The sequence below is a fragment of the Halichoerus grypus genome, unplaced genomic scaffold (assembly GCF_964656455.1).
Source record: "Halichoerus grypus unplaced genomic scaffold, mHalGry1.hap1.1 HAP1_SCAFFOLD_115, whole genome shotgun sequence".
NCBI lineage: Eukaryota > Metazoa > Chordata > Mammalia > Carnivora > Phocidae > Halichoerus > Halichoerus grypus.
This window is the reverse complement of record NW_027555042.1, coordinates 1-72,089: the sequence shown is the minus strand read 5'-3', so window position 1 is coordinate 72,089 and position 72,089 is coordinate 1. Positions and strand designations below refer to the sequence as shown.

The window sequence follows — 72,089 nt, the reverse complement described above, 5'->3', positions numbered from 1 at the left end:
TGATCCTTGAAAAGTCAGCCAGTCTGAAATGTAAGGAACAGAATAGTTACCTGCTGGCCCAGCTTTTGGGCAGCCTGATGGTAGCCCAGGGGTATTCTGGTGACATCTTGCTTTCTCCAAAGCTCAGCATGAAATACCGGCGGTGATTCAGGACTTTACCTGCAGGTGGCAGTGCAGGCCACCGGATATGGCCTTTGGCCTCCTAGGGAGGGGTTTCAGGGGAGGAGCAGAAGGGGGCAGGTGAGAAACATGTTTCCACAGCTTCCATTTTTATTCACCCTTCTGTGCTGTTCCAAACCTCGGAGTCTTTTCCGTTCCCTTTTTCTCCTGTCTGGTCTCTTCTTTCTCCGCATTAACTCTTTTTCTACCCATATTTCCAAAGTCCAAAAGAGGTAGGCTTGCAATGAAAACGAATGCATCCTTCTTTTCCCCCCGCAAAATCATCAGAAATGTGGGAGTTAGCTAACGAGAAGGAAGCTGGTGTCTTAGTTTCCTGTTATTCTGTGATGTTTGGGTGTCTTGATTGTATATGTCTGGAGCATATCCTAGATATAACCTCAAGATAGAGATTATTCCAGGGGCGCCTGGGTGGCTCAGTGGGTTCAGCATCCGACTCTTGGTTTCGGCTCAGATCATGATCTCAGTCTGGGATCGAGCCCTGCATCTGAGCTTGTCCCTGTCCCTCCTCCTCCCCCACGTGCTCTCTCTCTCAATCTAAAATAAATAAATAAATAAATAAATAAATAAATAAATAAATAAAATCTTTAAAAAATGATAGAGATTATTCTATCTAAAGAACATTTCTCAGGTAGGTCTTCTATCTCTCGATGTAGCTAGTGATCAAACCCAGTTGTATCACTCTCCTCCCAGAATCTTGAAACACTTCCCCTGATTCTAGACAACTTCTCCCACCTCCTTGCATACCACCTAACCAGGCTCCAGCTCCCTGAGAACCTGGGAACACATCCTGTGTCCACTCCCAGTCCCAGACCTCTCCCCAAAATCTTCTTCCCCTCAGTCTCTGCCCATAAAAAAGGCTCATTCTTCAAAACTAAGTTCAGAGTTCCTTAATGAAGTCTTTGCTCACTTAAACCTCATTGCCCTCCACCTATAGCTTTTTTTTTTTTTTTTAAGATTTTATTTATTTATTTGCCAGAGAGAGAAAGAACACAGGCAGAGGGAGAAGCCCCAACATGGGGCTTGACCCCAAGGCCCCGGGATCATGATGGGAGCCACAGGCAGTTGCTTAACCAACTGAGCCACCCAGGTGCCCCCACTTACAGCTCTTAACAGCTCTCTGTAAATATGTTCATTGGTATGCCAGTCACTTCATGAGTTATCAATGTGGCAGTCTTCCTCTGTCCGTCCGATTTCTATCCATATCCCTAGCACCTCGAACAGAGCCCAGGTTATAGTAGATACTCGACTGATATTTATTGAATGAATGAATAATTGAATGATTCTTTTCTAAAATATACCAGAACGGACAGGGAAATTATTTTTAACTTTTGCACATTAAAAGTTTTTAAAACTCCTGACATCCAGACTCCACCCAGAAGCAGTGAAATCAGAACTTCTCAACTGATGTTTGGGTTGAGCCCAGGCATGGGTATTTTGTAAAGCTCCCCAGGTGATCTCAAGGTACAACCAAGGTTGAGAATCACCTCCATGGCAATGGTTCTCAAAGTGTGGTCCCAGGACCAGCATTAGAATATCACTATCCTCTTATTGGAAATGAAAATTCCTAGGACCCACCCTATACTGTAGAATCAGAAATGGCAGGGCTGGGGGGATGGAGGGAGTTGACAAGAATCTGTGTTTTAACAAGGCCTCCCATGATACAAAGTCAAGTTTGAGAAGCACTGTCTTAGAGGTTTACTTTAAATAAGTTATAGAGACTGTGTGTGAATGAATCCCTCCCACCATTTTCTTCTAATTTGATTCTGGCCCCTATTTCTTGCATATGGCTGTGCTTGCAGAAAAACAACAAGCCCCTTTTAGTTGAAGATTTTTTTTTTCCAATCTAGTTGGTCTTACGATCAACATCAACTTATGGTAAAATAGCTTACCTATTTTATGTGGTTTTTTTTTTTTTTTTTTTTTTTTCAATCCTTAAAAAGCCAGAGAAGTATTCTCATGGCTATTTTTTCAAATCCTGGAACAGAAATGAACAAAACCCAACATACATGGAACTTGTCCCATATGCCAGGCATGGTGCTGAAGTGCCCCATCATCTTACAATAAATCTAAGACATCCATCCCACAGAGGCGGAAAGAAAGGCTGGAAAAAATAGGATGAGTCCACAGGGACACAGCAGAGATGTGAACGCAGATCTGTCCTACCATCCGGTCGTTCTCAGGTTTCTGATGACCCCCATTTTGTTATTTTGCCCATAATCCCATAGTTTTCTTTCTTTTTTTTTTTTAAAGATTTTATTTATTTTTGACAGAGAGAGAGAGTGTACAAGCAGGGGAAGAAGCAGGCAGAGGGAGAGGGAGAAGCAGGCTCTCCGCCGAGCAGGGAGCCCGATGCGGGGCTCGATCCCAGGACTCTGGGATCACGACCCGAGCCGAAGACAGACGCTTAACCATCTGAGCCACCCAGGTGCCCCAATCCCATACTTTTCATGAGGAAAATCGGCTGCTCTCAAGAATCCCTGGCTAGCTCTCAAACAGAGGTGGTCACTTTGAGCACATTAAGTACTCACGCTGTTTCCTGCTCATTTGCAGTGGAATACACTCAGGGCTTTCTTTTTCTCTAAGACCTTGGAAAGAAACATGGTTTCACAATGCATCTAGGGTTAAAAGGACAGTTTTCTTCTAAAATGTCTACTTCTCTGAAACTCACACGCTTTGTTCCAAATCTGTGGTCTGAATTCTTGGATTCATTATTCACATGGTTCCTTTTTGAATCGTGAACCTTAGTACAGTTGTACAGGCTCTGTGCTAGGCTCTGTGGGGGACCAGCAGTGAGAAAGACAGACAAACCCCACTTGCTCACCTTCAAGAAGAACCGCATACATAAAACTAACCAATGAAGACACTAAGTCTAGATGTTATGACTGTCTTATCCAGGGCAATAAGATAAGAAGAGGACCTCTATGAGTTCAATTCTATAGTGTCTTGTGTGTACGTCTTAAGAGGTCTTTTGAACAGAAAGATCTTTGAACCTATGCTTCTCTATTTTAGTTTTTTGGGGAACCGGTATGGATGGTGTTTATTTTGGGAAATAGAGTAAATATTCCCAAGTTTGGAAGAGTCAGCCTATCAGAAGATGCAAACCCAACATTCCATTTCTAAAACAGGACACCTCAATCATCAGACCTCTTTCTCTGGGGAATGGCCAGCCAGCGTCTTCAGCAATTATACCAGTCAGAGGAGAAATTTCCGTGACTTCCGTGGGCCATAAAAATCTGATACCGTCAGCAAACTGGAAGGCATTTCCAGTGAAGGTGGCTTCATATACAAAAGCAGCAGAACTGAGTACCACAAGCTCATGGCAAACCGCCAGGCCTGTTCCAGGACCCAGCCCTGCTCAGTGATGCTTATTCATCTGGGAGACTAATCCTAAATCTCAAATCCAAGCTGTGGGGCAAATAAGGCACCCAGGGGAGGCTTTCTGTGCACCTGAGCACTCAGAGACACGCTCCACTTGCAAACACGTGAAAGAACCTGAAAAAGTAATCTTTTTTTAAGTCTTTAAAACATGAGAGAGCTGACCAAGACAGGGAGGAATTGCTAAGCCAATATGACAGAGAAACTGCTTACGTGGATAGGTACATCAACTTGGAAGAAAGGTTTGCCCTAAGGGTACTTGTCAAGCCCAGAAATTTTTAGATTTCCTACTGACAGCCTAAGGGGGCAAAGAGGATAGAAATGACAGGTTTGGCAAGGTCTTTTTTTTACAGTAATGGAACTGTTCTAAAATAAGCTTATTGTGATGGTTATATAATTCTTTATATATGCTAAAAATTCGTGGACTTGTACACTTAAAATGGATGAATTGTATGATATGTGAATTGTATCTCAATAAAGGTTGGGGGGGGAACTCAGTGAAGTGAGATCACTTTCTATTTGAGGGCAAAGTTAGGGGGAAACTGTCTTCTAGAAGCTGGCTGGCCTCCCCCTTCCCCACCCCAACTGATCTGCTCTGTTGCCAGGCACATGTTTACCTTAGAGACAGAGCACCCCCCCCCCCAAGGGTTCTGAGCCTCAGTTGAGACCCATAGAACACTGGCCCTTGGAGGCAGAGCTGTGGAGCCCTACACAGCCATGGAGGGCCTGCTGCCTGCCTTCAGATCCACTTTCCAGTTGGTCCTAGAGCCCCTGTGGGGTGCCCTGCTGGTGATTTCTGAAAGCTGGAGACATGTTTCAGTTCTCCATGAGTTTCCCTGGGACATGCTGGCATATAATGTAATACTGGTTTTGACAGCGAAGAAACGACACATTTGGAGAAGTGTGAAGGTGCTAGGCAAAAGGTGTTTGGCCCACGCTAAAGTCTGTGGAAAACGTAGTGGGAATATGGGACCAATGACACAAGCTGATGATGCCCTAGGGCTGCCCGGGGTGGAGGCCAGTCTTCCCACATTACAAACCTTATGCTTCTCAGCAGTAAGTACTAACCGCTGTAGGCTGTCACCTCAGAACACCATTGACTTTCTGAAAATGGCGCAGAAGACCCAGCCTCCTAAACTTTCCCAAGTGACTGGTGATAGACCCATCTTAAGAATGTCAGAGAAGAATGGAAAACAACTTTGGAAGAAAATAATGGACGATTTGAATGGAAACACTGACGTTCTAGAGAGTCCAGAACTGCTCGCCCAAGAAATCGCGAGATGGAAGCAGAGACTCCAGGAAACGGAGCAGGAGAAAGAAAGGCTAGAGCAGTCGAACGCAGGAATGCAGCGGGCTCTGAAAGATAAAGTCAGCCAGTTAATACCACTGGGTGAAAACCTTCTGAAGGCCATCCCCTGGCCTTGTCTCCTTGGAGATCTCTTGGGTCACGTCAACTGGGAAGTCAAGCAAAAGAGGGAAGCAGAAAATGACAATCAGCCGATCCATCAGTCAGAGGGTGATCTGAAGGGTGTCACTGACGATGCTGATTCCAATGTGTCCCTTCAAAGTGCTGAAGAGAAAAATGAGGAACTAGCCAGACAACTGTGGGAAGAAAAGCGAATCAATGATGAGCTTATGGGACAAATAACAGATCTTCGAGCCAAGGAAGCCTCTTTGCAGACGGAAAATTCACAGCTTCAAAGTGAGATTCAGCAGTTGAAACGGAAGCTTCAACTTCTGCCTCAATTATATCAAGAATACACCAGGGAACTTGAGAGAAAATCATTGGAGAAGGAAGCGCAGTGCTCAGACATTGAGAAGAGTCTTTCCTACACGTGTGGAAACATCGAGTCCGCAACTCAGATTCGCAACTTCTACAAGAAGATGGCCGAAGACACCCGCAGAGAACTGGAGGAGAACACCTCGCACTGTCTAAAGGACATCCTCTTCTATGCGAATAAAGTCCAGGAGAGCTGGATGGCAGCTGTGCTCACCGAGCGAAAAGTCAAGGAGCTAAGGAAAGAAAATGATCACATCAGGCAAATGTTGGCCAAAGCGGAGTTCAACTTCCCGCCTTTCCCAAGTGGCCGTTTTGCTCCTGCTCCCCCACAGGCAGCCCACGGAGGCCCAGAAGTGTCAGGGGACCCCCTGGATCCTCAGCACCCCCAGGAAGGAGAAGAGCCATGCCGCGAGGGCTCACGCATCCAGGGACACCCGCAGGTTTGACTGAGCTCACTGCAACCCGGTCCTGAACGCCCACAACCACGGCATAACATCTGCATGTGTTTTCTGTCTTTGAAGTAGTTTTCACTTATCTCTTTTTGCTTTAGATACTGCTATTTAATTGATATTACAATTGCTTTTATTTAAGTAGATTTAGCATTATAGTTTTCAGATACTATTTCTCCAGTAAAGTGTCATTTCCTGTAATTCTTACAAATATATTGTTTTCACATCATCAGACCCTCTAGAATTAGATAATATTAAGTATTGTATTTTGATTTAAATTAAAGATCCACAATTACTTTAACAACTATTGAAATTTGGCATGGATACAAACATTTAAAATAACATTTTTCTATGGCATGAGCATTTTTGTAGGCCATTTTGAAACTCACGAGCATGTATTAGAAGTCTGTACAAGTAATTTAATATATATCTGAATAAATTTTGATTTAAAAAAATTGGAAAAAAAAATCCACTATTCCAACTTCATAATATTTTGATTAGACTAGCTTTAAATTCATAAATTAACTTATCGTAGTTTAAGGTTTACAATTTTTTTCTCCTCTTGTTAACTTTTTTAAACGTTTTTCTTTTGTTTAAGATATTGTTTGCTCTTTAGACGTTTCTAAATTTTATGCAGTGAAAATGAAGGTTTTCCCTTGATGGCAAGCAAACACACACACACACAGCCCACCATGCCGATTCCAAGGCACCCTGAGTCGGTATGGCAGGAACCGAGGATAATAGAACAGTAAAGAAAGCTGCAAAATTGTAAAAAAAATTTAAAGAAAGAAAGAAAGAAACCATGCTCCCAGAATTTGTATAATATACCTAACTCATATACACACAAAAGGAGAGTTGCCCAGAAAGTGAGGAAAAAGCAGGGGGAGACTCCCAGATGCTAACAACAGGGGAAGCTCTTCCCAGCCCTGGGACTGCCTGGAGGGAGAAGGGGGGTGCAAGCGGGGGGCTGTCCTCAAGGAAGACAAAGATTTGCTGCAGGTACACATGACAGCCACCAGAGGGCATGGGAGCGCAGGCCAGGGGAGTGCACAGCAATAACTTGGAGAAGGACCAGCACACTTGGGTCTATACAATCTAAAGTGTGTGTGTGTGTGTTACTGCATTAATTCATATCCGTTTATTTAGTACAGGCAGATCTCAGAGATCGTGCAGATTTAGTTCCAGGCCACCACAATAATGCAAATGCCACCATAAAGCAAATAATTCAATAATTAATATTTTTCTGGAAGTCATTTTTTTTCTGGTTTCCCAGTGCACACAAAAGTTATGTTTATTACACTACACTGTCATCTAGTAAGTGCACAATAGCATTATCTCTAAAAAAATAAAAATTAAACCATGTTGAATTAAAAAATATTTTCTTGCTAATAAATGCTAACCGTCGTCTGAGCTTTGAGCACGTTGTAATCTTTTAGCTGATGGAAGGGTCTTGCTTCAGTATTTGCTGACTGATCAGGGTGGTGGTTGATAGAAAGCTGTGGCAATTTCTTCAAAGAAGACAACTACGAAGGTTGCCGCCTCAGCTGACCCTTCTTGTCACAAAAGACTTCGCTGTATCGGGCAGCGCTGTGGAGGGATGTGAAGAAATTGGAGCGCTGTTGGGTGGGAATGTGAAACACCATAGCTGCTGTGGAAAACAGAGTGGAGGCTCCTCCAAAAATTAAAAAGAGAGATACCATATGATCCGGTAATACCACTTCTGAATATGTATCGCCCAAAACTGAAATCAGGATCTGAAAGTGGTACCTGCACTTCTAGTTTCATAGAGCACTATTCTTTGTAGCCCACGAGAGAAAGCCATACAAATGTCCACCAACGGATGGATGGATGGGCTCAGAGAATATGGTATGAATGAGTAAAGAAAACGTAACATTATTCTGAAAAGAGAAGGAAATTCGGTCACACGCTACAATATGGATGAACCTTAAGGATACTATCCTACGTAAAATAAGCCAGTCTTACACACACACACACACACACACACACACACACACCAGATATTGTCTGATACCTCTTATATGAGATCTCTAAAGTTGGTGAAAAATAAAATAAAAAATAAAGCAGTCCAACTCCTACAAACAGAAAGTGGACCCGTGGCTGCCACGGGCTGAGGAGTGAAAGGAATGGGTGGTTATTGCCTGGGTATAGAGTTTCAGATTTGCAAGATTAAAATTTCTAGCAATCTCCTGCTCAACTTTGTGAATTTAGATAATAATACAAAACTACCAAACTTAAAAAGAATTAAAAGGGTAGATTTCATGTCATGTGTTTTTTACCACAATTTGAAAAAAAAAAAAGAAAAGGAAATGTGAGATTTGGGATTTGAGTGGTGGGGAATTAGACTTGAGCTCTGTCTCCGACCAATGACTTCACCTCTCTACGTTTCGGTTGAAGGAGTTGATCTAAATAATTTTTAAAGGTTCTACCCAGTTCTAAAATCTAATTGCTTTATAATTATAAAGAGAATATCTTAGCCATTGACTCTAAGACAAAGACCTCTATAGTACAAAATGTTGACCTCCTTATCTTCCAAAAAATCCCTCCACTACACCTTGTCAGTCGTATCAGACAACCAATTCACATTGGATGCTCAGTGATCAGCATCTCACTAAAGTAATTCATGCTGAAAACAACATGATGATAACTTGAAAAAGGACGTTTACCTCAAGCCGAAGGAGGACCAAATTTTAAATATTCATATTATGCTCATTATATTTTTGATCACTAATCTTTACTGGATGGGTATGAGAAAGATGAGAGCAAAGGTCATTAGAAGAAAGAAAACTATCTCTGAAATGACCCTGATATCAGGTGAAGATCATCTGAATGCAGGAAGTACTAGAGGGATGGAAAGGAAGGAGCAGAATTACGACAGGTTGAGGATGGAACTTGGTGGGTATTAGACAGCAAAGGATCAGAGGATTTTCTAAGGTTTCAGTCTGGAGGGATGGGGGTAACAATGAAACAAGCAATGTTTGTAGAAAGGAAGGTGCCTATGTCGAAACACACAGGAGAGAGATTGGGTCCTGGGAGGAAGAGGCATCCTGGGGAGACTGCATGGGTACTTCTACATAGTGTTTGAAGAGAGACAAGAGCAGCAAGGCCTGGACCGATCCTTGGGGCACAGCGGCAGTTAAGCCAAAATCCTCACACTTGCAGCAGGTGTCTTCGGTGTTACAGAGTGTAATGAATAAGAAAGCTTATGAACGAGGAAGAAGAGGCCCTGGCAGGGGTGTAAACAGGGAGGAGGAAGTAACCAAGACAGAGAAATGAAGCCAAAGGGGCCAAGGGTGAGACAAAAGAGCGCCCTGCAGCAGAAGTCAGAGGAAGGGGCTGGTGGGGAGGTGTTGGTCAGTGTATCTTTGCTGCCAGAAACGTATGGGAAGGAGGACATCCAAAGTGAGAAAATTCCTGAAAAGGCAGGAAGGGAAAGATTTCCAGGCTCAGACAAGAGAATCAAGTTTGGAAATCGAGGAGGGAACGGTGGAAGGATGCGTGTAGAAAGAAAGGTTATTTGTTGGAATGTATGGCCACAAGCCACAGCAAAAGAACTTTGCCAGCTCAAGTAGAAAGGAATTTATTTGGAAGGCTTTGGGGCAACTCCCAAAATGCATGCGAAGACCAGATAACCAGACTCGGCAAGAGGGCTGAACCAAGGGAGACTGGGCCTAAAAAAGACAGGTGAGCCCCAAGCACAGCATGAGCTTGGGTTAGGCCCCATCACTGGTACTAGACACATACCAAGAACATAGGTGTCATCTGGTCTCCTCTACTGTCACCTCAAAGCTCTGAAATCCCCAACTGTCCTCCCAAGATTCAAAAGCCCGGTGCCAAGTGTCTTCTTAGCTAACCCTCCATTATCTACCCACTCTCCCCCCGCCATGACTTCTAAGAGCACCTGACTATTCCGCTTTCTGAGACATACTTGATGTCCCACCAGATACCCAGGGCAGACATTCTTTACAAAAATAAGGCTCTTACAAAAACAAAATAAAACAAATGAACCAAAAGCCTCAAAGAGTCAAAAGTAGTCAAAACAAGAGACACTTGTCTACCACTACCCACCTCGCCAATTCCCAGACCTGCATTTCAAAACCAAAAGGAAAACAACGTATATGATGCAAAAGTCTTCTGCCTCACGTAAAAACACTCTGCCTTCGTACCGCCGAAAACACTCTACTTCCCAGAGCAAGCCATTAAAATCTCTCCACTCTATCCAAGCTCCAGCCCCAAGACCCCCGACTGACACCCTTTCCTTTGGTTTGCATTCTCTAGCAAGCTTGTTCTGGTATTTTGCAAACCACAAAGCAGTGACAAAGTCAGACAACACTAATGCATGTGTAAACTTGGTGGAAAGAGATTGAAAAGGAAGTTAAAACACTGAGATGATACAATAAGGCACGAAACTCTGGGTAATGGCTTTAGTTCTCTTCTCTGTGGCAGGTCTCCGCTGTGGGTAACATCAACGGCTTCCCTACGCCAGAGCCCCCTCCACGTCTACTTTGCATTCAGCCAGCACTTTTGCAGCTGGGGACACTTAATCCTCGGGGTGAGCCTGTGACCCTCAATGTCACACATGAAGATGTCGGCTCTGGGTCATCCTGCGTGTATAGGATTACAACAGCCATTCAGAACTGCCTTTCACTAACTTTTTCTTTCTTTTTAAAACATCCTTTGGTTTTATATTGGGCAAGAGCAAAAATAAGATTACTTGATAGTAAATCGCCCCTACCGTACAATTACAAAATGCTGCTCTTTACCACATTGTAAGATTTCAATACGCAGCCAGCCTATTTCTGATTTCTTCATGGGGACTAATGTGATATAATAACAAAGATGGCTGTATCCTCACCAGGTAATTCAAATCCCCACTTAAATCCTCCACAAGTGGCCCCAACTTTTCTCTTGTCAAAATAAAGACTAAGACGCAAGATGGTTTAGGAACAAATGAAAACTCCATCGCCTTCAACCGAACTCTAGCTCTATCTGTGCAAATAGTAAGCAGTATTTCCCTCTGATTAAACCATCTTTCATTTAAAGAACTATTTCACACTTGAAATTCTCACGCCATATGCAACTGTTATGGGATAAACTCCGTTCCTCCAAAATTGATGTTGATGTCCTAACCCCAGGTAACTCAGAATGTGAATGTATTTGAAGATAGGGCCTTTTAAAGAGTGATTAAGCTAAAAGGAGACAATTAGGGTGAGCCTAATCCAATCTGACTGATGTCCCAATACGAAAAGGAAATTTGGACACACAAAGGGACACCAGGACCATATACACAGAGAAAGAAGGCAGCCATTTGTACGCCAAGGAGCAAAGCCCCAGAAGAAACCAAAGCTACCTCTACCTTGATCTTGGATTTCCAGGCTCCAGACTGTAGGAAAATACGTTTCTGTTGTTTAGCCCCCAGTCTGTGGTACTTTGTTATGGCAGTCCTAGGAAACTCATACAGCAACCCATACAAAGAGACCAACTGAATTATTAGTAAAGAAAACAATGTATGAATTGCCATCTACTTTCATTGGTGTTTTAAATATTTTTCCCATGTCATGAGTGGATGGATTTTGTAATTCCCAGTAGGAAAACATACCTGAAAAGCCTAATGGCAAATCAGTTGTAAAATGTTTTTGCTGTGTCGGGGCAGGCAGTAAGGACTGTCTTCGAAGTCCCCCGACTTACTTTATTAGAAGGCCAGATAGATGCTGGCTGCTTGCATGACTGTGTCCCTCGTTAAGTGATCTGTGTTGTTTTTCTTTCAGCAAAGGCTTTATTTGTTTAAAAGACATGAGTCTTGACTTCCAAATTCAAGTGACCATTTGCAGATAAGATTCGTAAGTGTCCTAGGTCCACTGCCCCCACCTCAGACTCTCAGACAGGGAGTGTTGTACAGGTGACTTATGAATGAAGTAATCCCAAAGGCAAATTAAGTCAGAAGATCAGGAAAATAAAAAGGAGGAAGCCAAATAAGGACATGTCTTCAAGCAACGTTTTACAGATAATCACTTCAGGTTTATCCCACGATGAGGATCACTGGATCATGAGAGTGTAATTTGCACCTCAGCCCTGTCCTGACCCAAGGCAACAGCCATGGAACTTTCCAACTCCCAAATCCATCAGTCACTGGCTTAGGGGAGAGGAAATTGCCAGACTCTACCAGGCCAATCCTTTGGGGGGAAAAAAAAGAGCTTCAGAGGCTGTCTATTGGGACCAAAAGTGCCTCAAAGTCCTGGGGCCCCAAAAGTAAAATAAAAGGGACTTGAGGACGTCTGGTGGGAATACCAGCATTATACATCACAGTAAACACTGAATCATTCTTTTTCTTCAGCTCATCTGGAAGATTATGGGTCATATTCTGGAAAGTCACCTAGACTTTTGGGGTCTGCATTGCTTTAAGAACTTCAGCATCACTCAGATTTTTATTAGGTCCAGATATTCCTATCATTTCTACCATGCCCCGCCTCCTATTCCAGGCATTCCTTCCTCAGGGAAACCAGCTGAAATGAGCTACCTGAGCTATAGAGTCTCTGTGTTCCCTCTTCCTCTGCCCCGCGCCCCACCTTCTTCTCAAACCTTCTTCACCCGGCCCATCCTCTTTCTGAGGGTCTCTCTCTCTCTCTCTCTCATCACATCCTTCACTCCTACTCTCTGATGTTCTACATTTTTCTGGACTCTTGGTTGGATTTCTTTCAGCACTGTGCTGGCATCCTTATTGTAATCTGGTTGACAAACAAGAACAGTATCATGGGCTGACTTTCCGCAGGGTCTTAGAAGACTGCGTGCTTTCTCCCGCCACCCCGGGCTGGGTTGAATTAGGACTTACATTCAGGTCTCTGTCATGGCCTCCAGTGGGAGCATACACGTTTTGCAGTCTGAAAAGTCCCTTGATTTCTTGGCCTTTATATTGACTAATTGAGAATTTGGCTTAATAGGATACAGCAAAAGTAGGCATAAGAGAAATGTGAGTCATATGCTGATACAATTTATCTGTGCCTGTGGAGCCTGCTCAGGCCTAATCTTTACATAGTGCTTGGATAGGGTGACGCTTTGCTGAATGGAATAGATACACAGGTCATAATGAGTAACTCAGGGCCTAGGGTCACCTGGTTTTCCATAACCAGGAGTTCAGTTTTTATCAAGGCCCAATATCAACCCCAAAGCTCTTTCTGTAGAAGAGAAGAAATTCCTGCTAAAAAGTAACTGGACTAAATCCTCAGTGGTCTGAGATTCTCCTCTTGGGGTTTGTCATTGTCTCCTCCAGTATCTTGATATACTTCCAAAACTTTAAGTGCCATTTATTGGATCTGCTTAGACTGCAATCTGGACCGTCTAGGGAAAATTGTTCTGGATCCCATTCCAATTGGGACACTGTATTAATTTTCTAGGGCTGTTCTGTTGTAACAAATTACCACAAACTCAGTGGCTTCAAACAGCAGGAATTGATTCTCGCACTGTTCTGGAGGCCAAAAGTTAAGCATCAAAGAGTTGGCAAGGTTGGTTTCTGCTAGAGGCTCTGACGAGAATCTGCTCCATGCTCCTCTCCTAGATGTTGGTGCCTGTGGCAATCTTTGGCGTTCTTGGCTTCTAGATGAATCTCTCCAATCTCTGCCTCTGTCTTCCCATTGGCCTCCCCTCTGGGTCTGTTTGTATCTTTCCCTTTTCTTATAAAGATATTTATCATTGGATTTAGGGTACATGTGTTTATAAGGGTGATCTAAATCTAGGATGGTTTCCTCTAAGATCCTTGACTTAATTATGTCTGCAAAGACTCCTTTTCCAAATAAGATAACATTTACGGGTCTTGGGATTTAGGACGTGGACATATATTTCAACCCACCATAGAATTATTTCTGATTACTCAGTTATTAGCTTTAAATATCCATCCAAATCTAACATATATTCTTACTAGTCCACAATACAAGGTGGAGGAAACAAAGGAAACCTGTCTTTTACTTTGGAAAAAAATACCCCAACATCTCTAAGACTATGAGGTAGTAGGGTTTTCACAGAATTTATGTCCCTTTCCATGACATACATAAGTTTTACTAAGGCCAAAGAATTTTCTTGTATTCATATTCTAGCAGCTCATGTCACCAGTATATTTGGCCCATGTAATATGTTATGAATGAGTGAGACAGTCATGCCTCTGTAGACTAAATTGTGGCATGGAGCCGAACAGTTGAAATAATTCTGAGGTAAGATGGTTATGACATGCTGTTAGATATCTACCTACGTAAAATAAACTATCCCAGTGGATCAACAGGAGCACTTTTATTGCTTTGCTCCTCGAAAGAGATCACCTCCAAATAATAAATGCAATTGGAGTTGCCACCTGCTAAGCTTTAACAATTCATTTTCATTCTCCAAGACCAATCCAAGATCAGTTGACCTGGCCAAACCTGAGAGTTAAGTAAAAACAAAATAGAAATCACCATCCTCACATCTTGAGCCTTACTTAATGCCCATCACCCAGTGTGATGAGCACTGCGTCTTACACACAACCGATAAATTATTGAACACTATGTCTGAAACTAATGATGTACTATATATGTTGGCTAATTGAATTTAAATAAAAATTAAAAAAAAACATCATCCTCATATTTTCCCAGGAAAAAATTTTTTGGGGGTAGCATTAAATTTAGACATTTCTCCATAGAAATTGTAGTATCTTTGCTTTATTAGTTTGATAGCTAAAGGGAGCTCCATAGGCTTCAACTTGGCTCTTCTTACCTTAATAGCTCTTGTATCAAAATCTGGAAAGCCAGTTCTTCTAGGATAGAGGGTATACATAGCAACTACATGCTCACCAACCAGATAATTGATTTTGTATCAGATAAAAGGGTTTGTGATCTACTAAAAGTATGAGAAGCATTTGTGAATCAAAACTCCATTTGTTTCTTGACCCTTGTAAGACTCTATTATGACCAGTGCAAAGCAATGGTACACTGAGATCCCAAGAACTGATGTTACATATAGCCAGTGTCCAGTGACCCTCGGAAGATTTGAGTAGCTCATTCTCTTTAGGGGGAAAAACAAAAAAACCTGCTACATAGCTGAAGGGAAGTTAAATAAAAGATTTAATCTGTGTATTTCTGACTTTTTTTTTCAAAACCTCAAAGGTACTCAGTTTGAGAATCAGGCAGTGAGGTATGACATTTTGATCCAAATTCTATTCTCTCCAGACCAGGAGCTAATTTTCAATTATAAGAACCACGAGAAAGGGGATTTCCACTTTGGAGAAGATGGACTCTTCCCAATATTTTTCAATATGGACTCTTCTCAGTATTTTTCTCTGTTCCTCTTACTAAGTACAACTAAAAATCCTGGATGTCTTCTCTATTTAAAGGAGAAACAGAAAAATCCACAAATACAGTTGGAGACTTCAACACCCCTGTCAACACTTGATGAAACAACTCAACAGAAAATCAGCAAGTATAGAGAATACAAGATACCCTCAACCAATAGGATCTAAATGACATTTATACAATATTCCACCCAGCAACTGCAGAACACACATTATTTAATTGCCTGTGAGACACATACCAAGATAGACCATGTTCTGGGCCATAAAACAAACCTCAACAAGTTTAGAAGAACTGCAGTGATACAGAGTGTGCTGTCTGACCACAGCAGCATGAAACTAGACATCACTCATGGAAAGAAAACAGGAAAATCTTCAAACACTGAGAAACTAAAAACACACTTCTAAATAATACATGGATCAAAGAGGATGTCTCAAGGGGGAAAAAAAAAAAAATTAACCTGCATGAAATTATGTAAACCCCTCATTCCTTCTTTTCAGCTCTCTGGGGTATGAGGGAAGCTGTCTCATTCTATCTTTCTGGAAGATTCCATGCCCAGTGAGCCTTCTAATGATAGAGACACCATGGCCCCAATACTGACTCTCAGTGGGCACTTTTTCCCATATTACCACATGCAATAATTACATCAGTTATTTAAATATTTAAATGTGGCTTTCAGAATCCTGTTTCTTAAGAGAAAAGAAATTTTATTACCTTCAGCCACACCTCAGCCAGATAGACAACCCCAGATAGCCACTGCTGTTCTATCCCCTTAGATTATACTGCCTTCAAGACACTCCTGGATCCCACACTGTAGATCACTGGGTGTAAGGACACTTGGTTTCATACAGTGGAGCCCAACTCTGCCTATGGAGACTTGGTAACTTCCAGAACTGATGGGAAGCTGGGTAACCAGGCTTTGAAACTCAGCTGGGATGAGGAGAGACCAGACAACAGTGAGTATAAGCATCTTCTTCCACAGAACTATCCTTTTAGGACATCTCCACCAGCGACACTATCACTAGACCTCAACATCATCATTGCAGGACTCCTGATGCTTCCATAGCGCCCCCCCACCCCCGAATAATGTTCCAACTCTCTCTACAGGACACGACCACTCATTTAGGAATAAACGTCCCAGACAAGAACATCCATCTGGCCCCCATGCCACCAAGTCAGGATTCACAACTGCATTTACTTGCTTTCACCCTAATAATTATGCTGTCTTGTTTCCCAAGGATGGCCTTTAAGATCTCGGTAAATTAGAAGTGTGGAGGTAAATGATGGGTGGGTAGAGGAGATGAAATTGATGGGCTAAAGAAGGTGGATTGAAAATAATCTATTATTAAATTCTTTATTTGCCTCTACCCATTGATTGGCAGAAGGGATGGAATGCCCAGGCCAAATTTTATGGTGAAATTTACTGTATTACCTTACTGAAAAGACCAGGAGTAGATCTGACTTTAATTGATAATTAATCCAGAGTTCAACGGTCCAGACCTTGGTTTTTGTCTGCTTCTCAGAATCCATCCCCTCACCTACACCTCAGACTCAGTCTTCTACTCCACATGGTGACAAGAAACCTGCTGCTTCCCTGGGGTCCTGGTCCTCTCAGCTTTAAGCCAAGTAATAATAAGAAGAAGGGTCTCAAGGGTCTCTTTCATTTGAGTTCAGCAAACCCTCAGTGTTTCTCACTATGTTAGCCCCGAACACATTCCCTAAACCCTAACCTGTCACCACAGTCAATATGATGTTCTGCAGTGATTGGCCAGGCTGGTCCAATTCCTAACTTTTGGAGGGGTCTAGAGCAAGATTATAAGTAGAGGCCCCTATAATATATGTCAAATTATTTTAAAATTATAAATCAAATGACATGTTAAATAAAATATATTCTACCCTCTTAACAATATACTTTAACAATAACCTGGGAGGAAGGTCTGCATTTAGAATTCTTAGACTCCTTAGAGGCCTGCTCTGGAATATGGGCATCATGGAAAAGGGTAGCCCAAAGCCTGATGAATTCTCTTTCCTTTCTTGCCTCTGTCCTATGGCCTGATGAATTATCTTTCTTTTCTTGGCTCTAGCCTGTAGCCATATGTACACATGTGGTCACTCTGGCATGCACATCCATACTTGGTCCACAATGCCACAAACAGCGAGCTATTAACCACCCAGGTGAGCACATACCAGCTGCCTTGTCTGCTCTCAGGAGAGGGAAGAGGCCACCATGTGACTTGGAAGCAGGTAGAGATGTTTAGGCAGGTCATTCTGGGATCCTGGTTACTTAGATCTAGAACATGGACAAAAATGGGAAGTGGGGGGTCCTGTTGGGCATATCAACTGGGCTCAGTGTATTCTCCACAGTGCAGAAGAATATGATGCAGGAAGGCTGAAGCAGGACCCAAGATAGGGTCCTACTTGCACAGATCTGGGGGCAGTGCTGAGCAGAGGGTCAGCTTCTTGTCCTTCCTTATAGCCAGAAGTGAAATCAACACCATAGGAAGCACATGGCCATTGAATGAAGATCTAGGAGTGGTCCTCCAGAAAGAAATTAGAGATCGCCCTCAGACTTTGGATAAATGGATATCGGGTGGCCAGGAAATAGCAAACGCCAACTGCACGCGTGACTTTAAATATGCTTTAAAATTGGACAGGTGTTTTTGGCTCCCACTTTGTTGCTCTTCTGGGTCCACTGTGGGTCAGTTTGGTTTCCTTCCAATTTAAATTTCACTGCTTGCCTCCATTAGCCCCGTGCCTTTCTCTGCTGCGCTAGTGATCCCGGGCTCTGACCCAGGCAGAGATTCCACTGGACTCTCTCATGGAACATCACCCCAGCCACAGCCCATTGCCTCTCATCCAGACGATCGTAACTGCCTCCTTGTGGGTCTGGTTCTCTGAATCCTGTTTTTTCCCTCACCCTTACACCCGACACTCTACCCCTCACTGCTGCTGCCTTCTATCAACAGACATTTTCCGTTCTGTAGTCAGAGCAAGAATCTTTTAAAAATAATTTGTAAAAACCTAAATGTTGCACCTGCTATGGAGACCCCTAGCCCTCAGGACAATGCTGCCCCTCAGTGTGGTTGGCAAAGCCTGCATGGTCTGGTCCAGGTTACCCCTCCTCAAACACCTCTCTCCGCTCTGCCCCACGGGCCCTCCCTCCCCAGTTGTGGGGGATTTCTTTCACTTCTTTGGATCTCTCTCTCTCTCTGTCTGTCTCTCTCCCTCCTTGTCTTGACTCTCTTATCTCCATAGTTTCACAAAGTATTTTCCCTCTCCTAAATCCATTTACATCTCCTTCCTTTTACTTTATTTTTTTTTAAATTTTTTTATTGTTATGTTAATCCCCATACATTACCTCATTAGTTTTAGATATAGTGTTCCATGATTCATTGTTTGTGCATAACACCCAGTGCTCCATGCAGAACGTGCCCTCCTCAATACCCATCACCCGGCTAACCCATCCTCCCACCCCCCTCTCCTCTAGAACCCTCAGTTTGTTTTTCAGAGTCCATCGTCTCTCATGGTTCTTCTCCCACTCCGATTTCCCCCCCTTCATTCTTCCCCTCCTGCTACATTCTTCTTCTTCTTTTTTTCTTTCTTAACATATATTGCATTATTTGTTTCAGAGGTACAGATCTGAGATTCAACAGTCTTGCACAATTCACAGCACTTACCAGAACACATACCCTCCCCAGTGTCCATCTCCCAGTCACCCCATCCCTCCCATCCCACCCCCCACTCCAGCAAGCCTCAGTTTGTTTCCTGAGATTAAGAATTCCTCATATCAGTGAGGTCATATGATACATGTCTTTCTCTGTTTGACTTATTTCGCTCAGCATAATACCCTCCAGTTCCATCCACATCGTTGCAAATGGCAAGATCTCATTCCTTTTGATGGCTGCATAATATTCCATTGTATATATATACCACCTCTTCTTTATCCATTCATCTGTTGATGGACATCTTGCCTCTTTCCACAGTTTGGCTATTGTGGACATTGCTGCTATAAACATCGGGGTGCACGTACCCTTTCGGGTCCCTACTTTTCTATCTTTGGGGTAAATACCCAGGAGTGCAATTGCTGGATCATATGGTAGCTCTATTTTCAACTTTTTGAGGAACCTCCATACTGTTTTCCAGAGTGGCTGCACCAGCTTGCATTCCCACCAACAGTGTAGGAGGGTTCCCCTTTCTCCGCATCCCCGCCAACATCTGTCATTTCCTGACTTGTTAATTTTAGCCATTCTGACTGGTGTGAGGTGGTATCTCATTGAGGTTTTGATTTGGATTTCCCTGATGCCGAGTGATGTTAAGCACCTTTTCATGTGTCTGTTGGCCATTTGGATGCCTTCTTTGGAAAAATGTCTGTTCATATCTTCTGCCCATTTCTTGATTGGATTCTTTGTTCTTTTGGTGTTGAGTTTGATGAGTTCTTTATAGATTTTGGATACGAGCCCTTTATCTGATATGTCATTTGCAAATATCTTCTCCCATTCTGTCAGTTGTCTTTTGGTTTTGTTGACTGTTTCCTTTGCTTTGCAAAAGCTTTTTATCTTGATGAAGTCCCAATAGTTCATTTTTGCCCTTGCTTCCCTTGCCTTTGGCAATGTTTCTAGGAAGAAGTTGCTGCGGCTGAGGTCGAACAGGTTGCTGCCTGTGTTCTCCTTTAGGATTTTGATGAACTCCTGTCTCACATTGAGGTCTTTCAACCATTTGGAGTCTATTTTTGTGTGTGGTGTAAGGAAATGGTCCAGTTTCACTCTTCTGCATGTGGTTGTCCAATTTTCCCAACACCATTTGTTGAAGAGACTGTCTTTTTTCCATTGGACATTCTTTCCTGCTTTGTCAAAGATGAGTTGACCATAGAGTTGAGGGTCCATTTCTGGGCTCTCTATTCTGTTCCATTGATCTATGTGTCTGTTTTTGTGCCAGTACCATACTGTCTTGATGATGACAGCTTTGTAGTAGAGCTGGAAGTCCGGAATTGTGATGCCGCCAGCTTTGCTTTTCTTTTTCAACATTCCTCTGGCTATGCGGGGTCTTTTCTGGTTCCATACAAATTTTAGGATTATTTGTTCCATTTCTGTGAAAAAAGTGGATGGTATTTTGATGGGGATTGCATTGAATGTGTAGATTGCTTTAGGTAGGATTGACATCTTCACAATATTTGTTCTTCCAATCCATGAGCATGGAACGTTTTTCCATTTCTTTGTGTCTTCCTCAATTTCTTTCATGAGTATTTTATAGTTTTCTGAGTACAGATCCTTTGTCTCTTTGGTTAGATTTATTCCTAGGTATCTTATGGTTTTGGGTGCAATTGTAAATGGGATCGACTCCTTAATTTCTCTTTCTTCTGACTTGTTGTTGGTGTATAGGAATGCCACTGACTTCTGTGCATTGATTTTATATCCTGCCACTTGACTGAATTCCTGTATGAGTTCTAGCAGTTTTGGGGTGGAGTCTTTGGGATTTTCCACATAAACTATCATATCATCTGCAAAGAGTGAGAGTTTGACTTCTTCTTTGCCAATTTGGATGCCTTTGATTTCTTTTTGTTGTCTGATTGCTGTGGCTAGGACTTCCAATACTATGTTGAATAGCAGTGGTGATAGTGGACATCCCTGCCGCGTTCCTGACCTTAGGGGGAAAGCTCTCAGTTTTTCCCCATTGAGAATGATATTCGCTGTAGGTTTTTCATAGATGGCTTTTATGATATTGAGGTATGTACCCTCTATCCCTATACTCTGAAGAGTTTTGATCAAGAAAGGATGCTGTACTTTGTCAAATGCTTTTTCTGCATCTATTGAGAGGATCACATGATTCTTGTTGTTTCTTTTGTTAATGTATTGTATCACGTTGATTGATTTGCGGATGTTGAACCAACCTTGCAACCCAGGGATAAATCCCACTTGGTCGTGGTGAATAATCCTTTTAATGTACTGTTGGATCCTATTGGCTAGTATTTTGGTGAGAATTTTTGCATCCATGTTCATCAGGGATATTGGTCTGTAATTCTCCTTTTTGATGGGGTCTTTGTCTGGTTTGGGGATCAAGGTAATGCTGGCCTCATAAAATGAGTTTGGAAGTTTTCCTTCCATTTCTATTTTTTGGTACAGTTTCAGAAGGATAGGTATTAATTCTTCTTGAAATGTTTGGTAGAATTCCCCTGGGAAGCCATCTGGCCCTGGGCTTTTGTGTTTTGGGAGATTTTTGATGACTGCTTCTATTTCCTTAGTGGTTATAGGTCTGTTCAGGTTTTCTATTTCTTCCTGGTTCAGTTTTGGTAGTTGATACATCTCTAGGAATGCATCCATTACTTCCAGGTTATCTAATTTGCTGGCATAGAGTTGCTCATAATATGTTCTTATAATTGTTTGTATTTCTTTGGTGTTGGTTGTGATTTCTCCTCTTTCATTCATGATTTTGTTGATTTGGGTCATTTCTCTTTTCTTTTTGATAAGTCTGGCCAGGGGCTTATCAGTCTTGTTAACTCTTTCAAAGAACCAGCTCCTAGTTTCGTTGATCTGTTCTACTGTTCTTTTGGTTTCTATTTCATTGATTTCTGCTCTGATCTTGATTATTTCTCTTCTCCTGCTGGGTTTAGGCTTTATTTGCTGTTCTTTCTCCAGCTCCTTTAGGTGTAGGGTTAGGTTGTGTACTTGAGACCTTTCTTGTTTCTTGAGCAAGGCTTGTATTGCTATATACTTTCCTCTTAGGACTGCCTTTGCTGTATCCCAAAGATTTTGAATAGTTGTGTTTTCATTTTCATTGGTTTCCATGAATTTTTTTAATTCTTCTTTAATTTCCTGGTTGACCCGTTCATTCTTCAGTAGGATGCTCTTTAGCGTCCATGTATTTGAGTTCTTTCCGACTTTCCTCTTGTGATTGAGTTCTAGTTTCAAAGCATTGTGGTCTGAAAATATGCAGGGGATGATCCCAATCTTCTGGTACCGGTTGAGACCTGATTTATGACCTAGGATGTGATCTATTCTGGAGAATGTTCCATGGGCACTAGAGAAGAATGTGTATTCCGTTGCTTTGGGATGGAATGTTCTGAATATGTCTGTGAAGTCCATTTGGTCCAGTGTGTCATTTAAAGTCTTTATTTCCTTGTTGAGCTTTTGCTTAGACGATCTGTCCATTTCAGTGAGGGGGGTGTTAAGGTCCCCCACTATTATTGTATTGTTGTCGATGTGTTTCTTTGCTTTTGTTATTAATTGCCTTATATAATTGGCTGCTCCCATGTTAGGGGCATAGATATTTACAATTGTAGATCTTCTTGTTGGATAGACCCTTTAAGTAGGATATAGTGTCCTTCCTCATCTCTTATTACAGTCTTTGGTTTAAAATCTAATTTGTCTGATATAAGGATTGCCACCCCAGCTTTCTTTTGGTGTCCATTAGCATGGTAAATGGTTTTCCACCCCCTCACTTTCAATCTGGGGGTGTCTTTGGGTCTAAAATGAGTCTCTTGCAGACAGCATATCGATGGGTCTTGTTTTTTAATCCAATCTGATAGCCTGTGTCTTTTGATTGGGGCATTTAGCCCATTTACATTCAGGGTAACTATTGAAAGATAGGAATTTAGTGCCATTGTATTGCCTGTAAAGTGACTGTTACTGTATATTGTTTGTGTTCCTTTCTGGTCTATGTTGCTTTTAGGCTCTCTCTTTGCTTAGAGGACCCCTTTCAATATTTTTTTTGTAGGGCTGGTTTTTTATTTGCAAATTCCTTTAGTTTTTGTTTGTCCTGGAAGCTTTTAATCTCTCCTTCAATTTTCAATGACAGCCTAGCTGGATATAGTATTCTTGGCTGCATATTTTTCTCATTTAGTGCTCTGAATATGTCCTGCCAGTCCTTTCTGGCCTGCCAGGTCTCTGTGGATAAGTCTGTTGCCAATCTAATGTTTCTACCATTGTAGGTTACATATCTCTTCTCCCGAGCTGCTTTCAGGATTTTCTCTTTGTCTCTGAGACTCGTAAGTTTTACTATTAGATGTCAGGGTGTTGACCTATTTTTAGTGATTTTGAGAGGGGTTCTCTGTGCTTCCTGGATTTTGATGCCTGTTTCCTTCCCCAAATTAGGGAAGTTCTCTGCTATAATTTGCTCTATTATACCTTCTGCCCCTCTCTCTCTTTCTTCTTCTTCTGGGATCCCAATTATTGTAATGTTGTTTCGTCTTATGGTATCGTTTATCTCTCGAATTCTGCCCTCGTGATCCAGTAGTTGTTTATCTCTCTTTTTCTCAGCTTCTTTATTTTCCATCATTTGGTCTTCTATCTCACTGATTCTTTCTTCTGCCTCATTTATCCTAGCAGTTAGTGCCCCCATATTTGATTGCACCTCATTAATAGCCTTTTTGATTTCTACTTGGTTCGATTTTAGTTCTTTTACTTCTCCAGAAAGGGTTTGTCTAATAACTTCCATGCTTTTTTCAAGCCCAGCTAGTATCTTTAAAGTGATGGTTCTGAACTCTAGATCTGACATCGTACTAATGTCCGTATTGAGTAGGTCCCTGGCAGTCGGTACTACCTCTTGTTCTTTTTGTTGAGGTGATTTTTTCCGTCTTGTCATTTTGTGCAGAGGAGAATAGATTAATGAGAGAACAAAATGCTAGCAGGGTAACAACGTCCCCAGAAAATATACTCTAAACAACTCAGAAAAGACCTGAAGTAGTGGGAAAAGAAAGGGAAAGAGAGAAAAAAGAAAAAGAAAGAAAAAAAGAAAAAGATAAAGATAAAAACAAACAAAAGCAGAACAAAACAAAACAAAACAAAAACAGAATGTGATCAAATATGATCAGGCTGGTTTATAGATCAGTGCCACACACTAGATTTTGGGTGTATTTTGGTCTGTTAAAAGAAAGTGCCTCCCAAAATTTTAAAGAAAGAAAAACTTATATATGTACAATAATAAGGGTTGATATGATGAAGGGATGGAATATGAGTGTAAGATGGAAATTATAAAAAATTTTAAAAAAGGATTTGATAAGTTGTTTGAAAAAAGAAAGAAGAGGATTAAAAAAAAAAAAAAAGAAAGAAAGAAAAAAGGGAGAGAATGTGATCAGCCAGGGGAGTAGGAAAAAACCATACACTAGAGATTTAGAGTATATTTTGATCTGTTAGAAGAAACTATCTCAAGATTTTAAAGAGAGAACAACTTATATATATATGCCAAAAATACGGGTAACTACTATGAACGGATAGAATATGACTTTAAAAATGAAAAATAAAAATGTTTTTTTTTTTAAAAAAAGGGATTGAAAAGATGTTGGTTGAAAAAGGGAAAAAGAAAAATTCAAAAAAAAAAAGAAAAAAAGAAAAAAGAAAAAAAGACAGTTAAAAAAAATAATTAACTTTGAAAGACTGAAGAATCATGGTAAAAAAGCCATGAATTCTACGTGCAGTATTCCCCTAGCGCTGGAGTTCTGCCGTTCTCATTGATCGGTAAACTTGGTCTTGGCTGGCTGTTCTCGCTGATCTTCTGGGGGGGGGGGGGCCTGTTGCCGTGGTTCCCAAATGTCTTTGCCGGAGGCAAAATTGCCCCGCCCTTGCCGGTCCGGGCTAAGTAATCTGCTCGGGTTTGCTCTCCGGAGCTTTTGTTCCCTGCAAGCTTTCCCTACAGCTTTGGAGGCGGAGAGTGAAAATGGCGGCCTCCCAGTCTCCGCCCCGGAGGAGCCGAGAACTCGGGGTCCCGCTTCTCAGCGAGCCCCCAGAGAAAAGCAGTCAGTTACTCCCGTCTCCCCGATCTCCAGCCACACTCCACGCTCACCCGGCCTGTGACCGCGCCTTTCTATCTGGCACCCGACCCGGCGTGGAGTCTCCAAACCCAGCAGATCCCCGCGGTGCGCTCCCGCACCTCTCCTCCCGGGGGAAGAAGGTGAGTCTCCCCGGATCTGCCGCTTGTTGGGTCCCTGCTGGAGGAGCAGTGGCCCGACTGTGCCGCGGATCACGGTTTATAGCAACCCTGAGCTGAGAGCCAGCGCCTGGGCTCTGTCTCTGCAGCCGGCTTCCCTGCTCCGATACCTGGGGGCTCTGCCACACTCAGGCACCCCCGGTCTTTCTGTGACCCCGAGGGTCCTGAGACCACACTGTCCCGCGAGGGTTCCCCCCCCCACTTCACCACCAGAGTGACGTCCCTCAGCGGAGCAGACTTCTAAAAGTTCCGATTTTGTGCTCCGTGGCTCTATCACTTGCCAGAAGCGGCCGACGGAGGCCCCTCCCCCACCGTCTATCCTCCCGAATAACGCCTCGGATTCACTTCTCCGCACGTCCTACCTTCCAGAAAGTGGTCGCTTTTCTGTTCAGAGAGTTGTTGCTATTCTTTTCTTCGATCTCCTGTTGAGTTTGTAGGTGTTCAGAATGGTTTGATCCCTATCCAGCAGAATTCCTGAGAGGAGACGAAATGCAGGTCTCCTACTCCTCCGCCATCTTGCTCCACCCATCTCCTTCCTTTTACTTTAATTAAATAAATACTCATCATCCTTTAGCTTTTAACATAAAAGTAATAACTTCTGGGATACCATCCCTGACTCACCAATACAGGGTGTGTTCCCCAAATACAGAACCCCACAGAGGATGCAGCCTCATGGCAAGTCAGACCATATGTATAAAGACACATTCCTAAATTAGGCAAATTCATGAGGAATGTCACCTTCAGTTCTCAACAGAACTCTATGGGGTGCTTGGTTTTATTACTGCGTGAAAGATGGGGACTCTGAAGCCTAAGGACTTAGGGACTTCTCCAAGGCCAAGGCTACATAGGTAGCAATGGGAGGTGCCAATTTTCTCTCCAAATACCATGAACATCAACCTATTATTTGCATCCCTGGTGTGTCCCAGCCTTCCCGACAGTAGAGAGATCATGGTTTCCGTAATTCCTAACACATCATCCTTAAAAGCCCATGCTGGAGCTGGCTGAAGCTGCCAAGAAAACAGCCAATTAGTGCTCTGTTTGGGGTTCCTTTTCCTCTGTATTACTGCACTCCTTGAAGACTCCTTCCTTTGTTTATCCACTGAAGTTCAGCAGACCGCCTGGGGCTTGCTCTAACATGGAATCATCATAATTAGTCCAAAACGACAATTCTATTATACTTTCACTTTTATCTCCGGAGATGCCCAGACACCTTGCCAACACTCAGTCTGTACTTTTGTCTGAAGATGGGACCAACTGTGGGAGGAAGTGGGAAGTCCCCTTATGGAAGCAAATGTTGTAAAAGAAAATTGGTATCTGGTTCCTGTCCCTTCTGCATGTGTAATATGTGGGGGTTAACAGAATGCACTTGTAATTTATAACTCTATGCTGACAGATATAAGCTCGGCAAAGGCAATTTTAGGGTGGGGAGAGGGATGACTGTTATATCTGGAGTGCTCTATGTCTCAGAATTTGACTGTAAGTCAACTTATTCATGGCAATCAACTTGGAATGAAGGGTTTCATGGGATGTAGGACTTCCGGTGATAAAGCTGGGACAGTGCAGAGCAAAATAAGATGCGCTGGTTGCTTTACCTAACACAGATACCAGCTACGTACCAAGGTTTGGCAAATGACCTGCCACCTATTTTTGTAAATGAAGTTTTATTGGGATACAGCCATGCCCATCTACTTATGAATGGTCTATGGGTGATGTCCCACTATGCTAGCAGAGCCCAATAGGTGTTTAGAGGGAGACCATATGGGCCACAGCGCTGAGCATACTTACTACCTAGCACTGCACAGAAAAAGTTTGTCACATCCTGATCTATATTTCACTTAGAAAAGATCTTGAAGACGATGTATGCAATGATGTCTAAAGATTTTGGGGCGCCTGGGTGGCTCAGTCAGTTAAGGGTCTTACTCTTGATTTCGGCTCAGGTCATGATCTTAGGGTGGTGAGATCAAGCCCCGGGTCAGACTCCACGGTCAGTGGGGAGTCTGCTTCTCTCCTTCTCCCTCTCTCTCTGCCACTTCCCCCACTTGTGTGTTCTCTCTCTCTCAGATAAATCAATCACTCAATCAATCACTCAATCAATCTTAAAAAAAAAAAAGATGTCTAAAGTATTCATCAGAGATAACCAAACCCACATTCTTTCACTTTATGATCAACCACCATAAAATGGCTTTATATAGTGAAGTTCTGATACAGACATCCAATTACTCCTTAATAAGAGGGAATGCTAACCTTTCACCAGAAAGACCAAGAGAACAGTTGCTATTTTATCTAAAATGTTCTTTTTTGTCTAGGTTCTCTTTTTCCTGGGATTTAGCTTCCTGCTGTTCAGGTTAGTTTGTAGATCTATAAATCTCTCAATGCTCAAAGTTGGGGTTTTTTTCCTTAATTTTATTAAGTTTTTAAATTTTAATTCCAGTAAAATCATCATACAGTGTTTATTAGTTTCAGGTGTACAATACAATGCTTCAAATATTCTATACATTACTCAGAGCTCAACATGATAAGTGCACTCCTTAATCCCCATCACCTGTATCTCCCAACCCCCACCCACCTCCCCTCTGGTAACCATCAGTTTGTTCTCTATAGTTAAGAGGCTGTTTCTTGGTTTGTCTCTCTCTCTCTCTCTTTTTTCTTTGTTCATTTTTTTCCTTAAATTCCACGTATGAGTGAAATCATATGGTATTTGTCTTTATTTCGCATAGCATAATACCCTTCAGCTTCATCCGTGTCATTGCAAATGGCAAGATTTCATTTTTTTAAAGATTTTATTTATTTATTTGTCAGTGAGAGAGAGCACAAGCGAGGGTGTGGCAGGCAGAGGGAGAAGCAGGCTCCCCACTGAGCAAGGAGCCCAATGGGGACTCGATCCCAGGACCCAGGGATCATGACCTGAGCCCAAGGCAGATGCTTAATCGACTGAGCCACCCAGGCATCCCAAGATTTCAATCTTTTTATGGCTGAATAATTTTCCATTGTATATGTATACCACATCTGCTTTATCCATTCATCTCTTGATAGGCAATTGGGCTATTGTAGATAAAGCTGCAATAAACACAGGGGTGCATCTATCCTTTCGAATTAGCGTTTTTGTATTTTTGGGGTAAATACCCAGTAGTGTCATCACTGGATCATAGGATAGTTAGAGTTTTAAATTTTTGAGTAAATTTCATACTGCTTTTTACAGTGGCTACACCAGTTTTCATTCCCACCAACAGAGCACGAGAGTTCCTTTTTCTCTACATCCTTGTCAACATTTGTTGTTTCTTGTGTTTTTAATTTCTCAATGCTCAAAATTTTAGGATTTTTTTTTTAAGTAATCTCCACGCCCAGCCTGGAGCTCAATGTGCGGCTCCAACTCATGAGATCAAGACCTGAGCTGAGATCAAATCAGATGCTTAAACAACTGAGCAACCCAGGTGCCCCAAAGTTCTAAATATCAAGTTTTTTTTTTTTTTTTAAAGATTTTATTTTTTTATTTGAGAGAGAGAGAATGAGAGAGAGCACATGAGAGGGGGGAGGGTGAGAGGGAGAAGCAGATTCCCCGCCGAGCAGGGAGCCTGATCCGGGACTCGATCCAGGGACTCCAGGATCATGACCTGAGCCGAAGGCAGTCGCCCAACCAACTGAGCCACCCAGGCGCCCTAAATATCAAGTTTTTAATGTATAAATTTCTATAGATGATTGTCTCCCAAAGCTATTCCTGCTATGATGTTGACTGCTTGCTTTGTATATAAAAATGGACTCTAGAGGGCACCTGGGTGGCTCAGTTGGTTAAGCGACTGCCTTCAGCTCAGGTCATGATCCTGGAGTCCTGGGATGGAGTCCCACATCGGGCTCCCAGCTCAGCGGCGAGCCTGCTTCTCCCTCTGACCTTCTCCCCTCTCATGGTGTTTCTCTCTCTCTCGCTCTCTAATACATAAATAAATAAAATCTTTAAAAAAAAAATGGACTCTAGAATTGGACTCTGGTTCAAAGTATAGCTTAGCCACTCACTGGTGAGTGGTCTTGAGTAGGTTCAACTCCTTGGGACCTCAATTTTCTCATCTGCTTAGTACAAATACTATTATGGTATGTTCAAAGAATTAATGTAGCCAGAGTACTAAGCACCAAAGTATACACTCTAAGCATTCAATACATTTAACCTACTGTTTATTAATATCACCATTATTAACAACTCCTTAAATCATTACTTGGTCTATTATTCTGAAGTTATAAACTTTAACTTCCTTCTTGGTGCCTGTATTAGTCAAGGTTCTCCAGAGAAACAAAACCAATAGGAGATAGATAGATAGATAGAAAGATAGATAGATAGATAGATAGATAATGATTTATTGTAAGGAATTGGCTCATGGAATAGTTCAAAGGCCTGAGTGTTGGTGGTATAGATTCTGGGTCAGGTGTGAAGGTCTGAGAACCAGGAGCACTGAGGGCAGGAAGATATCTCAGCTTCAACTGTCAGACAGAGAGAGATTCAGACATTTAAGAGTTTGGGTTGAATGATGCCTACCCACACTGCACAGGGCCATTTGCTTTAGTCAGTTCACCTTTTCAAATGTTAATCTCTTCTGGAAACATCTTCGCAGGCACACCCAGAAATAATGTTTAATCAAACATCAAACACACCCAGAAATAATGTTGAATCCTGTGGCCCGTCAAGGTCACTCATAAACTTAACCATCACAGCGTCCAAACTAGAACACATCCCCTTCTGGACAAACAACTGAACACAGTGGTAATACCTTCTCGCACAGATCTTCCCGAGTAGCACTTGCTCAGAGACATTTGTGTTGAACGTCTCGGGACCCACTCTGCGGGCTGCATGTACACATGGGCCCCTTGAGGCATGCCATTTCCTTCATCTCTACAGCTCAGTGAGAAGCAGAACCGTCCCTTCTCCTGACCTCAACTGAGCACGTCCATGTCACACAGTTAGGGAGCAGTGATCTAGATCCCAAGGCCTGTCCTTTTCCTCCAAGTCCAGCGCTTTTTTTTATTGTCTCCTGTGTCTTTTGAGATAATCCCTAGCGCCACCGTTAAACAAAAAGCAGTGGGCAGTCTTAAACATTGAAATGTTGCTCAAAACCTCCTTAGTAGGGACAAAATAATCTATTCCTGAAGGAAGAAAGTTGAAATTCAATGTATTCAGGTTGAACTTGCTGCATCCTAGAACATTAAGCCTGGATGGTTCAGGCGATTAAGCATCCGACTCTTGATTTTCAGGTCATGATCTCAGGGTCATGAGATTGAGCCCCTGCATGGGGAGTCTTCCCTCAGCGTGGAGTCGGCTTGTCCCTCTACCTGTGCCCCTCCCCCCACTTGTGTGCTGGCTCTCTCTCTCTCTCTCAAAAAAATAAATAAATAAAATCTTAAAAAAAAAAAAAAAGAACATTAAGTCTCTGGCATTGTTCTCTCAGACCTTCTGAAACCTCACAGAGATTAGAGGACATTTTGAGATTAAGCATACGGGTCAGAGAATGAGGATAGGAAGGCCTCTTGAAACTCCACTACAGATATTGACTTTAAGCATAATAGTCCTTTAAGGAGAATGTTTAACTGACAACATAGACTTTTTTTTTTTTTTCTTTCTTCAGATACCTCTTGTGAAACCTATTTTGACCCAGAATGTTTATTTGGTGATGATGATCAGTGAATTTTTACGTTGAAGGGGACTTCAGGGGTGACGCTGAACAATGCATTTTGTGGCCAGCGACAACTGAGGCTCAGGAAAACTGAGTGACATGCCCAACGTCACACCCCAAGGAAGGAGAAGCACCACTGATAGGACCTAGATCTCTTGATTCTTAGTTAAGGGTCTCTTCAGCTGTGAGCCTTTCCCTGTAGATCCCTTGTTACATTTTTCTACCAGCTACAAATGTCCTCCCAAGTGTAGCTTTCTCGGAGAGCCATGAGCCTGGAGCGTTAAGGATATGCCATGTGGAAGTCAGCCAAATCTTAAACCTTTCTCTCTGGCCTGCCTGGTCTTAGCCTTGTTTGTGACCTGGGTTCTAGCTTCCATTCGGACTCCCTATTTTTCCTCCTCTCCTCTGTGCATTTTTTTTTTTTTTTTGGATTTTAGTAGGATTGATAAAGTTTGCTTTTGTCTGCACTCAGGATATTACTTAATAAAATACAAGGTCACTTGTGTGAATGAGAGTCAACATATGGTAGTGATTACGTGGTAAAGGAACAAAAGCCCAGCGAGGGAACACAAAAGCACATTTTCTGCTGCCAACTAGCAGCACTCACTGAGGGAAGCAAATAGTCTGCCTGTAATTCTGTCAACAAGCCTGAGGCACAGACTCTTGAAAATCCCAGAAGTGAATCTGTGAGTGAGGGGAAAAGCCCTAATGAAAGAAAATAGAGAAATGAGCTCTGTGCTGAGCAGAGTCACTCCCTGTGGCATTGTGATTGGGGCGCAGGCATCCATCCACATACACTTGGGCTGAAGTCCCTGTCTCCCACCCTTGTGAACTTTACGTTGTTGGTCACATGGCACAACCTCTTTGAGACATAGTTTATTTTCAACAACAACAAAAAGGGGAATACTAATAATACGTATTTTGCTGAGTTATTGTACAGGTTGCAAATAGTGTCTGATACTAGGCATGAGAACTCAAGACTGTTAGCTATTATTATTATTATTATTATTATTATTATTACTAGCACCTTCCGTCATTATCATCTTAGTCTAAGGCATCATGATTGATCTTACCTGGCAAAGATCAGTAGTTCATAAGAACTTCCCGACGAGTTATACATACAAACTATTTATATTTAATATATGTGTGTTTGTGGATACAGTTACACAATCTTTTATCCAAAATCACAGGTCATACACACTTTAGAGAAAAAAAAAAGAAATCAGAACTTTGGAAATATTAGATAAGTTATACAGGACACATAGCGTATGCTATGTAACAATCCCAGTGAATTCCTGAGTAGTGCCCTACAATCAGTCACATTCACTTCATTGTCAGGGGTTCCCAAGACCATCCCCAGACCTGGTGATTTGCTAGAAGGACTCGCAGAAGTCAGTATATAGTCATGCTCATAGCTATGAGTTATTATAACAAAAGGACACAAAGCAGAATCAGCAAAGATAAAAAGCTCAAGGGACAAAGTCCAGAGGAAACCAGGCATAAGCTTCCAGAGCCTTCTCCCAGGGGGATCACACAGGATGCACTTGATCTCTCCAGCTACATATGTGACAACACATGTGACATGGCATCTACCACGGAAGCTCATTGGACATTCAGCGCCCAGGGTTTTTATTGGGGACTCGACACATAAACACCCTTCACCTTGCACAGACCAAAATTCAAGACTCCCATAAGGAGAAATAGGTTTTCAACATAAGCCACATTGTTTCTATGAACAGCTGAGCATAGTAAGCCGCTCTTATGAGTCAGGGATGGTGGCAACCCTCCCAAAATGCAAGTTTCCAGATGCCAGTCAGGAGCCAATCATGCAGAGGCCTTTTTAAGGGGGAGCAGTCTCAGGCCTGCTGCGCTCACTCTTCCCACGCAGCTTTCTGTAGCAAAATCTGTGAATAATTACACGAAGAGTCATGAAGACTCCAAGCAGCCTCATGCCACTTTGGGTCAGGCTTTGCCACCAAATCAATTCAGATTAGGTCAGGTATTGCTGTCAAACATGTCATGAAAGCCTCTGGTTTTCAGAACTTCTTGGGTTTTGGAATTGCCATGAAGAGATTAAAGCTGTTTTGTTCTCTCTCTCTCTCTCTTTCTGCCTTTTCTTTCTTCCTTCCGTTTTTCCTTTATTCCCTTCTCTTCTCCCTTTCTCTCTCTCTCTCTCTTTCTTTCTTCTTAACTTTGCCTTTGCTCAATCTAATTATTAAGGAAAATGTATACAGTTGCACAAAAGTCAGGAGGTGAGAAATGCAAGCATTTCATACCATTACAGGCTTTATACCCTACATGGTGGTATGATGTCCCTTGAAGGGAGATTGTGATAAATGTAGGGCAAACCCTAAAGCAATGACTAAAATAACCAAACAAGTGGTTCAGCTAATGAGCCAAAAAGGAGATAAAATGGAATCCCAAAATTATATTTAATTAATTCCAAACAAGATAGAACAACAGAAAAAGGGAACAAAAAACAAATGAGACAAATAGGGAACAAACAACAAGAAAACAGAGTTAAACCTAATGATATCATTGATTACATTAAAAGTAAAGAGCCCAAACATTCCAATTAAGAAGCAAAATGTCAGATTGGATAAAAAAGCAATACCGATATTCTTGTTGCCTAGCAGAAATGATCTCTATAACAATGCAAATAGATTAAAAATAAGGATGAAAAAATATGCTATGTTAACACTAAAACACAAAACAAAACAAAAAAACAGAAAAACCAAGCAGAGTGGGTATATCAGTATCCCACAAACTAAATTTCCAAGAATATTAGAAGAGATAAATAAGGTAATTTTATGGTGGTAAAAATGTCCTTTAAGAAGACAAAACAACCAAAAATGTTCATGACCTAAGAGAGTTTTAAAATTCACAAAGCTAAAATCCACTGAAAGTGCAAAAACAAACAAATTCACAAAGAGAATCAGAGATTTGTATCCCCCTCCCTCAATAATTGATAGAGTGAGCAGACATAAAATTCAGGCAGGATATAGAAAAATTGAACAAAATTATCAACAAACCTGACTTATGTTACATATATAGAACAATCCACTCCAAAACATCAGACTACACGTTCTTCTCAACCACACATGGAACATTTTTATAAAGTTATAATTTGGACCAGAAAACAAATCTCAATAAATTTTGAAAGATTCAATTCATGCAAAATATGTTCTAGGATAAAGTTAGAATTTAATTACAATTCAAAACCAGAAAGATTGCTTGAAAACTTATGAAGTACAGAAACTAAGTAACATATATTTAGGCAATCCATTTATCAAAGAAGCAATCAAAAAGGAGAATTAGGAAATATGTTGAATGGAAAAAGAAAATAAAAACACAGCATGTTAAAATTGGTTGAATACTGTAAAATAACACCAGGGTGATACTTGTACCACGAAACAATTCTGTTAAACAGAACACATGTCTTACGTTAATGGCCTATGTTTCTACCTTAAGAATCTAGAAAATAAAAGGAAAGGCACATTTGATCCAAAGAAGAAGAAAGCAAATAGAAATGGAAATCAATGAAACAGAAAACCAAAAAAAAATATTACTAGAGATAATAAATGAAACTAAAATTATTTGAGAAGACTGATAATATGTAATATTGACAAACTAGCCAGGCTTGATGTGAAGGAAAGAAAAGAAGACCCAAATTGCTAATGGGACAGATTACATTAAAGCTGATTCTATAGCTATTAGTGAACCTCAAGGGAATTTTGTGGACTTTTTTCTTTTTCTTTTTTTTAGATTTGATTTATTTGAAAGAGAGAGAAAGAGAGAGAGTGGGGGGAGGGGCAGAGGGCGAGAGAAAATCCCAAGCAAACTCCGCACTGAGCACGGAGCCTGACGTGGGGCTCAATCTCGTGACCCTGATATCATGACCCGAGCCAAAATCAACATCCATCTCTTAACAGACTGACCAATTGAGGCACCCCCAAGGTAATTTTCTAAATAACTTCATGTCAATAGATTTAACAATGTAAACTTTGAATTAGGCAAAAAAAAAATTGTTTTAGATCCAACTTCAAAGCATAGTTATAATCAAATATTTTTTTAAAATATACTTCAACACTTTTTAAATGTCTGCTCTTCAAACAACACTGTTGGGTGGATAAAAATATAATCCATAGACTAGGAGAATATTTGCAAAGTTTAGCTCCGATAAAGGATTGGAATCTACGATAGGTAAAGAATACTCAAAACTCAACAGGAAACAGCACAATTTTAAAAATGAGCAGAAAGTCTGATCAAATATTTTACCATAGCAGATATATTGATGGCAAATTAGTACATACAAACATGCTAGATTTTGACAAGTCATTTAAAAATGCCAATTAAAACCACAAGGAGATATCACTACATACCTTTTAGAATGGCTAAAATTAAAAACCATACAAAGTACTGGCAAGTGGGTGGAGAAATTGGAACCCTCCTATACTGCTATTGGAAATGTAAAATGGTACATCCACTTTGGAAAATCATTGGAAGTGACTTTAAAAATTAAACATCCATGTACCATATGATCCATTCTACTCCTAGCTATTTACTCAAGAGAAAAGAAAGCCTATGTTCTTTCAAATACTTGTATACAAATATTCACAGCAGCCTTATTTATAATTGCTATAAATTGGAAAGAATCCAATTGTTCATCACCAAGTGAATATATAAACACATTATGGTATATCCACACAATGGAAACAACTCAGCAATATAACTGAATGAGCTGTTGGTATACACTACAACATAGCGTATGAATTGAGAACTAATTATCCTGAGTGAAAGAAGCCAGATAAACATAGAATATCTTCTGTAGACTTCATTTATATAAACTCTAGAAAATGTGAGTTAATCTACAGTCATAGAAAGCAAGGAAGGGATTGCCAAGGGGCACATGGAAACTCTGGAAGATGGATATGTTCACTGTCTTGATTGTGGTGATGGTTTCGTGGATGTATAAATAATTCAAAACTTTAATAACGGTATACGTTAACACGTACATTTTATTATAGGTCAACAATTAAATAAGAACATTGTACAAATATGTCAAAAATTATTAAATTGCATAATTTAATATGTAAATGTTATTAAAGGTCACCTATACCTCGATATTTAACCCCAGATGAGAGATTGTTCCATATCCACCCAACAAAGCTTAAAAACAACCCTCAAGAGAATCAAACTATTTCCAAGCAAACTTAATCCGCATTCCAGAAAAAAAAAAAAAAAAAAGCCCCCAGATACTTAAAGGAATATTCATTTAAAAAATTCAGCACTAAGCAACATAAAATTCACACTGCATGGCATTTAATCGAGATTGACAAGGCAGGCAGGGAAACAGGAAAAAAGACCCATGGCAAGTAGAAAAAATTCATAAATAGAAAAAAACCCGGAAGCAAAACAAATGATAAGAATTAGTAGACAAGAAAGATAAACAGTATTATCAATATACTCTCTACTTTTAACAAAGTGGAAGAGAGAATGAGCAGATAGGAAAAATAAAAGATATACAAAGAACCAAAATCAAAATTTTCAAAATGAAAAATAAAATGTCTGTTGAAAAACACATTGGATAGGATTAAGAGCAGGTAAGATATTGCAGGGAAAAATTAATTAACCTAGCCATATAGAATGAAACACACAGAAAATGGAAGCCTAAAGATGGAGAAAAAATGAGCAGAGCATTTGTGAGCTCTGGGACAACATTAAGTGGCCTCACATATATATGTGTGTGTATTATTATATACGTGTATTATATATGAGTATATTAAGTGTATATACATACAGTTTTCAAAATGAAAAAAATGGGGTCATAAAATATTTGAAGAAAGGATGTTTGAAATTTTTTTTTATCATAACCAAATTCAATGAAAACCATAAACTCACAGGTGCAAGAATCCTAAACAGATTATTCATCACACACTTATTGTGTGTGGTAATTAGGCATGGTAAGAGGTCTCTAAGTTTATAATCCTGGCCTCCTGGTGTTCATGTTCTTGTGTCATACCCTCTCCCTGCATATGTGATGAATTTATTGGTTTGCATCTAATAAAAGAGAATATGGCAGAAGTGATCAGATGTCATTGCCAAGATGAAGTCACAAAAAGATGGTGGCTCCATCTTGGTCTCTTTCTTTCTCTCTTTGATCACCAGTGGCCATGACATGGGGACCCATAGGCCACCTATGGAATAGCCCATATGGTGAGGAATGATGGTCTGCCAACAACTGTTTGAGTGAGTTTTGAAGCAGATTCTCCAGCCCCATTTGAGCCTTGAGATGACTGCTACGTCATGAGAGATGTTAAGCCAGAAACATCCATCCTAGCCACACCAGGATTCCTGCCCCATAGAATCTCTGAGATCGTAAATGCTTGTTGCTTTGAGCCATTCAGTTTTTAAGTAATTTGTCACCTATCAATAGGTAATTAACATGTTGAGTATGCATGAATCTAAAATCAAAAATCTTACATTCTAGAGTCTATCCTTGAATGGAGAAGGTTTTCCAGAAACATTTGCAAAACAAATGAATGTATGAAAGATAAGACAGGTACCCCAAATAACTGTTACCATAAAGATGAAAGCAATTGTTCTTCATTAAAGCTTTATAAGATTGGCAAGGATATTGCTATGAGAGTTCTTGGGAGGAGGCATTGTTTCTGGTTGAGAAAAGAGGGGCTTCTTTCAGGAGGAGACAGTATTTTGGGCCTTGAAGGGATAGAATTTGACTACATTTTGCTGACAATGAATCTAGGCACTTGGAGTGAAAGAATTAGTCAGAAGACTGATGGGAAACTAAAGGGCACGTATAGGAAACCGTGAGCAGAATGTAGCATGAGAAAACAAGAGAAAAGATAATGATGGAATAAATACTACTCTTCTAGGCAGATCACCATAACTTCTGTTTTGGACTCATGTTATAGAGATACTGCATATTAACACAAAACATTAGTTTTTACAAATAACTCTTTTTTCATTATAATTTCCTTAGTCACATTGAGCATGTGGTATCTACCTGCGTTAAATTTAAAGGCATGAGATAATTAGCTTTCTTATTCTCAGAGAATAATAGTCAGATAGAGCGCAATGGTAGACTACTAATCTCTTCATTAGGCAGAGTACTTCTGTATTTCAAAAAGCTGCAATGACAGGTACACCTCGAGAGAGGTGTGATCACAAAGAAGAAAAATCCATTTTCTCATCTGACTTACATTACACCTACACGTAGTATGAACTTTGATTATATTGCGCCCCTTTGACTTATTGTCTATATTATTTATCTTCACACTTTGATTTTCTTTCCCTGATGGTTTCTAGTAGTTTTTCCTTGCCAGTTTAAATTCTAGCTTGCTTCTCCATACTGTTCATTGATCACTCGCTTTCTCATTTTTAATTTCCGCCCTTTAGAGTCCAATAACACTTTTCATGGTGCTGCTAATTCCGTCCTTTTTTCCGCTGCCATGTTTCATCATTAAGTGACCGTGGAAGTTTCCAGCTTGTTGGGGACACAAGCCTCCTTGAGCACACCTTGCTCAAATGTGCACTTCAGAGCTGTACAAAACATGAGCAGGAAACAGCACAATGACCCTACATGAATTTTAAAGATTTTATTTATTTATTTTACTTGAGAGAGAGAGCGTGCACACAAGTGGGGGGGAGGCGCAGAGGGCGAGGGAGAGAGAGAATCTCAAGCAGACTGCGTTGAGCAGGGACCCCGACTTGGGCTCGATCTCCCAATCCTGAGATCATGACCTGAGCCAAAACCAAGAGTCAGATGCTAAACCCACCCAGCCACCCAGGCCCCGCATTTTAAATGCTGGTCCTCTGAGCCTACTCCTTCTGACTCAATTTGCAATTCTCTTTCATTTAACAAAATTGACATTTATGCCATATACTAATATACAGTTTCTTCAGGTGAAATAACATGATGTTAGGCTTTGCTTGGTTCTTAAGAGAAGTGATTAGTTTTTATTGCTGGGGAAGAAAGAGCCTGTATGAAATGAGACATTATGGACACAAAACTTAACCAAGGCCCAGAATGTTTTCATCTACTGTGTGGGCATATAGCTTGGATTCCTGCCTTAGTTTTACGGAATTCCTGAACATATTTTACCCCTGAATGTGTGTGGTAAAGCATACTCAGTTCGATATCTAAGGCTGGGATTTTCAAATGAGAGTTACTAAAGCGAAATTCCATTTTGCAAATTCATCAAGTCGGGTCCAGTTTCACCAAAATCCATCAAGAATAAGGAGATAGGTCACAAACTCATTTGGAGGGTGGGTGCAAAGGTCATTATAAAAGTTCAAAACTACAACCAAATTTGTCTGACATTGAGAGAATCAGCTGTGAAACTCTCTTTCCTTTATGATCTAAAATACATTTTGCATTTCACTGAATTGGTTTTTATCCTTCCCATTCTTCATTTTAAAATAAGCCTAATAGGAAGTTCAAACTACCAAGCCAACTTATTTTTTTAAAGAATAAGCCCTTAACAGAATGTATAAAATTTTAAACATAGAAAAAAAAAAGAGCACATTTATACTGGAAATTAAGGAATTCATTTAGTATTAATGTGAAATTTATTATTATTCTTTAAAAAGATTTTATTTATTTATTTCCACAGAGATAAGAGCACAAGCAGGGGGAGTGGCAGGCAGAGGGAGAAGCAGACTCCCCACTGAGCAAGGAGCCCAATGTGGAACTTGATCTCAGGTCCCCAGGGTCATGACCTGAGCCAAAGGAAGACGCTCAACCGACTGAGCCACCCAGGCATCCCAGATTTCTTACTATTTTTTTCTCTATTTTGGGCCCAGAGTCTCTCAGGAAGATACAACAATAGTCATTATAAATATGAACCTAAAAAATCAGTAATGCAGGTCATCGTTTACCAAGTCAGCTTGAAAATATTATTATGCACTTAATAAAGCCCCATGTATTTCCTGACTACTTTTCAATCCATTAAGTAGTGATTCTGTATTTTCTTTGTAGGTCATCATTCCAGCCAGTAATTGGAGGCTCGATGAGTGAAAACTTATTCAAATTATATGTCCCAGCACTCACAAATATAGGCTGGAGACGTCAAGTCCAAAACTGGTTAATGTCCTCGAGTAAGTGTTATTTCTTTCCATGTATCTATATTTTAATTTTCTGATTACTCGAGTAAACAATCACGGAAATATTGCTAGACGGGTCTGGCTTCATTTTCTGAATTGATCTCCTGCTGGTTGAGTGTGTGTTCCTTGCAGTGGTGTGCGCTAAGACTCAATCCTGAGGATCTCCTCTCTCAGCAGTTGGGGTTGCACGGAGTCATTGTGTTTGCTAATTCCCTTGTATATTTTCTACCTGGAATCCTGCACCTGACTCTGTACTTTACTTGCTGGACCCTGCAGGTGCTCCTACTACTTCTGACATGCTATTGTGCTCATTTGTTTCCATGTTTTCCCCCTTCAACAAACTGTGAAGCCCCTGGGGGGCAGGAGCCTCATATCTTATTTATGTATAGCCATAGTGTATACTTTAGGGCTTGACACATTGTTGGCCAGGGGGTAGGAATAGCCACCTGACTTCTAGCCACCTGCCTTATCCGGCCAGCACAGAGTTAATAAATGAATTCCTTTAGGTGGGCAGTTTGTGGGAGTCTCTGTTTCTTTGTTTGTGGCCAGTCACACATTTATTTTACCAGCCTGGCCCCTATAGGCATGCTAGTCTGTGGCCCTCATCGTAGCTACTCAATATATGTTGTAGTTATGTGGGTGAATGTGTCAATGAATGCCCGTCTAATTGCACAGAAAATTATTATTCCAATATTCCAGTCCTGAAAATTCTTTCAGTGTCATCTCAGATTTACAACAGTAAAGGTAGAAAAATATAACTTTGTTATACAATGTACAAAAAAGCACTGCAGAGGTAGACCTCTCTGAGCATTCTAGTAGTCAAATTAGGAAAACCAGTTCACTTGTGCTCTCTACAGAATTCAGGGGATGCCAACAAACCAATCATGTGGAAAAGCCTAGGTTTGCATACCCGTCATGACCGACAACTTCTACCTTGGATCATCTTAAAACAAGCCCCAGGATTTTAAGAACAATAACCCTGGCCAACATTCCAAGTGCAATTTCAACAACACATTTCTCAAGACTGATTCCAAGATGCTCCAAACTAGGGCCAATGGCAGCACGCAAGAGAACAATCCAACGAAGTGATTCCGTGTGGGGCCACGGCAGTGCTGTACCGTATGGAATGCTCTCTTGGGCTGGTTTAATCTGGGGGGAAAGCTTAAGCAACAAGCTCATTGGATGGAATTCACATCAGCAGACATCAAAATACCGATGATGACGAAGTATTCTTGAGAAAGGTAAAGCTTCACCTAAAAAAGTAAATTTGGGTCTGCTTTAATTAACTGATAAATGGGGGACTGAGGCTCTAAGATTTACCCTACCATTTCTCCAACAATTTTAACTTTTTAAAAGCAACTCTTACCAGATGTTCATTTTGTCCATAAAAATTCTCACCCTTGAAAACTATAATATTTATGAAAATGTAACTTTGAGCAACTTACTACCTGGGAACATATCCAGCTAATTAGCTTGTGTTAAATACATGTGTGGGTATTTGAAATAATGTTACATAGGCTTATTATTAATAAGACAGTTAAATGTTGGTTTTGGTTTCCAAAGAAAGATTTTATAATAGGTCTTCCTTCTGAGCTATTAGAATGTAGACTCCTTTTCTGTTGGGGCCACTCCCTTGTTCAAGGAACTGAAACCCCACCAACCACTGTCTTTTTTTTCTTTGTTTTTTTTTTCTTTTCTTACCAACTGCAGGAAAACATGTAGTTAGTTAAGTGGCAGGGCTAGGAGTAGGTCACTAAGTGTGGTCTCTCTACACAAGCCACTATAAAAAGGGGATATGTTTTCTGTAAACTATCATGACAATTATATGATAGGAAGAAACCGAACTGAGCAAATTAATAACAAAGATGATTTGCACGAACAGTAAAAGGAATGCCATTTTCTCAAGGCCATGCAGCAAAGTGCATATGCTTCCTTATGGCACACACTAAACATCGGCCACTTGGATGGTGGATTAAATTTTACCTTAACCATGATGTGGATTTCACCTCCTGGAAGGTCTAGATCTATATATTTACATCTCAATTGTTTTCCCACTTCAGTTTTTTTTTTTGGCCCAGAAATTAAAAGAAGCACCAATGAAGGAAAATGTGAGGGATGCTCATTGTCAAGTTTTTATGTCACCGTTAGCAGATCTCACAAACTTTTCCTTGGGCATTCAAGGGGTTCGTACCCCCAGGATGAGCTTTGAGTCCTCCAAACAGAGCTGGACTGGACTGACCACGTGACCAGCTCTGGAGGGAGGGCACAAGGAGTCCTGTTGTGATTCCCTAGGAGCAGAGAAGAGTTGGAGCTTTTGATCCTCTGCATTTACAGACAGCGAAAACTCCTTTAACTCCATGGGCCGAGATCCCAGGTGACTGTAGCCACTGAACTTGTCCTATTTAAATTACTCTTGCTCGTTCAGACAGACACAGCGACATTGCTAACATACCTCCACCGCAGTGCTTCTGAAATACGCCATTCAACATGGAAAAGAACCGGTGAAATTATTACATCGCCCTGCAACCCAGCATATGCTGTCCAGCATCTAAGAGCGATTGTATCTGGTAGGACTCTAATCTAAATGTGGGCAGTGAGAAATCCCCACCTCGAAGATCATATTCACAACGGAGTTGTTTCTTCAGAGGCTACACATTTTGATGTTCATGTGGATTAAGAAGGCAAGACCGAGAAGAGCGGAGATTTTCAAGTATGTTTTCCTACTGGGAATTACAAAATCCATCCCCTCATGACATGGGAAAAGTATTTAAAACACCGATGAAAGTAGATGGCAATTCATACATTGTTTTCTTTACTAATAATCCAGTTGGTCTCTTTGAACGGGTTGCTGTATGAGTTTGCTAGGACTGCCATAACAAAGTACCACAGACTGGGGGCTAAACAACAGAAATGTATTTTCCTACAGTTCTGGAGCCTGGAAATCCAAGATCAAGGTAGAGGTAGCTTTGGTTTCTTCTGGGGCTTTGCTCCTTGGCGTACAAATGGCTGCCTTCTTTCTCTGTGTATATGTCCCTGGTGTCCCTTTGTGGTCCAAATTTCCTTTTCGTATTGGGACATCAGTCAGATTGGATTAGGCTCACCCTAATTGTCTCCTTTTAGCTTAATCACTCTTTAAAAGGCCCTATCTTCAAATACATTCACATTCTGAGTTACCTGGGGTTAGCACATCAACATAAATTTTGGAGGAACGCAGTTTATCCCATAACAGTTGCATATGGCCTAAGAATTTCAAGTGTGAAATAGTTCTTTAAATGAAAGATGGTTTAATCAGAGGGAAATACTGCTTACTATTTACACAGATAGAGCTAGAGTTCGGTGGAAGGCGATGGAGTTTTCATTTGTTCTTAAACCATCTTGCGTCTTAGTCTTTATTTGGACAAGAGAAAAGTTGGGGCCACTTGTGGAGGATTTAAGTGGGGATTTGAATTACCTGGTGGGGATACAGCCATCTTTATTATTATATCACATTAGTCCCCATGAAGAAATCAGAAATAGGCTGGCTGCGTATTGAAATCTTACAATGTGGTAAAGAGCAGCATTTTGTAATTGTACGGTAGGGGCGATTTACTATCAAGTAATCTTATTTTTGCTCTTGCCCAGTATAAAACCAAAGGATGTTTTAAAAAGAAAGAAAAAGTTAGTGAAAGGCAGTTCTGAAAGGCTGTTGTAACCCTATACACGCAGGATGACCCAGAGCCGACATCTCCATGTGTGACATTGAGGGTCACAGGCTCACCCCGAGGATTAAGTGTCCCCAGCTGCAAAAGTGCTGGCTGAAGGCAAAGTAGACGTGGAGGGGGCTCTGGCGTAGGGAAGCCGTTGATGTTACCCACAGCGGAGACCTGCCACAGAGAAGAGAACTAAAGCCATTACCCAGAGTTTCCTGCCTTATTGTATCATGTCAGTGTTTTAACATCCTTTTAAATCTCTTTCCACCAAGTTTACACATGCATTAGTGTTGTCTGACTTTGTCACTGCTTTGTGGTTTGCAAAATACCAGAACAAGCTTGCTAGAGAATGCAAACCAAAGGAAAGGGTGTCAGTCGGGGGTCTTGGGGCTGGAGCTTGGATAGAGTGGAGAGATTTTAATGGCTTGCTCTGGGAAGTAGAGTGTTTTCGGCAGTACGAAGGCAGACTGTTTTTATGTGAGGCAGAAGACTTTTGCATCATATATGTTGTTTTGCTTTTGGATTTGAAATGCAGGTCTGGGAATTGGCGAGGTGGGAACTGGTAGACAAGTGTCTCTTGTTTTGGCTGCTTTTGACTGTATGAGGCTTTTGGTTCATTTGTTTAATTTTGTTTTTGTAAGAGCCTTATTTTTGGAAAGAATGTCTGCCCTGGGTATCTGGTGGGACATCAAGTATGTCTCAGAAAGCGGAATAGTCAGGTGCTCTTAGAAGTCATGGCGGGGGGAGAGTGGGCAGATAATGGAGGGTTAGCTAAGAAGACACTTGGCACCGGACTTTTGAATCTTGGGAGGACAGTTGGGGATTTCAGAGCTTTGAGGTGACAGTAGAGGAGACCAGATGACACCTGTGTCCTTGGTACGTGTCTAGTACCAGTGATGGGGCCTAACCCAAGCTCATGCTGTGCTTGGAGCTCACCTGTCTTTTTTACGCCCAGTCTCCCTTGGTTCAGCCCTGCCGAGTCTGGTTATCTGGCCTTCGTATGCAGTTTGGGAGTTGCCCCAAAGCCTTCCAAATGAATTCCTTTCTACTTGAGCTAGCAAAGTTCTTTTGCTGTGGCTTGTGGCCATACATTCCAGCAAATAACCTTTCTTTCTACACTCATCCTTCCACCGTTCCCGCCTCGATTTCCAAACTTGATTCTCTCATCTGAGCCTGGAAATCTTTCCCTTCCTGCCTTTTCAGGAATTTTCTCACTTTGGATGTCCTCCTTCCCATACCTTTCTGGCAGCAAAGATACACTAACCAACACCTCCCCACCAGCCCCTTCCTCTGACTTCTGCTGCAGGGCGCTCTTTTGACTCACCCTTGGCCCCTTTGGCTTCATTTCTCTGTCTTGGTTACTTCCTCCTCCCTGTTTACACCCCTGCCAGGGCCTCTTCTTCCTCGTTCATAAGCTTTCTTATTCATTAATCTCTGTAACACCTAAGACACCTGCTGCAAGTGTGAGGATTTTGGCTTAACTGCCGCTGTGCCCCAAGGATCGGTCCAGGCCTTGCTGCTCTTGTCTCTCTTCAAACACTATGTAAAAGTACCCATGCAGTCTCCCCAGGATGCCTCTTCATCCCAGGACCCAATCTCTCTCCTGTGTGTTTCGACATAGGTACCTTCCTTTCTACAAACATTGCTTGTTTCATTGTTACCCCCATCCCTCCAGACTGAAACCTTAGAAAATCCTCTGATCCTTTGCTGTCTAATACCCACCAAGTTCCATCCTCAACCTGTCGTAATTCTGCTCCTTCCTTTCCATCCCTCTAGTACTTCCTGCATTCAGATGATCTTCACCTGATATCAGGGTCATTTCAGAGATAATTTTCTTTCTTCTAATGACCTTTGCTCTCATCTTTCTCATACACATCCAGTAAAGATTAGTGATCAAAAATATAATGAGCATAATATGAATATTTAAAATTTGGTCCTCCTTCGGCTTGAGGTAAACATTGTCCTTTTTCAAGTTCTTATCATGTTGTTTTCAGCATGAATTACTTTAGTGAGATGCTGACCACTGAGCATCCAATGTGAATTGATTGTCTGTCTGATACGATTGACAAGGTGTAGTAGAGGGATTTTTTGGAAGATAAGGAGGTCAACATTTTGTACTATAAAGGACTTTGTCTTAGAGTCAATGACTAAGATATTCTCTTTATAATTATAAAGCAATTAGATTTTAGAACTGGGTAGAACCTTTAAAAATTATTTAGATCAACTCCTTCAACCAAAATGTAGAGAGGTGAAGTCATTGGTTGGAGACAGAGCTCAAGTCTAATTCCCCACCACTCAAATCCCAAATCTCACATTTCCTTTTCTTTTTTTTTTTTCAAATTGTGGTAAAAAACACATGACATGAAATCTACCCTTTTAATTCTTTTTAAGTTTGGTAGTTTTGTATTATTAACTAAATTCACATAGTTGAGCAAGAGATTGCTAGAAATTTTAATCTTGCAAATCTGAAACTCTACACCCAGGCAATAACCACCCATTCCTTTCACTCCTCAGCCCGTGGCAGCCACGGGTCCACTTTCTGTTTGTAGGAGTTGGACTGCTTTATTTTTTATTGTATTTTTCACCAACTTTAGAGATCTCATATAAGAGGCATCAGACAATATCTGGTGTGTGTGTGTGTGTGTGTGTGTGTATGACTGGCTTATTTTACATAGGATACTATCCTTAAGGTTCATCCATATTGTAGCGTGTGACCGAATTTCCTTCTCTTTTAAGAATAATGTTACATTTTCTTTACTCATTCATACCATATTCTCTGAGCCCATCCATCCATCCATTGGTGGACATTTGGATGGCTTTCTCTCGTGGGCTACTAAGAATAGTGCTCTATGAAACTCGAAGTGCAGGTACCCCTTTCAGATCCTGATTTCAGTTTTGGGCGATACATATTCAGAAGTGGGATTACCGGATCATATGGTATCTCTCTTTTTAATTTTTGGAGGAGCCTCCACACTGTTTTCCACAGCAGCTATGCTGTTTCACATTCCCACCCAACAGCGCTCCAATTTCTTCACATCCCTCCACAGCGCTGCCCGATACAGCGAAGTCTTTTGTGACAAGAAGGGTCAGCTGAGGCGGCAACCTTCGTAGTTGTCTTCTTTGAAGAAATTGCCACAGCTTTCTATCAACCACCACCCTGATCAGTCAGCAAATACTGAAGCAAGACCCTCCCATCAGCTGAAAGATTACAACGTGCTAAAAGCTCAGACGACGGTTAGCATTTATTAGCAAGAAAATATTTTTTAATTCAACATGGTTTAATTTTTATTTTTTTAGAGATAATGCTATTGTACACTTACTAGATGACAGTGTAGTGTAACAAACATAACTTTTGAGTGCACTGGGAAACCAGAAAAAAAATGACTTCCAGAAAAATATTAATTATTGAATTATTTGCTTTATGGTGGCATTTGCATTATTGTGGTGGCCTGGAACTAAATCTGCACGATCTCTGAGATCTGCCTGTACTAAATAAAGGGATATGAATTAATGCAGTAACACACACACACACACACACACTTTAGATTGTATAGACCCAAGTGCGCTGGTCCTTCTTCAAGTTATTGCCGTGCACTCCCCTGGCCTGCGCTCCCCCGCCCTCTGGTGGCTGTCATGTGTACCTGCAGCAAATCTTTGTCTTCCTTGAGGACAGCCACCCACTTGCACCCCCCTTCTTGCTCCAGGCAGTCCCAGAGCTGGGAAGAGCTTCCCCTGTTGTTAGCATCTGGGAGTCTCCCCCTGCTTTTTCCTCACTTTCTGGGCAACTCTCCTTTTGTGTGTATATGAGTTAGGTATATTATACAAATTGTGGGAGCATGGTTTCTTTCTTTCTTTCTTTAAAATTTTTTTACAATTTTGCAGCTTTCTTTACTGTTATATTATCCTCTGTTCCTGACATACCGACTCAGCGTGCCTTGTAATCGGCATGGTGGGGTGTGTGTGTGTGTGTTTGCTTGCCATCAAGGGAAAACCTTCGTTTTCACTGCATAAAATTTAGAAACGTCTAAAGAGCAAACAATATCTTAAAAGAAAAACATTTAAAAAAGTTAACAGGGGAGAAAAAATTGTAAACCTTAAACTACGATAAGTTAATTTATGAATTTAAAGCTAGTCTAATCAAAATATTATGAAGTTGGAATAGGGGATTTTTTTTCCAATTTTTTTAAATCAAAATTTATTCAGATATATATTAAATTACTCGTACAGACTTCTAATACATGCTCGTGAGTATCAAAATGGCATACAAAAATGCTCATGCCATAGAAAAATGTTATTTTAAATGTTTGTATCCATGCCAAATTTCAATAGTTGTTAAAGTAATTGTGGATCTTTAATTTAAATCAAAATACAATACTTAATATTATCTAATTCTAGAGGGTCTGGTGATGTGAAAACAATATATTGGTAAGAATTATAGGAAATGACACTTGACTGGAGAAATAGTATCTGAAAACTATAATGCTAAATCTACTTGAATAAAAGCAATTGTAATATCAATTAAATAGCAGTATCTAAACCAAAAAGAGATAAGTGAAAACTACTTTAAAGACAGAAAACACATGCAGGTGTTATGCCGTGGTTGTGGGCGTTCAGGACCGCGTTGCGGTGAGCTCAGTCAAACCTGCGGGTGTCCCTGGATGCGTGGGCCCTCGCAGCCTGGCTCTTCTCCTTCCTGGGGGTGCTGATGATCCAGGGGGCCCCCTGACACGTCTGGGCCTCCGTGGGCTGCCTGTGGGGGAGCAGGAGCAAAACGGCCACTTGGGAAAGGCGGGAAGTTGAACTCCGCTTTGGCCAACATTTGCCTGATGTGATCATTTTCTTTCCTTAGCTCCTTGACTTTTCGCTCGGTAAGCACAGCTGCCATCCAGCTCTCCTGGACTTTATTCGCATAGAAGAGGATGTCCTTTAGACAGTGCGAGGTGTTCTCCTCCAGTTCTCTGCGGGTGTCTTCGGCCATCTTCTTGTATAAGTTGCGAATCTGAGTTGCGGACTCGATGTTTCCACACGTGTAGGAAAGACTCTTCTCGATGTCTGAGCACTGCGCTTCCTTCTCCAATGATTTTCTCTCAAGTTCCCTGGTGTATTCTTGATATAATTGAGGCAGAATTTGAAGTTTCCGTTTCAACTGCTGAATCTCACTTTGAAGCTGTGAATTTTCCGTCTGCAAAGAGGCTTCCTTGGCTCGAAGATCTGTGATTTGTCCCATAAGCTCTTCATTGATTCGCTTTTCTTCCCACAGTTGTCTGGCTCGTTCCTCATTTTTCTCTTCAGCACTTTGAAGGGACACATTGGAATCAGCATCGTCAGTGACACCCTTCAGATCACCCTCTGACCGATGGATGGGCTGATTGTCATTTTCTGCTTCCCTCTTTTGCTTGACTTCCCAGTTGACGTGACCCAAGAGATCTCCAAGGACACAAGGCCAGGGGATGGCCTTCAGAAGGTTTTCACCCAGTGGTATTAACTGGCTGACTTTATCTTTCAGAGCCCGCTGCAGTCCTGCGTTCGACTGCTCTAGCCTTTCTTTCTCCTGCTCCGTTTCCTGGAGTCTCTGCTTCCATCTCGCGATTTCTTGGGCTAGCAGTTCTGGACTCTCTAGAATGTCAGTGTTTCCATTCAAATCCTCCATTATTTTCTTCCAAAGTTGTTTTCCATTCTTCTCTGACGTTCTTAAGATGGGTCTATCACCAGTCACTTGGGAAAGTTTAGGAGGCTGGGTCTTCTGCTCCATTTTCAGAAAGTCAATGGTGTTCTGAAGTGCCAGCCTACAGCGGTTAGTACTTACTGCTGAGAAGCATAAGGTTTGTAATGTGGGAAGACTGGCCTCCACCCCGGGCAGCCCTAGGGCATCATCAGCTTGTGTCATTGGTCCCATATTCCCACTACCTTTTCCACAGACTTTAGCGTGGGCCAAACACCTTTTGCCGAGCACCTTCACACTTCTCCGAATGTGTCGTTTCTTCGCTGTCAAAACCAGTATTACAATATATGCCAGGATCTCCCAGGGAAACTCATGGAGAACTGAAACATGTCTCCAGCTTTCAGAAATCACCAGCAGGGCACCCCACAGGGGCTCTAGGACCAACTGCAAAGTGGATCTGATGGCAGGCAGTAGGCCCTCCATGGCTGTGTAGGGCTCCACAGCTCTGCCTCCAAGGGCCAGTGTTCTATGGGTCTCAACTGAAGGCTCAGAACCCTGGGGGGGGGGGTGCTCTGTCTCTAAGGTAAACATGTGCCTGGCAACCAGAGCAGATCAGTTGGGGTGGGGAAGGGGGAGGCCAGCCAGCTTCTAGAAGACAGTTTCCCCCTAACTTTGCCCTCAAATAGAAAGTGATCTCACTTCACTGAGTTCCCCCCACAACCTTTATTGAGATACAATTCACATACCATACAATTCATCCATATTAAGTGTACAAGTCCACGAATTTTTAGCATATATAAAGAATTATATAACCATCACAATAAGCTTATTTTAGAACAGTCCCATTACTGTAAAAAAAAGACCTTGCCAAACCTGTCATTTCTATCCCCTTTGCCCCCTTAGGCTGTCAGAAGGAAATCTAAAAATTTCTGGGCTTGACAAGTACCCTTAGGGCAAACCTTTCTTCCCAGTTGATGGACCTATCCACGTAAGCAGTTTCTCTGTCATATTGGCTTAGCAATTCCTCCCTGTCTTGATAAGCTCTCTCATGTTTTAAAGACTTAAAAAAAGATTACTTTTTCAGGTTCTTTCACGTGTTTGCAAGTGGAGCGTGTCTCTGAGTGCTCAGGTGCACAGAAAGTCTCCCCTGGGTGCCTTATTTGCCCCACAGCTTGGATTTGAGATTTAGGATTCATCTCCCAGATGAATAGGCATCACTGAGCAGGGCTGGGTCCTGGAACAGGCCTGGCGGTTTGCCATGAGCTTGTGGTACTCAGTTCTGCTGCTTTTGTATGTGAAGCCACCTTCACTGGAAATGCCTTCCAGTTTGCTGATGGTATCAGATTTTTATGGCCCACGGAAGTCACGGAAATTTCTCCTCTGACTGGTATAATTGCTGAAGACGCTGGCTGGCCATTCCCCAGAGAAAGAGGTCTGATGATTGAGGTGTCCTGTTTTAGAAATGGAATGTTGGGTTTGCATCTTCTGATAGGCTGACTCTTCCAAACTTGGGAATATTTACTCTATTTCCCAAAATAAACACCATCCATACCAGTTCCCCAAAAAACTATAATAGAGAAGCATAGGTTCAAAGATCTTTCTGTTCAAAAGACCTCTTAAGACGTACACACAAGACACTATAGAATTGAACTCATAGAGGTCCTCTTCTTATCTTATTGCCCTGGATAAGACAGTCATAACATCTAGACTTAGTGTCTTCATTGGTTAGTTTTATGTATACGGTTCTTCTTTAAGGTGAGCAAGTGGGGTTTGTCTGTCTTTTTCACTGCTGGTCCCCCACAGAGCCTAGCACAGAGCCTGTACAACTGTACTAAGGTTCACGATTCAAAAAGGAACCATGTGAATAATGAATCCAAGAATTCAGACCACAGATTTGGAACAAAGCGTATGAGTTTCAGAGAAGTAGACATTTTAGAAGAAAACTGTGCTTTTAACCCTAGATGCATTGTGAAACCATGTTTCTTTCCAAGGTCTTAGAGAAAAAGAAAGCCCTGAGTGTATTCCACTGCAAATGAGCAGGAAACAGCGTGAGTACTTAATGTGCTCAAAGTGACCACCTCTGTTCGAGAGCTAGCCAGGGATTCTTGAGAGCAGCCGATTTTCCTCATGAAAACTATGGGATTATGGGCAAAATAACAAAATGGGGGTCATGAGAATCCTGAGAACGACCGATGGTAGCACAGATCTGGGTTCACATCTCTGCTGTGTCCCTGTGGACTCATCCTATTTTTTCCAGCCTTTCCTTCCGCCTCTGTGGGATGGATGTCTTAGATTTATTGTAAGATGATGGGGCACTTCAGCACCATGCGTGGCATATGGGACAAGTTCCATGTATGTTGGGTTTTGTTCATTTCTCTTCCATGATTTGAAAAAATAACCACGAGAATACTTCTCTGGTTTTTTTAAGGATTGGAAAAAAAAAAAAAAAAAAAAAAACCACATAAAATAGGTAAGCTATTTTACCATAAGTTGATGTTGATCGTAAGACCAACTAGATTGGAAAAAAAAAATCTTCAACTAAAAAGGGCTTGTTGTTTTTCTGCAAGCACAGCCATATGCAAGAAATAGGGGCCAGAATCAAATTAGAAGAAAATGGTGGGAGGGATTCATTCACACACAGTCTCTATAACTTATTTAAAGTAAACTTCTAAGACAGTGCTTCTCAAACTTGACTTTGTATCATGGGAGGCCTTGTTAAAACACGGATTGTTGTCAACTCCCTCCATCCCCCCACCCCTGCCATTTCTGACTCTACAGTATAGGGTGGGTCCTAGGAATTTTCATTTCAAATAAGATGAGAGTAATATTCTAATGCTGGTCCTGGGACCACACTTTGAGAACCATTGCCATGGAGGTGATTCTCAACCTTGGTTGTACCTTGAGATCACCTGGGGAGCTTTACAAAATACCGATGCCTGGGCTCAACCCAAACATCAGTTGAGAAGTTCTGATTTCACTGGTTCTGGGTGGAGTCTGGATGTCAGGAGTTTTAAAAGCTTTTAATGTGCAAAATGTTAAAAATAATTTCCCTGTCCGTTCTGGTATATTTTAGAAAAGAATCATTCAATTATTCATTCATTCAATAAATATCAGTCGAGTATCTACTATAACCTGAGCTCTGTGCGAGGTGCTAGGGATATGGATATAAATCGGACGGACAGAGGAAGACTGCCACATTGATAACTCATGAGGTGACTGGCATACAATGAACATATTTACAGAGAGCTGTTAAGAGCTGTAAGTGGGGGCACCTGGGTGGCTCAGTTGGTTAAGCAACTGCCTTCGGCTCCCATCATGATCCGGGGTCCTGGGATCAAGCCCCATGTTGGGGCTTCTCCCTCTGCCTTTGTTCTCTCTCTCTGTCAAATAAATAAATAAAATCTTAAAAAAAAAAAAAAGCTATAGGTGGAGGGCAATGAGGTTTAAGTGAGCAAAGACTTCATTAAGGAACTCTGAACTTAGTTTTGAAGAATGAGCTTTTTTTATGGGCAGAGACTGAGGGGAAGAAGATTTTGGGGAGAGGTCTGGGACTGGGAGTGGACACAGGATGTGTTCACAGGTGTTCTCAGGGAGCTGGAGCCTGGTTAGGTGGTATGCAAGGAGCTGGGAGAAGTTGTCTAGAATCAGGGAAGTGTTTCAAGATTCTGGGAGAAGAGTGATACAACTGGGTTTGATCACTGGCTACATCGAGAGAAGGGAGACCTACCTGAGAAATGTTCTTTAGATAGAAAAATCTCTATCATTTTTTAAAGATTTTATTTATTTATTTATTTATTTATTTATTTATTTATTTATTTTAGATTGAGAGAGAGAGCACGTGGGGAGGAGGAGGGAGAGGGACAAGCTCAGATGCAGGGCTCGATCCCAGACTGAGATCATGATCTGAGCTGAAACCAAGAGTCGGATGCTGAACCCACCGAGCCACCCAGGCTGTGGAAACAGGTTTTTCACCTGCCCCCTTCTGCTCCTCCCCTGAAACCCCGCCCTAGGAGGCCAAAGGCCATATCCGGTGTCCTGCACTGCCACCTGCAGGTAAAGTCCTGAATCACCGCCGGAATTTTATGCTGAGCTTTGGAGAAAGCAACATGTCACCAGAATACGCCTGGGCGGCCATCAGGCTGCCCTCAAGCTGGGCCAGCAGGTAACTATTCTGTTCCTTACATTTCAGACTGGCTGACTTTTCAAGGATCATTCTTCATGAATATTAAAAGGTACTTTTTTCTTCTCTGTTTTTACATCTCTGAAGTCCAAGCATGTCTTGGAATTAATCGTCAGTTTAATCCACAGACTGTTTTCCCCACTGTGATACACAAAGGAGCATCTTACAATTGATATCATCTTATACTTGGAGAAATATGGCAATATTTATTTTGCGTACATCAGAGGCGCGGCCTGATGGATAAGGCATGACTTTTGGAACGTGAAAGATCTACTGTCACCTTGAATCTCTAATACCCCTTCTTTCTTATATTCTGGATCTCCATTATTTACTAGTTACTTGATTTTTGGCAAGTTAATTATCTGAGTCTCAATTTCTTCATGCTGTGTATCTTCATCCTATGTATCTTCTATGGTTTTGTCAGAGTTAAGTGATACTCTATATAAAGTCCTTGAATGGCTCCCACCTAGCCTATGAAAGCACTCAGTAATTAAGTCTTAAGCAGAAGCCACTATCTTTGCCCACTGTAATTCAAAACCTCCCATCACCAAACTGTGTTTTCCTTTGTGCCCTTAAAACTAGGCAGCTCGGCTTCTGCTTTATTTTGATGAACCTGGAAGTGCAGAGCCCAGCCTTCTAAGTAAAGCTTTTCCAGTGCTTAAGGCAGTCGAACCTAAATGAAACCGAAAAATGACAAGGAAAACAGGTAATGCTATCTATCGCTGCCCGCTGGATTCCGTTTGTAGCTCTCCCTAGCAATCACAGGATAAAAGAAAGCCCCGTGTTGAAGGGCAGGGCGTAAGCAGCTGGGTCTTGAAGCCTCAGTTAGCTCTGCAGGGAGGCAGCTCTGAGGAGCACCCCGATGGGCAGAGAGCTTATAAAGATGTCTTGGAGCAGGCTTTCATGTTTGCCAAGCGGCTGCCCCTTCAGCCCCCTAATATCCCTTCTTTCTTAAATGATATGAAATTGTACAGTCCAAGTTCTTAGCACAAGTCCCAAGGAGAGGGAAGCAGCAAGAAAAGGGGAAGAAATCAAAGCTTTTCATGGTGCCCGCCCTGTACTCTCTCTTCTTGGTAAAACCATTGCATTTCTGGGGGTTGCGTTGGGAGGAGGAGCTGAAGGGGGAGAAATGGAGATTTTTTTTAAAGGTTGATTTGTTTGTTTTAGAGAGACAGAGCGAGAGAGTGCAAGAGAGAACAAGCAGGGAGAGAGGCAGAGGGAGAGAACCTCAAGCAGACTCCCTGCTGAGCTCAGAGCCTGACATGGGGCTTGATTCCAGGGTCATGAGCTGAAACCAAGAGCCAAACACTTAACTGACTGAACCACCCAGGAACCCCTAGATGGGAATCTTGAAATACTCCTCCTGCCTGGGTCCCCCTCCCGCTGTCCCTCTGTCCCTATTCCTAGCCATTGTTCAGTTTTATCTTCACCGCTCTCCTACATAGCTTGTAAGCTCAGTTGATACCTTGGGGTCCCTGATGGATTAAGAATCTTGCAGGGATGTGATAAAGTTTGAATCCAGGTTGATGTGACATCCACCTGTGGGTTTTGTTTTGTTTTTTCCTGGAGAGCGCCCCGCCTCACCACATTGCCGACCCCAAGTAGAAACCACCCCCAGGACCATGAGCTCATGACCTGAGCCAAACCAAGAGCCCATTGCTCGACCAACTCTACCCTTCCCCCCAAGGCGCCCCTGTACGGGGATTTTGTGCAGGTGTCAGCACCCCTAAATCCTGTGTTATTCAAGGGACAACTGTATATGTACACACGTACGTACAGAAGTCTGTGGACACACATACACACACGCGCCCAGGGCAAAAGGCCACAGTTAGGCACAGCTGAGGCTTTTTACCAGACTTACAGCAGAAAATCAGACCCAAACCAAATTGCTCTGAGCCTTCTTTTTTCACGGACTCTGTAAGATCCTGGAAAATAGCCTCAGAGATTTCTGTAGTAAAGATGAGCAGAGTGGCAGATCTTTGGAATAAGATGTGCTGAGATCTGGGGCCGCTTGCGCAGCATGGGTGGGGGACCGGAGGGGCTGTGCTCCTGGATATGGAGATGCCTGATGCTCCCGGATACGGAGATGCCCGATGCTCCCAGATACAGAGATGCCCGGTGCTCCCAGATATGGAGATGCTCAATGCTCCCAGATACGGAGATGCTCAATGCTCCCAGATACGGAGATGCTCAATGCTCCCAGATACGGAGATGCCCGGTGCTCGCAGATATGGACATGCCTGGTGCTCCCTGATAGGGAGATGCCTGATGCTCCCGGATATGGAGATGCCTGATGATCCCAGATACGGAGATGCCCGGTGCTCCGAGATATGGAGATGCCCGGTGCTCCCTGATATGGAGATGCCTGGTGCTCCCAGATATGGAGATGCTCGATGCTCCCAGATACAGAGATGCCCCGTGCTCTCCGATATGGAGATGCCCAGTGCTCCCAGATATGGAGATGCTCGGTGTTCCCAGATACGGAGATGCTCGGTGTTCCCAGATACGGAGATGCCCGGTGCTCCCAGATACGGAGATGCCCGATGCTCCCAGGTACAGAGATGCCCGGTGCTCCCAGGTACAGAGATGCCTGGTGCTCCCAGGTACGGAGATGCCCGGTGCTCCCCGATATGGAGATGCCCGGTGCTCCCCAAATGGAGATGCCTGGTGCTCCCAGATATGGAGATGCCTGGTGCTCCCAGATATGGAGATGCTCAATGCTCCCAGACACGGAGATGCTTGGTGCTCCCAGATACGGAGATGCCCGGTGCTCCCGGTATGGAGATGCCTGCTGCTCCCAGATATGGAAATGCTCGATGCTCCCAGATACTGAGATGCTTAGTGCTCCCAGATATGGAGATGCCCGGTGCTCCCCGATATGGAGATGCCCAGTGCTCCCAGATAAGGAGATGCCCGGTGCTCCCAGATATGGAGATGCTCAATGCTTCCAGATATGGACATGCCTGGTGCTCACAGATATGGAGATGCTCGATGCTCCCAGATACTGAGATGCTTAGTGCTCCCAGATACGGAGATGCCCGGTACTCCCCGATATGGAGATGCTCGGTCATCCCCAATATGGAGATGCCCGGTGCTCCCAGATATGGAGATGTTCGGTGCTCCCAGATACGGAGATGTCTGCTGCTCCCAGATATGGAGATGCCTGGTGCTCCCAGATACGGAGATGTTCGATGCTCCCAGATACGGAGATGCCCGGTGCTCCCTGATATGGAGATGCACGCGGCTCCCCGATATGGAGATGCCCGGCCGTGTTGAGTGGGGCAGTGGCTCTGTGCTTCAAAGCCTGGGACTTCCAGGAGCAGAGGCATAGCTCACTCCGGGAGCCCCAGCGGGAGGTGGACACCGCTCCGCTTCTACTCTCCTAGCCCCAGCGGGAGACTGCGTCATCCCCTCTTTGACAAATGGGGACTCCAAAAGTGGTACCTGAGTCACAGAACGTTGGCATAGAAACATAACAAAGCACTTAAGGAGCACTATGGCCAGAGGGAGGAAGACTAGGGAAAACGTCAAGAACGCAAGTAAACAATGAATTTCAGATAAAGACTTAAATTAAAGATAGATTCAGGACTTAAATGATCTACTCAGCAAATTTACTGGAAAGCTACCAGAACTTCATCTCTAGCCCCTGACTTGAACTAAAGCCTCTCACTGGCCTGGGTCACTTCTGATGCCCCAGGAAGTGCAGAGGCCCGTGTCCATGGGCTCAAAGTTCTCAAAAATTTGGAAAACAAAGTTACTTTATTTAACTTATTTATTTTTAAGATTTCATTTACTTATCTGACAGAGACAGAGAAAGAGTAGCAGGCAGAAGGAGAGGGAGAAGCAGACTCCCCACTGAGCAGAGAGCCGGAGGTGGGCCTCAATCCCAGGACCCTGGGATCATGACCTGAACGAAGGCAGATGCCCAAAGGACTGAGCCACCCAGGTGCCCCAAAACAAAATTATTTTAAGCACCAACAGCTAAGACCGCTGTCTCTTCTCCCCTAGAGCAATAGGTTTTCCTTGTGGGCCCAGGACTGAGAGATCCCGGGACATGGGACTTTCAGTGCTAATATCGGCCAACTCCAGGGCAAACTGGGATGAGTCAGTTATCCCACTTTCCATTCTTCCCTTCCTACATCTCTGTCATCAGATGGCACTGGAAAAAATACAGAGCCTATGGGATCTGGCAGAGGGGAGATTGAATAAGGGATGCATTTAGTTTTGGCCTGGTGGGGTAGATGCCTGTGGTTGGCGATCATTTTGCGTTAAGTTATGGATAAGTGTTGCAGTGTAGATCAGCGTCCAGGGTGCTAGCACTGACCCACTCAGCATTCTCTGACCCATCACAGCGCCCCACTCAGCATTCTCTCACCAAGACACAGAACCTCAGCTCACGCCACATTATGACCATGCCCTACTGCGCCCGGCACCTGGAGAACAGGTGTAGTGGGGGAGAACAAGGTTTGGAGAGTACAGGGCCAGAAATCAATGTGTGGAAAGCCTTCCAATGATCAAATATATACAATTGATGATAGAAGATGGAATTCTCATTGGTATTTAGTCAAAATGGAAGTTCTCCCCTCTCAAGAATCAACTCCAGAATGCAGTGTTATACCAATACAAAGGCATCATGGATTTTTTCTTTTTGGGAATTGAGTGAAGTGTTGTTTTTCAGATTTCCTATTTGAAAGGTTTTATAATGAATGTGTTGGTGTCTGAATTCATATGTGTGATACATCCCAATTATCAAGAACAAAACAATTTTTGATCAAGTCTACTAAAGGAAAGGCTAACTTTTCTTGTTATTTCCTCTATGGAAAATATACAATTGCAATTATATAGTGAGGTGATCAAAGAATATGAAGCCAAAAAATGTAGGAAAATAAAAACACTACTACAGACATATATTAAGCGGTCATTTCATAAAAAATATTATGCCATCTTTCTGGATTAGGGGCATAGTTGAGATATTTGTCAACATATTAAATTTTTTTTTCTGTTGTGATTTCTTTTCACACTTTGGACAAATACTCACTTTTGTATCAAATTTTGTGTTTATGTTTGCATTTTTCATAAAAGGTCTTTTAATAAATAAACTTACATGAATTTATTCCTCAGCCCTGGATCTTTCTCTGAAAGAAATGTATAAAAATCCTACAAGAACAGATAGGAGTCTATATGCATTTAAAGTGGTGGGGTCCTCAGGCAATGTGGAATCCTACAAAGCATTAAAAAAAAGATAAGCAAATTTCACTCTATAAATAGCATGGTAAAAGATGACTTCAGTAAAGTCAATAGAAAATTATAAATTTTAAAAAATATGTTTGCAACCCAGATAGCACAGAGTCTTATCATCTAAACTGTATAAGGAGATCTTAAAACCAACAAGACGAGAATGCACAAACCATTTGAGAAAAAATAACCTAAGATGTGAAGAGGCAGCATTTCTTTTAAGCACATGTATTAGGCCAGAAAGCACATTGTAGCAGTTAATTTAGCTTTAATATTATACAGACCCAGAGGTCTGATAACAATTAAGTTAGAGAATGGGAGCATAATAACAGAAGAACCCATTCACATGGGAACATGAAACACATCTAAATAACTCATGGGCCAAAGAATCCATCATGGAAATTAAGCAATTCTTGAGAATTGGACAATAGTAAGAATACCTCATATCAAAATTTGTGGGCGGGGCGGGGGGGCTCCTGGGTGGTTCAGTTGGTTAACCCTCTGACTCTTGGTTTTGGCTCGGGTCATGATCTCAGGATCCTGGGAAAAGTTGTGGGAATGTCCCTAAAGCTAGAGCCTTAAATCTTTATATTGGGAAAGAAGGTTAAATGAACTAAGTGTCCATCTCCAAGAAAATTCTTAATAAGGATACGGTACCCGAAGAGGTCAGAAGGAAGAAAAAATACATAAGCACAAGTTAATAAAATAGAACACAAAGAAAATCACTCAAAAAAAAGGAAAATGCTTCCTTTGCTTTAATTAATAAAATGGAAAATTCTGATGTGGTTGAGCAAGAAAAGAAAGAAAAGGCATTAATAAATATTAGGAACTAAAAGGGTCACGATTAGAGATACAGTGTAGATAATGGTAAGAGGAAATCATGAATGAATTTACACCAACTAATTAAAAACAGAGATATATGGATCATTTTCTAGAAATTATTTAGTTCTGATTATATTTATCTAATTTTCTAATTGCACAAGTAACTTAACAGAAATTGTATTTCAAGAAGAACCAGAAACCAGAATTGATGTTTAACCATTACAATATTTTTTTAGAATCAGTAAATGACAGTCTATTTCCTGAATTGACTCGGGTCAGATATCTTAGGAGCTAATTTTTGCAAAAATGAAGAAATACATTATCCGCATTTATACATCATATTTCAGAAAGTAGAAGAAATGAAGTGAGCCTCCTTAACTCCCTTTCTGAAGTTAATAATGACTTTGACACCAGACTGAAAAAGAAGAGCACAAAATGTATTATGCAATCTCTCTCATGAAAGTAAACTCAAAAATCCTGAATAAATATTAGCAAACAGAAGTTACCACTTGATTATTTTTAAAACCATTATGAACAAGGTTGATTTATCATGAGACTTCCTGGATGATTTAAGACGAGAAAAAACGATAAATGCAATTCATCACACAAACTAATTTAAAGGATAAGAAGTTTCTAAAGTACCCAAATGGACATAAAACAAGAATTTATTAAAATCCAGTATCCATCTAAGATTTGCATATACACATATGCACACACAAAGCATAGAAAGCTAAACCTTAACTTATAAATATTATCTCATTCAACACTACAAACTACTTTATATTTAATAGTGAAATGTAGAGCCATTATTTTGCAAGTCAGGAACAAGGCAAAGATGAGTCCAGTGCAGTAGGAAAAGGTAGAAACAGCTCTAAAAAATGATGAGCTAGTTTCTATGGAGGAAAAACAGATTTTATTGAATGATGCAGAGTAAAGGATTAAGCAAGCTCTTGGATTGGAAGACATGCTTTCATAAAGATGCCAATTATTTTCAAATTAGTATATAAATTTCATGCAATTCTAATCAAAACCCAATCGGTTTTTGGTAGAACTCAAAATGCTCATTCTACAATGTATATGGGAAGCATAAGGCAAAAAAGAACCCCTGAAAACAAACAAACAAAAAAAACCCCACATAATTCTGAATTAGAACAAGGTAGAGAGACTCACCCTACCAGATATTCATATTTATTATAAAGTAATACCAATTAAGAGAGTGTGTATCAGTGCATGGTAGAAAAAAAGCAAGTTCAGGAAAGATAATGTACCTGACACTATTTATGTCAAGCGCCAAACATACAAAAATAATATGATTTATGCACATGGAAGAAAATGTACAATGAAAACATAAAAATATTAATAAAAGTGTCAGTTATCGTGGCTCAGTCAGTTAAGATTCTGCCTTCAGTTCAAATAATGATCTCAGGATCCTGGGATCAATGGAGCCCTGTGTTGGGCTCCCTGCTCAGCGGCGAGTCTGCTTCTCTCTCTCCCTTTGCCTCTCCCCCCGCTTGTGTGTGCTCGCACTCTCTCTCTCTCTCTCAAATGGATAAATAAAATCTTTTTAAAAAAAGAAAGTGTCAATTTTCAAATTTCAGATTTGTAGTTCCTTTAAATGGGAAGAGAGAGGTACAAACCCACAGAGGCTATAGCTACAATTGTAATGTTTTATTTAAAAAAAAAATTTCTAAAGCAGAGATTCCCAATTTTCTTGGTTCATAGCACCTTTATTATCTCCATTCTTTTGTGATGCTACCCAAGCTGAAAGAAATGTCTAAAGGTTCCCTTTATTAAGTAGAGTCCAAAAATTTTGATAGTAATGGTTGTGAGGTGTCCAATGTCCCCATGTGTCCCTTGAAAACTAAAAACATACGATGGCATTCCTATGAGTTCCCTGTGGCACACAGTTTGGGAACCACAGATTTTTAAAACAGATCTTGAAAATAATCTAAATTCAACCAAGCTAGTTGATAGATCCAAGAAAGTTTGTTGTATTTTTTCTCTACTTTGATGAATTGGGCTGAGTGCTTTGCCCAAGTCATTCCATTTTGTCCTCACAAAGGATCCTGTGTTCTCTTTCTGTGTGAGAGGAAACAGAGGTTTAATAAGTTGGAGAAAATTCGCTGTCACACACTTGTAAGTGCTGAGGCCTAGACTGAAGCCAGTCCTCTCTGATTGAAGGCCACCGGGTCATGCGTTAATGGGACAGACCACTACTGAACATGTGTTTCAGGTACTAAACCCTGTCAGCCAAGGGAGAGTGGACGTAGCCATTGTCCTTGCACATGTGGTGGGAGACGAACAGGGAAGGAGTGTTAAGCACCGGGGAAAACGTGTGCTCAACCCAGTAGTGAGCAGTCAGAAGTCAGGAGGGGTTTGGGGTTGAGTTTGTGCTGAGGCTTGCAAGATAAATACACATTTGTTTATGGGGATCCACCAAAGTACAAAGACAGAGAGATAAGGAACCCTGTGGTCCTCTTAAAAAGCAATGGGTTATGCCCCAATGGCCAGGGCAAATATTAAATTATTTGTAAGGACTGCACCGTGCTCTTACCCCCCTCCCTTGGCACCCAAAGTGTTAGTGACTTTGACTACTCAGAGTCCAATTCCATTTTATTTCTATCATATCTTCCCATTCCTCCCAAACCAACAATAAAAGCTTTACACTAAAGATACATCTTTTACATGTCGAGTGACAGCTTACTCATTTCTGTATTTCCTAAGACCTCAGCCTATGTCCTGAATATGTTCTAAAGGAAATAGTAATTTTGAATATGTTTTTGAAATCTGGATTGTTTGGGCTCACAAGTATTAAGCTGAAGGAAAAAGGAAAGGCTCAGTGCGTTTTCATATATGCTCTAGCTGTCCTATGAATCCCCTGGGTCTTAGGAATTTACAGAAAGGTACAAGAGTCCCTGCCATCTTGATGTAAACTTCTAATGTTCCAATTGCAAAAGCAAGTGAATGTTCTGAGCAGTCCTGGCTTCAGAGGTCCCTGGGAAATAGAATTCCATTTACACAGCAAGGCTCTGGGTCAAAAATCTGCCTGGGTTAAGTGGTGACTTTCTCTCCTTTGAAATTCATTTGAGTTCTGTTTCCTGCCTGTGTAGTTCTCCCCTTCTTGTGATGACAAACCTTGGCTTACCTTTAGTCTGGGTTTTCTAGGTCTCAATACCAAACTTTAAACTGCTTGTTTTGGGGTGCCTGGGTGACTCAGTCGTTAAGCGTCTGCCTTTGGCTCAGGTCATGATCCCAGGGTCCTGGGATTGAGCCCCGCATCGGACTCCCTGCTCGGCGGGAAGCCTGCTTCTCCCTCTCCCTCTCCCCCTCCTGGTGTTCCCTCTCTCGCTGTGTCTCTCTCTGTCAAATAAATAAAATCTTTAAAAAAAAATAAAATAAACTGCTTGTTTCTCCTTTTGCTCATACTGGTTCCATCCCACCCAGCAATCATCTATTTCCCTTGTGAGTTCAGAAGGTCTCTGAAAGACGAGGCATGTGTGGGTCACACCACCGCATTGGGGATGCCCGTGTTCATACATCCACGTGGATCATAGAAAAACGGGCTCATGGCACTATGTTCTTTAGGATCACTAAGCGCAGCCTACACACAGCAGACCGATACGGGTGAACAGCCAAGCCTTATGGGATCTGAAACAAAAACAAAAAACAAAAAAACAAAACACAAAAATTCTTCTGGGATCTGGATGAAGGAGACAAAAATTTACTTGTGAGATAAAAATTATCAAAATCTTTGATTTTTGTATTTCGGGGGGGGGTTGCCATCAGCCCGGAAACTGCTTTTTCCATGACTTGGTGCAGCACAGATTGGCACAGAAAGAGATCCAGGAGAACACAAAGCAAAAAGATGCTTTTCCAGAGTGACAAGTACCTGCATCACACATCCTGCAAGTTTTACTCTAGAAGACAGAAGCTCCTGCAGGAGGGGCAGTTCAGCGCAGACAGCGAGAGCTGTGGAAATGGAGTGCAGCGATCTCTGTACCAATATATACAACTTCTGTTGCATTTGTAGAGACCCCTCTCTTTCTGCCACAGTTTAGTGTCAACAGTCCCGATTAAGTGCAGGAGCACTCCAAAGACGGCGGTACGGGACGTGGAATATGTGGGGCCCAAGTTAGGAATCATCAGAGCAAAACAGTGAAAGAAGGAGAGCGACAGATTCCAAGCTGAGATAACCCTCCTTCCCACGGAGGGGTGGTGGCAACTTCTCAGTGAAGGAGGTACATGGCTCTGGGACCCTACCGTCCGGTCCGTAGAATTGGTGCCTGGATCCTGCTGCTGTAAATTAATAGTTTGTTCAACCATTCTGTCCTTACCACATCCTGATTTACTCTTTAAAAAAAAAAAAGATTTATTTATTTGAGAGAGAGAGAGCACGCGCACAAACAGGGGAGCGGGGCAGAGGGAGAAGGAGAAGCACGCTCCCAACTGAGCAAGGAGCCCCACGCGGGGGGCTCGATCCCAGGACCCTGGGATCATGACCTGAGCCGAAGGCAGATGCTTAACCGTCTGAGCCACCCAGGCACCCCTTAAATATGTGTTCATTTTTTTTTTAAAGATTTTATTTTGAAGTGATCTCTACACCCAGCGTGGGGCTCGAACTCACAACCCTGAGATCAAGAGTTGCACGCTCTACCGAAGTAATTTAATAAGCATGTAATTGGAACTTCAGCAGAAATTAAGAATAGAGTCAACATCACACTCTAAAAATATAGACCAGGCAGCAGGCGATATCGTTGTGAGAACAAAATGGAAAAAAAAAAAAAAAAAGATTCAGTAGTGGCGCGGCCAGGATGAATTGCACAAGATTTATCACTAATGGAATTGTGGGAATGCCTGCCCAATATTGCCAGGCCTCCTAATTGTCCAAGAGCTGCCAGTAACCCAGATTTTGACTTGAATTCAGTAGCTTTTTGACATGTCGACGTGAGTGTAATGAGGCCAACATTTTTTTGGCCAAATTAACATATATGTGTACAGGTGAATCCAAAGACCCCTAGTTTGTGGGACCTGCTGTGTGTGGAGCCGACTTATCATTATATTCTAGATGCTGGTGCCTGAGCCAGCAAAGGCTACTTACCGAGTCTATTAGTGAGAAATACTTTACCGTTTCTGCAAGTCTGTTTTTCCATCTGTTTTCCGTCTTTTGTCAATAGGACACCCTTGTGAGTCTCAAGCATTTTGGGGAATTGGCCACTATGGTCGCCGTGGGTTACATCGAGAATGCCAAATATCTTAATTTAAAATATGTTATACAGCAATATAGTATACTTACATGGAATACTGAAGTTGCCTGAGCTCAGGAATGCCAAAAGTGTTCCTTTCTATTGCAAACTCTAATTGGTGTTCATATGGTCTGCCTGACATGCAGTGAAGAGAACAGATCTCAGTTGGGAAGAACACAATGATTGTTTGCATCACAGCATTGCTAGATGGAAATCCTCTTCCAGATATGGGCCATATCTGTCTTGATCCTCACCTGAACATTTTCCAATGAGATCCTAAGTGCCCTGCAAGCTGAAAACACAAACATGAAATCTCACGTTAAAAGCTGATTATCTGTATAGTGATGGGGGAGAGAATTAAGCTCTCCATTCGTAAATATTTGAATGCATGCTGCATGTCTGGCACTTACATAGGCAATGGGGATTCAGAAGTGAATAAAACAAGCAAAAATCCCTTCCCTCATGTAGTTTAATTATATGGCTAAGGGGTGAGGGGAGACTCAAGAAAGAAACAGCTAAAATAGAGACACCATAGAGTGTATTACAAAATGTTAAGTGCAATGGGAAAAGGGGGGATTTAGGGACTCTCTGTGTGTATGGGGGGTAGATCACAATTAACCAGGATCAAAAATTAGCAGTTGGAATATTTAAAACATTCCATTTAGAAATGGAACGGGCATGCATACGCCCTGACCCCCCCATCCTCCAATGGTATTACATGGCATTTCCACCACTTAATGCACTTGCATAACCTTCCAGTATCTGGAGTCACTCGAGGTATCCCTCTCCATCCCCACCATAAATTAACATGTACAATATCTGGTCATTGTTTAGAAGGTCCAACGAGGCCCATGCATTCTAACTAATTAATTAAAATTAGTTCTAAAAAACTCGGAGATTAAATTCTGACTTCGTAGATGCCCAGTTATGCACCTGAGGGGTTGTAGTCTTTCTAGACTAGCACAATCAGGGAGAGTGTCCCAGGGCTAGCCTGACCACTCAGTGGACCACACATGGCTTTATGCTGAGGCGTGACGGAGACACAGGTAATGAAACCCAAAAAGAAAACTCAAATCCCTGAGTGGAGAAGAATTTGAGACAATTTCTCAAATAAAAGGGCATAGAACAAGGGAAGCTGTTCTCTCCAAACAGAACAGATAGAATGAAAAACGAGGGAAGGTGTCCCCCACACTGATTCACGTTTAGGACCTGTTTACAGAATTCATTTAATTTGAATAAAATGTGATCAACACGTTATGGTTACTTTCTTAGGGCAGCCTTTGGCCTCACTCAAATAGTCCAAGTACAGAATAGTACAGAGAGTCTCCAAGAAATCTTCGGCACCTAAAAATAGCCTTCTAAATCAAGGTCATGCGGTGCTTGGGTGGCTAAGTCGGTTAAGCATCTGCTTTCAACTCATGTCATGATCTCAGGGTCCTGGCATCGAGCCCCACATTGGGGCTCCCTACTAAGTGAGGAGTCTGCTTCTCCCTCTCCCTCTACCTCTGCTCCTCGCCGCTGCTCATGCTCTCCCTTTCAAATAAATAAAATCTTAAAAAAAATCAAGGTCATAGTGAGGATTCTAAGAATGAAGAAAATTATCTTTTCAAAAGCAAAGTGTGAATCCCAAAAGGTGAATGTGATTTTTGTACCTGGAATGAGGCAGAACGTTTCTTATAATGGGCTTCTCTGTGATTCAGTGTTTTGGGTTCATGATTAACTTAGTAAAATATGTATAAATTAAAATGTCCAGAATAATTCTATGCACCCTGGATGGCAATGATCAGAATTTAGTTGAAAACCGTTTTCATCTCCAATTTCTGGCTCGTAGTCAAGCGGTATATACTTATTAGTAAGTCTGTCCCTTTAATCAGTTACATGCCTCACAGTCTCATTTGATCTCTATGATGATCTTTCAATATAAATGAACTCATGAGCTTCTGAAAGGAAAATGATTCTCCTGACCCAAATGACAATCCCATAGAATTGTTATTTATTTATTAAAAAAATTGCTGAGACCACAGGCCGGGTCAGCTGATCCCCATTTTAGAACTGTGTGGACAGAAGTTTCTTTTTCTTTTTTTTTTTTTTTGCCTGATGCCATTGTCCCAAAAGCAAAGCTGCAGACAGTGGTACATACATGATAAATCTCCAACAAAATAAGAAAATTCACATAAAGCAAACTATTCATTTTAAAAAACTGTTTTTCATCCTGAGATTTTTATCCTGAAATTGAAGAAACAGTAGCTGGCAGAGATTTTTTTTTTTTTTTTATGTGAGTGCACGTCTGTACTTGACACATTTGAGTTTGCATCTCATTTTCATCTTCTAATTTTTAAAAAATATATTTTACTGATAACAATGCAAAATCTGGGGACAACTGACCTAAAACACTTATATCCTTCTCTATTCTCCTCTCAAGACACAAGATTGGACTTCAACTATGAATGATCTAAATTTGTAGAAAGTTCAAAAAGTAGCTGGATGAAACATCAAATAACACATCAAAAAGCTGAGATGTATCAATGTGTCAGGGTTCAAAAATAATGACTTACAGTCAGTGATAGGAATGCTTTTCCACTGTGTCTATTTTGAGGGCAAGCCTGAAATTCACAACTTAGCAGAAAAAGTAAAAGATCTGTGGGGAAATGTGACGAATTTGTCATTGCTCAAATCCAGTGCTCAGCCTTGGGCTGAATTTAGTATTAATCTTGATAGAGGCATGTTTGCAGTGGACAGAGAATAAGAGAAATACATGTAGGATTTATTGAGGATGCAGTAAAAAATCCATCTTTTTAGGGCTATTTTTCTTCCACAATAAATGACTAGGGGAGGAAAAAAAGAAAAGCTTAAAATTGGTGTCAAGCTCTTTACTCCAACCATTTGGGATTAGCTGGAAGAGAAATATGTCTGCTTATAATGAATCACTTTTGATGAAGTTGAAAAGAGGGAGGGGAGAGAAGTATCCAGCAAGCAGGGGTTTGGGAGGATTTCCTGAAGTCCCTACACTGCAGTTCACCAATAGTAATGGACTATCAATGAATTTTTACCAACTGAATTTAATACATAAGTTGAGTATAGTCCTTAAATTCTATGAGGAAATATATGTTACGAAATGAGAATAAACCACTCCTCCCTTTCCAGAGAAAGACATTTTTCTCATCTGTTAACAAAACCTATGATACTGCAAAATGGTGATCTTTGTCAGATTTGGGGCTTTACACTAAATTGTAATTGGGCAATTAGACTAGGAAGCGATTTTGCCCTGTTCCACATTAAAGACAAGCTACATGACACAGGGTTTTTTTTTTTAAAGACAGAGGCTTCACTGCAGTTGTTCAAAATTGTCCGTCATTCTACCAAGCACTGGATTGAATCAAGAGGTGTAATTTGGAGCACCTGGGTGGCTCAATCAGTTAAGCCACCAGCTCGGTGGTGATCCCAGGACCCTGGGATCTAGTCCCGCATCAGGCTCCTTGTTCAGTCGAGAGCCTGCTTCTCCCTCTCCCTACTTCTTCCTCTGCCTGCCACTCTCCCTGCTGGTGCTCTCTCTCTCTTTGACAAATAAATAAATAAAATATTTGAAAATAAATAATTAAATAAATAGGTGTTATCTGGGGGGAAAAGGCATCTACCATGATATATTTTCCTTTTTCAAACTCATTTCCAATTGTTCTCAGGATGCTCCCCATCTTCTTCTTAGTTGGAGTGATTAGTGCTTATCTTTTTACTTTGCACATTTTAATAACCTCTTGCCTCAGAAAAAGCATGCACTCAGTCTCAGTGAACTTCTAACAAGGAAGTTTCAAGACAAGAGAAAAGACAATGGGAAATATGCATTCATGGTTTTAGGCAGTCCTAGGTGTTATGGATACGTTGTTGATAATATATCCCTCCTACGTGCAATGTTCCAGTTTATGTTGTTCCAATAACACCAATAAACCACATAGATGACATTGTAGATGATTTGAGATCCTGCTTGACTTTTTGTTTTAAGGGAAATAGAAACGGACGAACTATTATATGCTTGACCTTCTTGAACCCAATGTCCATAGTGGAAAAGGTTTGAAACGGACTATGTCCATAACGACCTTCTCCCCACTCCCTGCACAGTTTCCTAGATATAGTGCTTTTCACTTGCATACATGTTTCTGGTCTACTCTTTATTTTTAAAAATCTCCCTACACAGTATCTATAACAGACCCTTCTGCACCCTATAAGCATCAACCTTTAAATTGTTAGGGGGTATATATTTTTCCCACCAATCCCCAATAGTTTCATCTTCATCCCCTTCCATGTTGTTCTTAACATAGTTTCCAGAATTATCAGAACACCTCCCTTTGGGGGAAGCTGCTATATATTTCATCATCACTCTCTAAACTGTTTAGAAAATAGATACTAGCTGAAGTCTGTATTCGTAAGTCCATCACTGTTAAGAACTCAGTCCATGACATATTAATTTACTCCTAAGCTTCCAGCTGAGGCCAGACTAACCTGAATGGTATTTGATTACAAAGATCAACGAGTTGGCATGAAACGGGATGGATCATTGAGCAAAACAGTTTATTAGTTCTCCTTAGTACAACTGATGTTTTTAGGAGCTGTGGTTTATAGTCTGTGGCATTGTTTGGTGGACTCCTTCCTAAGCCATCAACTATCCAAATCAAACCACTATCAGCACCTTGGAGAATGTAATTATATGTTACAGACATTCTCTAAGAGAGGTAGTGTGCAGCAGTTCTAGAACACTCCCCCCCATTTTTCTTGATTGAGGACCTCTTATTATTTAATGTCAAATATTTCACGTAAACTATTGACTATTAGGAGAAAGTTTATCGGTTTCTAGATAGTATTTTTTTCCTAGCTTTGAGGCTGAAAAATATTTCATATAATTCATATAGTCGGAGGAAAGTTGTCAAAGCAATAGATTTTATGATTACCCCCCCCAACTCCCACATACACATACAAACACGCATGCATGCGCTTTTAAAAAATCTCTCCGACTCCAAGAATGTAGCGCTGGAAAGGGACCTTACTGAATTCTTTCCTAATTCGGTAGTAAATATAGCTGAAATTATCTGAGCTCACCAATTTGTTTCAAAGAGTTAAAAGAACATAGGAGCTCTACTTAAGGAGCCTTACTGTACGAAAGTGAGGGCGAGGCTGGAGATATTAAAACTGTAGGAGGGATACTGTGAATAGGGTTACTTGGAGTCGCTGTGGTGAGTTGGACTGCTTCTTTCGTCACCTTCCAAATATTCTCTATTACAGGTAGCAATTTGGGGTTAATTCAGGATTATCAATCAATCACAGTCGGGCTCAAAATTTCATCGGAAGCTTTGCCTCTGTTCTCCTGCTGACTCTTGATTGGAGTCACAGTGGCAGGGCAGGGAAAAGAGGAACACTTTGTTCTTGTTGCCAGCATGTCCCACTAGCAGGCTAGCTGCTTGCTGCCACTCTGGAAGTTTCATGGGAAGATATTCTTGGAATACATTCTGAGCCAAGAGATCCAAATGAGATCTATCAGGTGTTGAGGGTGGGCCTTCTAGGATCCATGTTACTGCCTGTATGTTATGCCCCACCTGCCACTTCAGTTGCTGTCCACATTCCCAGGGGTCCTCCTAGTGTCTCAGAGACTTCTGTTTTCCTACTCCATCTGGGACGCAGTGTGTCTGTCTGTCTCACTGTTAACACATGTAAGTTCCCAGAGGATCTTCTTTATTTCTCTCTTGCCCCTGAGCTGCCAGGCGCTGAGAGCAAATTTCGGTGTACAGCTCACTCTCCCTACATCCCTCTTCCATCCTATCCTTTGTCCCCCTTCACCACGTGCCCACCCCCGACCCCAAACTCTCTTTACATAAAGAAGGAATGAAAGCCAGGTAATGACAACCCAGTTCTACCATAACGTGGACCTTCAAATCTGTGTCTCATCCTTGAATTCTTGACCTGTTACCACAGAAACCGAGACTCTCCATGTGCTGGTCACTGCACAAGGAAACAGGGGCCTAATTTCTGCACAGAAGAGAAGAGCACACATTCTGGGCACTCCGGGTTTAAACAGATATAAGATAGGGGTTGAGAGGATGTCATGTGGATCTCAAATAACTCTGTTCCATCTTAGTTCTGCATTCTATCAGTGGGAATTTACCTAATTTCCCAGTGCCTCGGTTTCCCCACCTGTAAAAGAAGAAGGATAATGCTTCCTACTTCCTAGGAGGGCTTTGAGGATTAAGTCCATTCTTATACACAGGGCTTTTCACCAAGAGCAACTAATGCATAATAAGTGTTTGGTAATTATTAACAATTGTGATTAATCAGTTCCCTTAATAGCTCACATATTATTCCGTCATACATCTTTAGCCTTTTGGCACATAATACCAAATCTTTAGTCATTCACTTTGGATCAAGAGGTCAAATGCCATTTAGCAAATTCCAGCATGGACTTAGGTCCCTACTGACATTTATAAATAGCACAAATAAATGTAGTATGGGTTAGGTGTGTAAGTTGTGTGGTATCTTCCCTCAAGGCTGGCAGGGTAGGGCTGATAGCCTGACCTCTAGGGCATGAACATCATTCCCCGCTCACACCTGGTCTTTTACACAAAACCGTCGACTGACTAGGCAATCTAGAAATTCCAAAAGTTCAGTGGCAGATATGTCCTTTTGTGAATATTATTCATCTGAACGACGATTTGAAACTTGCAAAACATTGTGAGGGTGAGAAAAGAACTAGGAATAGCTAGGCAAGTAAGGGCATGTTAGTACAATTTCATGGAAGTGCAATTTAGTGATTCAACTAAATTTATACTTACGTCCACACACTGAACATTCACTCTCGGAAAGTTTATTTTTGTTGCTAACCTTTTATTTGGAACCAAGGAATAAATTTCAATTATTCATTCAATTTATTTCATAAAGAGATACATGGCATGAATTATCAGCCTTTGTATTATGAAAATGCATATGGAGGACCTTAGCATTAAAATGAATATAACAAATACCAGAAATAAAAGCCAGATGCTGTCAAGCTAGGATGTCTACTAGGCCTAGCAGGAGATCTTGGCACAGGCATCAAGATTGTTTTGTTAGTAAATGTGATCATTTGCACTTGGAAGATCTTCAAGCTAAGGATCTACCCCTTCAACTCTAACTGCCTTTCATGACTTAAGTGTTTTATTAAAGAACTTATATTCATGATACTAAATTTACACTTTAAAGTTGAAAAGTCAGCACTTAAAAATTAACTTATTCCTATAAACAAATAGAAATAAAATTTTAAAAAAATATATAAAAGTGATCATGGCATACATGCATTTCTTGAAATAAACTTTTATTTGCCCATTTTTCCTTTTCTTCTCTTTTTCTCTTTCTTCTGTGTCAACCCTATTCCCCTTCCCACCTTCCCTTATCCAGAAGCCCATGTTAACATAATAGGTGCATTTCAGTGGTT

At 41.5% G+C, this 72,089-nt stretch overlaps 1 long non-coding RNA gene across 1 annotated transcript; it reads right to left on the bottom strand.

The window, feature by feature from the left end:
* Positions 1-61,095: 61,095 nt before the first annotated feature.
* LOC144380723 (uncharacterized) lies at positions 61,096-64,927 on the bottom strand. Its single transcript, XR_013444931.1, has 2 exons — positions 64,690-64,927; positions 61,096-61,475 (listed from the first exon to the last, which is right to left on the bottom strand). It is a non-coding gene; the product is annotated as an uncharacterized LOC144380723 (long non-coding RNA).
* Positions 64,928-72,089: the final 7,162 nt, after the last annotated feature.